General features: G+C 45.5%; 2 protein-coding genes across 5 annotated transcripts; both read right to left on the bottom strand.

Moving 5' to 3' along the window:
* Positions 1-1,335: 1,335 nt before the first annotated feature.
* On the bottom strand, positions 1,336-20,634 carry MCM10 (minichromosome maintenance 10 replication initiation factor). The gene is made up of 20 exons (XM_075428563.1): positions 20,615-20,634; positions 19,346-19,396; positions 18,214-18,534; positions 17,348-17,452; positions 16,619-16,753; positions 15,922-16,096; positions 14,963-15,128; positions 14,023-14,190; positions 12,448-12,564; positions 10,958-11,157; positions 9,861-9,961; positions 8,707-8,813; positions 8,496-8,599; positions 7,316-7,544; positions 5,633-5,774; positions 4,826-4,944; positions 3,799-3,912; positions 2,891-3,036; positions 2,635-2,677; positions 1,336-2,251 (listed from the first exon to the last, which is right to left on the bottom strand). Exons 2-20 carry the CDS (start codon positions 19,350-19,352, stop codon positions 2,168-2,170), a joined length of 2,583 nt encoding a protein of 860 aa, XP_075284678.1. The 5' UTR covers positions 19,353-19,396; positions 20,615-20,634; the 3' UTR covers positions 1,336-2,167.
* Positions 20,635-24,958: 4,324 nt separating this feature from the next.
* OPTN (optineurin) lies at positions 24,959-46,200 on the bottom strand. 4 transcript variants are annotated; one of them, XM_075428494.1, is made up of 14 exons: positions 46,101-46,200; positions 45,110-45,289; positions 43,048-43,250; positions 39,627-39,785; positions 38,212-38,288; positions 35,930-36,061; positions 34,716-34,797; positions 31,177-31,292; positions 30,363-30,512; positions 29,262-29,355; positions 28,459-28,617; positions 27,675-27,805; positions 26,168-26,247; positions 24,959-25,928 (listed from the first exon to the last, which is right to left on the bottom strand). In XM_075428494.1, the coding sequence occupies exons 2-14, from the start codon at positions 45,273-45,275 to the stop codon at positions 25,807-25,809; spliced, it is 1,671 nt and encodes a 556-aa protein (XP_075284609.1). In that variant the 5' UTR covers positions 45,276-45,289; positions 46,101-46,200; the 3' UTR covers positions 24,959-25,806. The 4 variants fall into 4 exon arrangements, with proteins under 4 accessions (XP_075284609.1, XP_075284610.1, XP_075284608.1 ...); XM_075428495.1 differs by lacking the exon at positions 46,101-46,200 and adding an exon at positions 45,977-46,092; XM_075428493.1 differs by lacking the exon at positions 46,101-46,200 and adding an exon at positions 45,807-45,852.
* Between the last annotated feature and the right edge of the window lie 24,669 nt (positions 46,201-70,869).

The raw sequence follows: 70,869 nt of genomic DNA on the forward strand, positions 1-70,869 counted from the left end.
TGCCTCTATTCTTGCTCCAGGTATTGGTGGAAATATCTTGGTACGGACCGGAGATGCTGCAGGCTGCTCTGGCCCGGTGCTGGGGCTGTGCGCTCACGTGGCAGCATGCCCCAGCAGGTAGCTCCCCTCCTGCCTGCTTCTGCTGGGCTGGAGCCATCTCTGGCACAAGAAAAGTATCTCCAAAAATAGACTGAGAAGTCACATAAAATCCAATACATCAATCTCGCCTGCTCCCTGGTTACTGCTGGGGTTTAAGCAAAGCACCTTCTTTGTTTCTTCATCCTATTTTTGCATACAAGGATGATTTGAGAGTATTGCTTTCTTTCCTTGGCTCCCAGGGAGGCACATACCTTTCCTACATATCACAGTCCTGGAGGCATTTATGAAGATAAAGCATTACTCCACCTTTGATAGTTTAATTTCTGCAGAAATCTTCTTATTGGCCAAAGAGAGAGGAACTGGACAAAGCCCAAAGCTTTCAACGTGCCAACTGAAGGCTGATAGCAATGTGGAATTTCATGCTGGTTTTGTGGACTCCAGGTGAGAAACTGCTGTTGGTCTGAATGAGAAAACTGTGTGGCAGCTGGAGTTATGGACCATGAACCAATTCCTTCTGGTGATTCAGCACCAAAGTCTCAGGCAAATGAAGGTGTTCAGTAAGCAACTCATCCTCTTCCTCAGAGGAATGATACCATACAAACCCAGGGAGCAGTTTATTGCGCAGTGTTTTTTATTCTGAATGAGGAATCAACAGGAGACACTGCCAAGTAATGTCACAGTTACATATTTAGTCACCTACCAGTGACACTCGGTATTGACACGAGACTGAAACAAATGTAAGATGCTGAGCAAAGCTGCCCAGCAAAAGCACCAGTAGATGAGGGCTGCAGAATACCGAGGTAAATGTGTCCAGTTGCTTCAAATGAAGTAACGTATTTCTCTTCCAGACCCCACGCAAGCAAACAAGAGGTATCAACAAGGCCACTGGGAAATGCGAGACTCGTGGTGGCACTTTCACCAAATCACTGAGGTACGAGTGGCTTTTGGCACTTAAAAATACCCCATGATCCTACTGGGCAAGAGCTGGGGCAGCAGCAGGATCAGGTCCAGGAAGAGCTGGCCAAATGCCACAGGCATCCCTAGAGAGATGTGCTTTCAGAAAAACACCTGTATGAAGACAGCCCTTCCCAGCAGCCACCTCTTGGAGACCTCGTTCTGCTTGGTCCAAGACAGCTACTGTCCCCACGCAGCTGTGCCAGCAGCCAAGGCGGACGTGGTGATGACTGGGAAAGATTTCAGAAAAATTTAAAATGCCAGAGAAAGGGTAAAAGCTATTAACTGTAATCACTCAGTTCTTTAAAACCACTCACAAAACCGTCCCAGACTGATGAAAATTGTTTTCAAACCGCCAGCTGGAGATTTGTAGCTCTAAGGGTGCTGTAGTGTGGATAGTGCTGGGAACCCAGTATGGATTGTGTGATAGGGAAAGGGCTTTCAGAAGAGCTCCTCACAGTCTGCAGTATAAACACCGCTGGTTTGCAATGCCAAAGCCTCTGAAGGGTTTTTTTTAACACTTACGTCAAGGAGGTAGCTCAGGAACCATCTGACATCTTTTCTTAAAGGTGAGTAATTTTGGAGCCAACGAAGACTGCTCTGTGGCTACAACCCTCTCGCATACCTTTTCAGCCAACAGCTGAAAAACCCTGACAGGCTGGCATTCACGTACCGCAGTATTAAACTTCACAAGTGCTTACAGAGTCTACAGTCCTTACAGTTCATGATGATTTGTCATTTAAAATTCTGGTGAGGTCACTCTACACCAGCCATTCAACATAAATTGTGGGATCACTAGGGATTTCTTGGTACAAATTCCTCTCTAGAGATCTCTTTTCTAGGTTAAATCTTGTAAACAAGCTGTCAGTAAGAAAGAACAGGCGTGAATGTGTATTTCACATGCAGCCCTATTTAGTCAATTTTAAAAAGATCAAAGCTGACTATCCATGCAGTGGCCTGGTGGAGACTTTGTGGATGGTCCTTCTCATCAGGAACTGACTCCCCTGCTCATTCATCCCTAAAACCAGAATCCTCTTGGTATTCCAGTAAAGAAATGTGTGTTTTAGACACATAAATCCATGCTTATGTTGTGAAAAAACAAAACAACTCCAGGTCATTTAAGACTATTGAGAAATTTTGGTTGTTCCTCCCCTCTTGGTAAAAGTGTTTCTCCACCAATCTTCGGACCTTTTTTCTCCTAGAAAACATGAACCATGGAGAAAAGAAGTTAAAGGTAGTAAGGCGTCTCCCAAACATTTCTTTGACAGAAGTTGTGGTAGGGCTAAATTATCTGATTAAATATTGACAGACACTCTGGCAATCCCGACAGTCTGAGTTCTTACAACCTTGGTCAAAAGAAATTTCCCCACAATTAATTAAAACAAAGCTTCAAGGACAGAAAGTAAGAAGAGAAAGCCCACTAAAACACAGCTGGCAGGTACCTGTATGTACCTCACAAAATGCAGAGCTGCCTGGTTTTGCTGGCAGCTCATAAGGGCACCGAAGCAAAGCGTGGGACAAAAGTACCAAGAGAAGCAGCCAGAGTGCTAAGGTGCTCAGAAACTGCTGGCTCAGACTCACCTTTAGCATCCCGTCTCGCTCCCACTTGAAGAGGCCACAGGTACTGAAAGATGAAGATGGCAGGTGAGGACCACTGTGGTGTGTGCTTGCTGCACAGTATGAGGGGGTCCAAAACTAGCCCCAGACTTTTGTCACACTGCTTAGCACAAGGGCTAACGTTCCTGGTACAGGACACAGCTGTGTGACTCCCAGCACATTACCTGTGAACGGGCAGTAGCAAAGCCCCAGGCACTATTTCATGAGGCTCATTTCTTACCTGCAGGGCTTTTTTGGGAGCCTGTCAAGGGAAATAGCTCGGCTTCCACAAGGACATTTGAAAAATCGCTTGATGGCATCATGCCAGTGGTAGTCGTGGTTATCCTGCACACATGTCTCCAGAGGCTTGAAATAGGTGTAATTGCACTGTCAGGGAGGAGAGAGCGAGCTGTGAGCGCTTCAGCAGCATGTGAGACTGGAAACAGTTGAATATCCAGAGGAAAGCACCCCTCTTCTCCCATCCTGAGCCCACCAGTCTGAGATGATCACCCCAGGCTTTGTCACTGCTCCTTCTAACGCCATCCTCCCCTCTTTGCCAGCACCCTGTGGCCCTGTGCTCCCAGCACCTCATAGGGCACACAGTGGCCCTCTGTGCAGCCCCAAAACAGATAGGAAAGGCAGCGAGAGGTGAAGTCCACAGCAGGGGCTGAAACTCTGGGATGGGAGGTAACTCCTCTATTCCTCTTGGCACATTTGGGATAGTAACAAAGCTCCATTCCTCTACTCGATAGCAGAATCCCACCCAGTGTTATGTTGTCAAGGCACGTGGCTTCTTTTGCTATGTAATATGGGGAACTGAGGGTCCCGATACAAAGGACTTCAGGGAAGAAACTGGTAAGTTTTCAGGACACCAACACCAAAGGAACCTACTCGCATAAAACATCAAGTTGAGATGCCCAGCACAGCACTAAAGCCTGCCTTGCCAGTGTCTTCATGTCTCAGTCACTCAGTGCACGGGCTGCTCGCAGCAACAGGCACAAGGAACGAAACTATCTCCATTCGATCCGTGCACCAGACTATGGCCAAGAGAGTAAATGACAGGTGGGAGTCTGCAGGATGGTCCAGCATCATTTTGTACAATCCATGTTCCACTGCCCTGCTATGTTACCCTGGCTCCCCTTCACTCACCGTTTTACATGTCACAACTCGACATTTCACTTCTTTAATGCTCCTCATCTTCTCTTCCATTTCTTCCTTTTTCACCAGCGGCTGAAAGTATTGCTCCTGCAGTTCAGCCTCAGCCTGTGGGAGCACACAAAAAAAAGTTGTGGGGAGACAAAGATGGGAGAAGTCACTCCATACTGGGCCTTCTTGAAGTAGACTGCAGCCTGGCAGCCAGAGGAACACCAAATATCTCTTGCTTCAAAAAAATCCATATAGTGCCCATGCTGTGCTTCAACACTGAAATGAGCCACCTCTGAGGTGTATGAGTTGGAGGCTTTAACAACAGTGAACTGAAATAATATTACTGCTGATTATATATACACAAATATAAAAAAAAAATTACTGCTAAAATAAGCACATACCTACAAGGACAGTGCAGGGAGAGGTCAAGTAGGCAGATGTAATGAATGGAATTGGTTCTTAGCCAAAATACTGCGCCTCAGAAGACCTTAAAACACCCAGGACTTCATGCCAATACAATATGCCCAAGACAAGAGCCCTCTGCCACTGGAGGTGCTGTACCCCTGGGAACACACTCAGCAAAGACCTCAATGGGGAAAACCCAACCTCTCAGCTCTTCAGGGCAACTCTGGCATTTCACAGGCTCCACAACTTACATGAGTCCCAGACGAAGGTGGCAGCTGTCTTTATGTGGCCAAGAAGTCAAGAAATGAGGGACAAAATAGGCACGTGGCTAATTTGGTTTTAAGGCAGAAGGATTTCTTTGATCTTCCACTAACCAGGAAACTTCACTGATTGTTCCAAACACAGCAAAAAAAGACAATGGCAACTTGACCTTACCATGGCTATAGCAATAAAGCTGACTTGCAGGCACCGTGCCCTGCGTGCTCAGGGACCCCCGACATTACTCATCGGCACAATTTGGCGCCTATGACGTGTTTGGGTGCCTGCTTCTTGCCGAAAGAATTATGTGGAGTCCAGACAACTCCCTAGTTCTGAGCCCTCAGTCACGGCTGGATTGAGGCCATACCTCTTTCAGGACATCTGTGTGCTTGGACTTGGCATTCAGGATTTTCTGGAACTCTTCTGACTCCAGATAGGCCAGCTGCTCACGCCGTTTCTTTTGAGCAGGCTCCAGTTCATCCATATCTAGGGAGACAAAAGGGCTCAGTCCTACAGCAGCAAAGTTCAAAACAAGGTTGTGATCTCGAAGCACGACCACTGTAGGAGATTGTGGAAGTCTCAGGTCTCTCAGGCAGATGTTCAGGTCAAACAGCAGTCTTTCATAGTTCAGGAGAACATGAAGCCAAGTTCAAATATGGCTTCAGAAAAAAAACAAAAGCATTTTTTTAAATATCACTGCATCTTCTCTCAGAAGTACTTTACTAGGAATTTTCACATCACTCCCAGGGAACAGAGCAGTGTTGCCTCCCTGACTGATGGAGAAGCTTTAGCGGGAATTAAGCAATTCATCCACAATCACACAGTAAATCACCAGCAGGCAAACTCAACGCCCCACAGAAGACTCAGATACCTTCACAGTTGGGACAATTTCTTGGTTTCCCTTGGTTAAGTCAACCATGCATTGCAGATACTCAAGTGCCAGAAGAAAGGCAACAGAGAGCTATCAGAAATTACATCTCACTGTCTCCACAGGGTTAGAAGTTGTTTAGCCTTCACAACAAAGCCTTTAAGTTCTAAACAGACCTAACTTGGCTTCTCTTTGGCACAGCAATTAAGTCCTCAACCCAGCAACTAGTGCTCTGCTCAGCAGGACATAAGCGTATTTTTTTCTATTCTAGAAGCTAACATTACATACCATTTTCTGCTTCTGGACTTTGTGAGTGAGCAACATTTTTCTCAACTCTTTCAACAATTTCTAGGACATCGTCAGCATCAGCTCTTTTCCTCTTCACACTGTTTGGGTCAGTTTTAGCAAGAATCTGGCCTTTTGCTCGCAGTCGGTGTATTGCAGCCAGCTATAAAACAGGAAAGAGCAATGAATACGTTAGTGACCATTCTAGTTCCCACATTCCTACTTCCAGAAGTAACAGAGCAAGTCTGTCAAACAGAGCAGAGATGATCCACCGGCCTGAGCACAGAGCTGGCCAAAGAGAGGCCCAACAAAATTCCCAGCTCTGCTGTACATCTAATTCACCACATCACCCAACCTCTCATGACTTCCCAGACCATAAAAATCACTCCTGAAGGGGAGTTACCGCGCTTGATATCTCTGCAGCTGTGCTTTAACTGATTCACAAAGCAGTAAGTTTTCCAGAGGAACCAAATAACTTCAGATTTCCACATAAACTGGTAATAATTGGGAACTAACAGAAAACTACACACAACTATTCTTTTCCTTACTCCCAGAATGCGAAGACTGGTCTTCTGTGTTAGAGAAAAGTTTCTTTGGCAAACTTGTGAACAGATTTGTGCCAAAGACAGACGCAGTCTGTTCTGGCTAGAAACCAAAATTACCCAAACTCATGTCCCAACACAGCTAACTAGTTTAGTTCCCTGTTGCTTACCCGGCAAACAGAAAACACCCACAATACACTGCACTAGCAATGCCAAAGAACAAACATGCACAGGTTAGCACTACAGAGATTTTCAGCACAAATCCCCTGCCCCTTCCCAGCACTTCAGGGTTTTCGTGCTTGTAAAACAATCAACAGCAACAAGCCTTGCTCTCCTTTCTTCTGTAAAAGTCACTTCAGCATCTCCCATCCCGGTCCAGGACCTATCCACAACCTGATGCTTTAAGATGTCACAATCCCCCAAAACACAAAAGAAAAAGAGCAGCCACCAGTGGCCAGAGAAGCTCTGTCCCACCTGCATGAAGAACAGAGTGCAAGCAGAGAGGTGATTTGCCCAAGGGGTGACAGACTATGTCAGGTCTTGAAGAAGAGAGTCAGTTCTACTCAGACAAGCTGCCAGCATGTATAAAGAAGTGTTTCTTCAGCAAAAAGCTTAGCATCAGGTTCATGACTTAAATGAGATGCCCTATCTCCTCATCTCCTTTTTCCAAGTCCCATCCCAAGAGGCTGCTCTGTCCCCTGTCCATGCCCAACTGGCATGTGCTGAAACTGCCAGCTGCATCAGTGGTTTCAGTGATGCTTGTTCTTCAGAGAAGATCAAGAGTGAGCTTGTGAGCACGACACATATGAGACAGACCACGATAACTCACTTCTGACCAAGTCAGGTGCATTTTGAACAAGAGACACCAGCTCTGACACCAGTTCCTGTGGTCAAACATCACACACAGAGGCCCCTCTTTATCAGCTGTTCCACGGCTCTGGAGGTTGACTACAAGCAAGATGGTAGCATGGACCTTGGTGCTAACAGCTGCTAGGAACCACAGGTTTCTTGTGTACTGTAATATAGGCCTGTCTGATCCCACAAATCAGAAACTTCACCAACATCAGAACTGAGCTGGCCTAGTCTGATCAAAGACTCCTTTGCTACCATAAGCCAAACATCCCTTAACCTCCTCTTCTTAAGCGTTCCAAAGAGCTGTTACCTTTTTGGCTTCTGCCAGGCTGTCCAGCTTTGGTGTTGGAGGCGGAGACCCATCAAAGAGGAGGATATCTTCTCCTTCTGAGAAACCTGTGCCGAGCCTGGGCCTTCGAGGAGTTGACATTTTTGCAGCTTTGGGAAACTCTGCCCCAGGCATTGGGGAATGGAGCGAGGACTGTCTGGAGGAGGATGGGAGAGCTGGGCTGCTGGCTTTACTTGTGTTCTGGAGAAACCTTGTAAGACAAGAACCATTCATTGGAATAGGGACACAAGCCAAAGAAACAGAAAGGTTTGAGAAACCGATAGGAATGGAAGGCATGCAGACTATAATTTTTTTTACTAATTAGCCTTTTATTGCTAGAAAAACATGGAGCAATTTAGGCATTCAGGAGAGTAAAGCAAGACTGGTAAGAAAGTCACTGGTCGCTGAAATCAAGAGTGACTTGAAGTCACCAGAAGGAGTCAACAACCAATTGCTTTCAAAACTAAAATCAGAGAGAAGCATCAAATGAAGCTGGGAAGTGGGAACTGAAAGCAGTTAGAACAACGGGCTTCTTTGCAGAACAGGTCGTTAAGCAGGGCGACTCCTTGTAACAGAAGTCACATAATGCTTAGGTTTACACAGGTCTGGACAGGTTCATGGGGGAAAAAACCAAAATTCCCTTCACAAATACTGTAACAGACACTACCTTTAGCCTGGAAAGTCCCTAAAATACAAAGAGTTGTAGGCTGGAAGAGTGTCTGGGGGAAATATCATCATGACTGTGCCTAGTCTTATTACTCTCCTTCAGGTTCCGTTTTGGCTCCTGTTGAGCCTTTTGAGGCTACTTGGCTATGCCAATCTCAGTCTCACCCAAGGTGGCCCTTCTGAGGTTCTTCTGAGGTTTGTTAACAAGATATGCACAAAACACTTGCCAAATCTTAAGGTTCAGAAGAAGCCTGCAAGCCAGCAATGAACAGAAGCAGAAATCCTCATTCCAGTTTCCTACCCTAATCAGTCTCTTCCCGTCATGCCTTCCAGCTGCTGGGCACTGTGCTGGAGCATTTCACAGCATTTGGTTCTTTACTGAATACTGGGATACTTCTATTTAAATGAAGTTTTTAATAAAACAGCCAAACACCTCCACAGTTATACTTAGGGCTACAATAATGGAACCCTTCCTGTGAAAGTCAGTATGCATTACCGCCTCTGAATCTCTTCTGCTCGCTTTTTTCTGGCCTCCAGCAATTTCTGTTTCTGTTGCTTGAGCAGTGCTGAAGCAGAGACAGACTGGAAACTGGCCCCTTGCTTCTTCTCAGTATCTGAGAAAAAAAACCAAAACAAAACGCCACTAATGTTTACTCAGAAGAAGCTCGAGTGTTTTCAGGAATGGGTTTTCCTTCAGGCAAAAGGACAATACCTGCTTTGCTCCAGTGTTTGCTGAGGTTTCTCGCTCCAAAGGTTGGCTGTGCCAGCAGTTCCTTGAATTCCTCAGAACATTGCATGGGTCTCTTTTCTGCACCTGGAACAGAAGAAGCAGAAATCCAACAGATTTGGAACCAGGAAGGGAAGCAGGCCTGGCTTTAGAGATCTAGTCTTGGCTGGAAGAAACTCCTGTGGGTCACCTCAGTGAGCAACCCAACAAGCTGGCAAAGCAAGCCCAACTTGTACGTTGCATTTGGTTGCCCAAGGCCTTGTCCTCAGAGAGCTCATCACGAAGACATTTCTACCCCTTGAGCAATTTCATCAATCAGCCAGTGACCCACCAGCCTTGGCTGTCAGCGGTGCTCCCACTGTTCCCATTTTCAGAATGCCTGAAAGCCCTGAAGCCACTACATCTTACCCCTGGAGAAATAAGTGCAGCTAAAAGCTAGAGACAGGACACACACCATGTTGTCTGAAACAGAAGCAATGGAGGGAACCAAAAGATGTGAATAAGACATCTAAGTGGCATCTAGAGCACATAGTTTGAATAGTCTGCCATCTGCTCTCTACCGAGCATAAAGAGGGTGTAATGTTAAGTGTTTCACAGAAACAAAATGGAGGCAGAGAAGACTGGTGACATCTTAAAAGTCTATTGAGGGAACTTGCTTTGAAGATCACAAAAGAAAAGCAGTAGCAATAGGCTGGGCACTCAGGAGATCCCCTGCATTGCAGGCCTGACTGATTTATACTTAGTATTCCTTGGAAGATTTCAAGACTGACAGAAGTAATTTATTTTAATCAAATAAAATAAATTCTCTGGTTCAAAGTTCTAAACACTTCCAATTTCCATTAATCTGGCAAAGATCTTCTGTCACTGTCCAAAGACAGAACAGGAGACTTAATTCAGGGGTGCCAATGAAAAAATATGCATGGAGCAGTTGCTTAGTTACATTTGCCTCGCAGCTGCGATCTCAAGAGGGAAGAGGAGTCCTGATCGATTGAGAAAGCAGCCGGCAAACGGCTATCTCTGTAGCAACCAATTGCCAGATTCATTGAGTGAGCGTCAGGGTGCTGGGACACATACAGCTACACATCAAGCTGGCAATAGCTGGAGGGTGAAGAGACTACATGTGTAGTTAGGTACCAATTTTCTGCCTGGTTTCCTGGACAATTGCATCAACTCCTCTCACGACCAGATTGGAGAGAGTGGTTTGAATCTTCCTTTTCGGCACTGCAGCCGCTGCACTAGAAAGAGGAAACAAAACCAGAACATCAGAGTTTTCCCACGCTTACAGCACGGGCAGGAGCGCGAATGCTAGCTCATTGCTTCACCAAAACTTCAGCCACCCTAAGGGGTGCCACTCTCCTGTCATCTGGCTGTCTTTGGGAAGGATGTGGACCCAAATCTAAATTCTAGCACAATGTTTAGGATCTCCCATTTCTCCCTGGGCTGAGCTATGTATTTCCTGTGCATTGAGAGAATACTAAATGTAGGTAATTGCTAAGCTTTGGTCACAGCTCCAGGGAGGGAGACGAGGCTGGAATTGTTTCATTACTGTGGAGTCACACCAGTTATCAGAGGGCAGTGGTAAGGGAATGGAAGCAGCGTGCAAGCACAGGGCTTGATCCAGCTGTGACTCACGTCCTTCCACAGCTGTCTTCAGGGGGATTTGGATGAAGGACTTCGCCCCTCCATGCTAGTTATGAAATGCATACTGATCTTGGTCAGTTGACAATACATAGGGTGTACAACTGTCTCTTTATTAACACATGGTGATACTGTATTGTTTCAGTCAAGGAAGAAAGGAGGAAATACAGAATACACTGACACTGAGCCTGGGATTAAATGCAATGAGCCATAGCAAAATACGGTAAGGGAAAGGCACTAAAAAATACTCATCTCGGAGACTTCAACGCTTGGGATCTCATGATAAAGTTCATTTCATCTACTGAAACACAATGCCGCCTGGCTTCACAACACAGTATTAATTTAGAGGTAAAAACACCCCTTACCACATCTTAGTGCTCGCTGTTAAAATTTTCCTGTCAAACAGCAGCTCTGTTACCCCATGGGGCCAGGAGGACCACATCAAATGAGGGGCATTTATTCCTATTTGGTGAATGTAGTTAAGTCAAAGGGATATCTAGCTAAATAGACCCCCTTAGAGATAGCTTCAGGCTCATTGGTATATGGGAGAGTAATTCTGTTCAAAGGCAAGGGAAATAAGTGGTTTATCTTACACTGAGGCTGCATACGCTGCTGAAGAGACGCCTCCATAGTAAAACCCATCCTGACACAGCCTCTCCTTCAAACTGGGAGTTTTCCGACCAACTTTTTTGGGAATGCGGCCACCAGAGAAGGTGGACTGCAGATCTGCCCGCTTCGAGCTAAGCTTCTTGTACTGGGATTGTATGTGATACTGACAATATTCACAGTCGTTCTGAAACGAAACGGGAAAAGCCTGTTGCAGAACACTAGCAAGTATAATTTGTTTCATTTCCCTCACCCACACGCGTCCTTCTAATGGCTAAACTGAAGTAACATCTCTATTGTAGTACTCCAGCATTCGACCAGCTCAGCAAACACACGCCCACAGTCCAGCAATGAAAAACAAAACTAAAACTGCCCATACTAATCACTGAAAAAACCCTGTGCATCAAGGACTTCCTCCATCCAGGAATTTTAAGGCCATTGGGTCAAGTAAGCTGATGCCCCAGGTCCTCTTGCCCAGATTCTGCACTCTTGACTCTGAACTGCATGCAATGTTCTCACTGGTATGAACACAAAGGAAAACTAACATCAGAGCAAAATATTTCATGCACTCATTCCAATTTAATTCATCGGTTTTCAGTGTCAATCCAAGGCAGTTTAGAACTGAAGACAGTGAGCCTGTCAGAGTCAGCAGCGCCATAAATGCACTCACTCAGGGTGTTCTTTAGCTTTTTACCAAAAAAAGGACTCCATTCTCATTGATATTCATCTGCCTGAGATTTGTATAACTACAATTACCCCACAATCAAACATTTTTTTTTTGTCACCAGTTAAACAGATAGCAAATTCCTTCACGAGGTTCTTCTGCCAGGCAGCCTCCAGCTATGGTTTGTTCCAGGTGGCACTGGCACATCTCACCAACATTGACAGCCCTGTGCACAAGCACCTTGTGGAGTGGGTCTACAATCACAGCCTTGTTTTATCATAGAATGGTTTGGGTGGAAGGCACCTTATACATCACCCAGTTCCAACTCCCCCTGCCATGGGCAGGGACATCTTCAACTAGATCAGGTTGCTCAAAGCCTTGTCCATCCTGGCCTTGAACACTGCCAGGGAGGAGGCCAGAGAACTCATTGGGTTAAAACTACCTCCGAAAAACACAACCATTCTCAAGAAAAACCTCCTACTGTTTTACCTTGGATGAGTTCTCTAGTGCAGTGCTTGGAAGCTTGCACTGGCACAAAGGAAAGTGAAAGGGTTTGGAGACAGCGCCAGTCATGGTTCAAGACCATCTCTTTGTGCTGCAGCATCAGCTTTGCATTTAGGGAACTACTGTGCTGCTGCTACAGTGCCATCACAGAGCAGATTCTCTGGGTTTCATTTCTCAGTTTGTCCACCCACTTTAGTCAGTTACAAGTCAAGATCCAGAAACAAGTCAAAGAGCAGGAACATCAGTACAAAATCCGTGGCCAGATTTTTACCAACAGCTTAAGGATGTCCTAACTAGTAAGACACGTACCAGGTTCACAATCTGTGCACAAGGATCACCGTTCTTCTTCCTGGCTTTGCAGGTGCCCATGTCCAGAGCTTCACCCATGAGGAGGATCTTCTGGGGATGGTCAACAGACAAACAAACCTAGCAAGAAATCAGAAAACACCTTCAGGAGGACTGGATGGGCTTCTCTCTAGATGTCACTGGTTTTGCTCTGGTCCCAAATAGTACCTGTTGTATCAACAATGCAGTTTTAAAATGTAGGCCTAATTTAAGAAAGTCACATGTCCTATTCAGATTGAGAAAAGCCTCAGTAAAAAAGAAAAGAAGTTAATTTCTTTCTCACAAAGAGATGAAAGATGTTGCATTTATATGTTCAGAACCTCAGGAAACCAAAGAACCAGCAAAGGCAGATCTAGCTGTGCTATAAATGACAGTCTCACACAACCGCTTGGCTCTGATGCCACCATGGCAGCTGCATTCGGCAGTGGATGGGAAGAGGAGATGGACCAAGAGCTCTGTCCCTCTCCATATGTCTAGACAGAACCAAAAGTGACTCCTGTGCTCCTGTGGTACAAGAAGTGTGTCTGCTTCACACAACCAAAGATACTAGGAAGTGTGTCTGTAGGCAAGAAACACCGAGAAGTCAGTTTTAATGTAGTTCTAAGTGTGTACTGTTTAGCTAAGAAAAGCCATTCTTAAAATGTTAAATACATTCTTAAAATGTTGTTAAACACATTCTTAAAATGATAAAACACAGCCTTTACATTAAATCTGGTATGCCTTGCAACTCACCAACAGGACTTTCTACTGCTTGTTCCTGTCAATTTAAGCAATTATACAGCTTAATAGACAATTAATGAGTTGCTTAATTTTTCCATTTAAAGAATTTAAAATGTGAAACATTACATCATCAGCTCCTAGATTGAAATTTCCCTTGCCGGAAGGCAGTAAAAACAGTTTCCATTCCAGTGTAATTAAAAAGATATTAAAAAAAATTAATTTAGTAGCAAAATGAAACCACCTTAAATGTTTCAAGACATAAAGAAAAGTAATTCATCATGTTCTGCATTGATAAGTAATTGACTAAACAAGTGAATTACTATGTATCAACTTACTATACATAATACATCGTTTGTTTAATACATCAAATATTGCTTCTTCTCAGTCATGACTCTGGAACAGGAAACATTTTGCAATCACATCTCATGCTTAAATCAGAAGCAAGAAATGAACTTGCCCACCTTTTTCAGCTTTAAGAGACCTCTTGGCTGAAGCAGGCATTGCACTGAAGTAGCTGAATAAATTGAAATGAAAAAACACACCCACTGTCTGTGGAAGAGCCAACTGTTATCGAAAGCACATTAAACACTTGAATAAACTTTGGTTTTAGGTGCTTAATAGGACTTCTTGAAGTTCAGTCTTCCAGAAGGCCAGGAGCAAATACTCACCACACAAATACCTGAATGCAATTCAAACTGTTTAGGCAGACTGCTGTAATTTCAGCCTTACCATGTTATAAAGCTGAATCTCAAGCAGATATGAAAAAGTTCAGCTGTGAGTTTTTATCTACAGCTGATGGGCAAGGAAAAATCCTCTCACCTCATCTGAGCCTTCTTTAGGTTTCATAGGATTAGCATTGAGCAGCCCGATGACTGTGCCTTGGTCTGTCTTCCAGTGCTCTTTGTGGACATCACCAAACAAGAAGAGCGAGACACACTGATTGAGATCCCGTAGGTCGTTCAGCCGCCAAATGCTGAAGGTTCTGCCCTGGAACAGACATTCACTTTCAGCTCTTATCACAGTGACACTGACTGCATCCCCTCTTGCTGTTGCTTTTAAAGAGTTATTCTGACTTTTTTCCCCCTGAGTTTTCCTGATTCAGAAAAGCACAATTTGTAACCACAGCAGAGGTTAGATAAAATATCTCCAGCCGTGCCACACAGCCATTTCCGGGATTCTTAACAGTCAAAGTAGCACAGCAATAACTGTTACCACCAACCTTCCTGATACTAAAGATGAACAGCACCCTTGCTTCCTGAATAAAGACGTTTTTACCCCACTGAACAAATAAAACCAATGCATGTCCAGATCTCTGTGTCATCAATTACTTTCTATAGGACATGTTCACCATACAGGACAGAATGACCTCTAGGGAAATGACGGAGGCAGAATGTGGTGGTACACTTAAAACAAGAGGGCTGACTAGAAAGACTGAGAGTCACAGTTCTCTTTGCTGCACTGGCGTTTAACATGTAACAGTGGATGAACAGATTTAGACAGATTCATGCCATGGCTACATTTCTTACATTAGTGTCTGGGACAGCTGCACCAGATAAGCTAAGGACTTACTCTGAGGACCAAATGCAGCATTTCTGCATGAAACCAGACAAGCCAAGATCTTTAACGTAGTGATTTTTTATTAACTACACGGAGTTGGCTGATGAAGTTGAAGACCTAACTAGTTTCTCAGGAAAGAAGACCAGCATTTCACTTGGACTGAGCAAGGGATACAATAATGTTGTATACCCCAGTAACTTACATTATTTGCACTCTGAGGAGTGACCTTCTTCACTATGACTCCAAATGTTACCCAGTCTATTTCCTCTAGATTTTCCGTAGCAAGTTTGCTCTTCAGCTGGGACAGCCGGATGAGCCTCCGGTTAGCCATTTTCCTGTCCATTTCAGCCGATGAAACCCGGGGTTTTCTACATCAAGCAAAAGCACGTTAAAAGAGAACAGATCCATTGGCACAAATGGACAGAGACGAACAAAACGATGCAGCATCCTCCTGGGGAGGCTACATCTCACTGCAAAACACCTCCGTGCCTTATTTCACCCTGAGTTCACTTGAAACAAAACCCCTAAGGACACTGTACAAACATCACAAATCTACTGATCATGCTGGGTTTTGTCCAAACAGGCGCACTGCAACTTAACTGCGTTAACTCTGCTCATTTCAGGAAGGACTGAGCATCATGACTGCCAGAGCAAGGTTTGGAAATCCAGCATGGTTTCTGATGAGAAAAGACACTGTGAGTATTCAGAGACCTCTTCTGGCCACATGGAGTATGGGGATCACAAGTGGCTCCCAAGGCTCCTCAGTACAGAGCAAAATCTGCTCAAGTGGAGCACAGCTGGCTTCGCACATGCCCACTGCTTCCTTCCTCCACCACCGCAGACATCCCAGGGAAGGCAGTGCTAATAAAATGATAGGGTTTTTTTTGTTAGAAAAGAGCAAAGGTGAAAACAGAAACAGAAAGATAGTACTAAGCCAAAAGTCAATTACCTATTTCCTGGTCAACCAGCCAATGCTGTGGCCTTGTGTTACATCCCCTAATGACAACTGACTAATCTGACATGGTTAAATGATGTACAAACCAGATACCCAGTCCTCCGCGCACCACTTGGGTGACTAGCATCACAGGACACTGGACCGATCGCGTTTCCTGTCCCAGTACTGGAGGGTGATGTCCCCAGACAGAGCTCAGTGCTGCTGACCTTAATCTCAGTCCCGAGAATGTTTCCACAGACACCGGCTGAGTTGTTGCACTGGAGCATGTAGGGACGTTAGGAGTCTTCTCTCTGGTCACCTTACTGGGTGCGTTCCCTGCAGCAGACTTGAGAGGCTGGAACGCCAGACTGAGGACTTGCTGTGGAGGAGGAATCTTGTTCTCTTTTGCAGGAAAAAAAAAGCAAGGAAAAAAATCTTGACAATGAAAGAAAACTTCTGAAAAAAAATAACACTAACTTACACCTGACCAGAGACAGGAGTCTAATATAACACACTTAGGAAAAAGGTGTAAAACTGTCTTATTTGTACTGGACTGGTCTCCCAGTCAGCTGGGAACTGACAGCTCCAGATCAGTCACATGTAACTCAAGCCATGAGTTCTGTCTGGTAAGGAGCTTCCCAGAGCAGCTCTCATTTTCCAGGCAAGCTAAACTGTAGGATACACAGATGCAAGCTAGACTGCTGTCAGTGTCCCAGTTAACCATAGCAGTACAGAGCACAGCACCCATTGAAAAGAATACAATAATTAACTCTGTAATAGGCACTGTTCCTCTGTGACCAGACTGCTACTGGTGCACCAACTACTATAAAACTCTGCTGGATGTGTCTACATGGCTGCCATGAACTACATCAGCTTTCACAAAAGCCCAACGCATTGCAGTGCAAGGCAGACTGAGAATGGTACCTGCTGAGGATGCTTTGGATTTCTGGATTCTTCGCTTGGCTGGTGGTAAAGGATTACCCAGCTGGGCCAAGAAGCATGGTGACTCTTGCAGCTTCTGAACTTTTCTTTCCTTTAAGGGTGGGCAGGGAGATTTACCTGGCCAAGAAAACAAAAAAAATATTTACGAGGTCTCAAGATTTGGACTCAAACACTAAGAACTAAGTAATTCTCTGGATAACAAGCCCAGGTCAGAATCCCACATGGAAACCCTTCAGCTAAGTTGCCAGCATCTGAAATGCAACAGCTAGAAAAGCCCCAGTGACTTTTCCCCATAAGTACCTAAAACTTGGGATGTCACTGAAACCACAAAGCTGTGGAAAGTAGGAACAAACCCTTGCTTTTCAACTTTCCCATATAATTTTATTACTATACCCAATGTGCTACAGCAACAAACATAGCTGTATTTTCTGAGTGTCCCAACATCTGCCAGTAAGAAGGGACACTTCCAGCAGAAGACCCTGGAGCACTTCAGTCATGAAAGCTGCCCCATGCAAAATCAACCCATGACACAGATACCAAAACTGTAGCTCACTGATTTAGTCTGTAGCTGCAGGAAACAACCTGTGTGGGAATACACCAGACTACCACTCCTCCTTGCTACTCAGCACTTTAGAATTATGTGGAGTGTTGCCTATAAATTGCGTGTTGGTAGGCCAACAAATCATAAACCCATTTAATCAGTCTCATTACCAGGGTTTTTTTTCTCAGGACTTGAACTGGATTGCTGCCCAATAGCAGTCTTTTGCAACTGCTCCTGTAACGTCTTCATCTGTTCTTGCAATTTTCTCAGCTCAGCTAGGAAAGAAAGGAGAAGAATAAGTATAATAATGAAGACAGCGGGACGCCATTGCAAACGGGGATTTATGAGATCCCTGGAAGTCTGGCCGTTTTACTGCATCATAGAAACTTATGAAACAAAGACTAGAGCCACAATGCATACTTGATTCTGCATAGCTCACAGTGAGGGGACACTTTTCTATACAGCCTGGAGCTGACTTCTCTCTATAAATACTTTACTTGACCATGTTCCTTTCCATCTTCCATATATCTTCCCTACTGAACATAGGACAATTTAAGTGACTGACAATCGCACTCCTTAGCATAAATAAATGCTTCCAATACAATCAAGTATGTGGCTGGACACAGGAACGCTCAATGGCCAGCTCTGCTTCCACGCTGCCTGGTATGGCAGATCCTCCTGCCAGTAAGCCCTGCGGGGGACAGGAATGCTGCGCTGGTAAAAGATGCCAGGATGACAGCCCTGAAGACTGAAGCAACACCGCTCTTCATCAGACAAGGCACAGGTACATAGGCAACCTTCTCTGTTCTGCTCAGCAGAGCTAGTTTAGCTTCCCTGGCTTCAGTCCTCTGTTTTTCTTTTGGCAAAATATGTTTGGCAAGTTTAGTGACTGAGCACTGAAAACTGGACTTAGGAACTTTCACAAGGACTTTCTGTATTCCCCCTCTGGGCACCATCCTGAAGCGAGAAGGAGCAGACCCTTCCTTCTGCCAAAGACATACATGCCAAATCAGATAAAAGATGGTGTAACAGAAACCTTGCAGTTCTTCATTGGTTTTCTCTTTCGCCTGACTGGGAGCTGAAGCGGGGACAGTTTCTTCTGCCTCCTCCTCTTCCAGCAGGTCATCCACATCTCCAAACAGCGTAGCCAGATTCTCCTTCTGCTCATCAATCATGTTGTTCTCAGCATCGACCTCTTCAGTGTAGGACGCATCATCTTCCGCGTCGAAGAGCTCATCATATTCATCTGGTTCTCCCCTCTCATCCTCTGGGGCATCTTCCTCCTCAGGAGAATTCCTCTCCTCAGTTGTCTCGCTTTCTTCCAGGAGGGAAGCCAACAGATCCAAGTCATCGTGAGCTAAGGCAAAAATTAAACTCAGTGTTATTTCCATCCAGTTAGAGGAAAGCTACCATGGAATAAAATTTCCGTGACACACTAATCACAAGCTAATGACAACCAAAACTAAATCAAAGCAGCAAGTGGCATTTTTAAAAAAATACTTTAGCTTTGGCTAAGGGAAGATAGAACTGCTTCTTTCTGTCTGGTCAGGTGAAAACATAGTTGAAAACACTCTCAGCTTGCAATCTAGGCTGGCTGGTCACAGAAAACTTGCAAACCACTTAGTGCTGGCTTTTCCTCCTATGCAGCTGCTTGTACAATAGCTGCCGTTACACAGAAAAGCCCCAAGGCCTGTAAAGGTGTAGCCAGGAGCTCTACAGAGACACCCACATGGCTTTTGCCAATAGAAGCTGAAGAGGAAGATGCAAGGCAGGCAAGAAATATTCTCACCTATGCTTTGCTCAAGAAAGAGAGCAGAGCAAAGAAACATGGATCAAAGGTACAAATAATGGGAAAAAGAAGATCAAGTACAGAGAGAGGAATGGGACAGACAGAGCAGAACTGAAATTCAGAACAAAATAAGAAATGTATTTACCCTTTGCCGCTGAAGAAAACACAAAACCAGGGAAGGGGCAGAGCAGCCTCACAGAAAGGTGACAACAATGAAGGCAATGTGCAACCTCAAAGGTCTCCTCAAGTAAGGTCAGTGCAACTTCATATCCCTTGCTAAAAGGTTTACCCAGATTTCTGAACCCTTGAACTTATTAACTAACATACCAGTCAGACGACAACTTTCCTACTGAAAGACAAAGAGTACTTTCCCTCTTACCGTCCATGATTTCACCAGGATTTCTTCAAGAGCCCCTCAAGGAAAAACATTCTGTTACAGGGAGAACAACATTGATACAGTTAAACTAGATACAGCTCTACAAGAAATACATGCTGTGTTCAGGCTCCTTATTTGATCATTTGCAAACCACCAGCTTGCTTTTGTTTACAGCTGCAAATGAGTACTCCGCTTAATTTAAAATCTCCATGTACTTTTTCTAGATTTAAAGTCTGACCTGTGCTGAACTCCCTTCAGCACAAGGGCATCACTTTTCGAAAAAAGCCCATAACAGACACAGATTTTAAGAAATGCCTACCATGTTCTCCTAGTAATAACCATTTCCACCCCATCAGCCCTGCACTATAATCATAATTAGCATTTAACTAAAGCCATCCTTCTGAAATGGATTCAGCCTTCATTTGAAAATGGAAGAAGGTAGCAGCGTTCCGCTCTCTCCTCACAACACAGTTCTTAATTAAAAACACGCATTCTACATTTCTCACAGCTCCACCATTTCATGGACACATGTTCGTGAGAAATAATCAGCACGGGCGGCCATAAATGGCCAAGGGATGACTGGGTCAGAAGCGGGGAGACCCACTGGGGATGGATCACTCACAAACAGAAACTCTAACTCCTTGCTTACAGGTCCTCCTGCTGTTTCCTTTTGTTTCGCCCATAAACTCCACTTCTAATAGCTCTCTCTTTTCTCTTGCTCCAGAATACTAATTTCCAGCAAACACCACAAAACTGCAGAGCACACACGAGCAGGCCTGGCCAGTGACCACCACACAGCCCCAGTCCAGCTGCTGACCCCGACCCAGGGACCCGCCCTGCTGCCGAGCGGGCCCTGCGGGGCCTCACCCGGGCGGCCCCGGGACCGCCCCCGGCCCCTCTCCCGACGGCCAGCCCCGGGCTCCCAAGGCCCGGCAGAGCTCGGCTGTGCCGTGCCCGCCGCCTCCCCTCTGCCCACGGACCGCAGCAGCCGCGGGATCCCCATCCCTGCCCTGAGGGGATCCCCGGGATCCACTCCCCATCACCAGAGGATCCGCTTTTCCCCTCACGGCCCCAACTCTCCTCACGGCCCCCCCCTCCTCCTCACGGGCCCTCTCTCGGCCACCTCCCCCACCCAGAGGAACCCCGACCTTCTCCAGGGCTTCCCCGTGGCTCTCCGACCCCTCAGCCCAGCCTCTGCCCCCCGGGATCGCCTGCTGGGCTCCCGATTCCCCCCGCTCTCCCCCGGCCCTTCCCTCACACAGCCCCGCTCACCGCCAGCCGCGCGCTCCCCAGCACCCGCCAAAACTCCAATCCGGCCCCGCCCCTCCGGCGCATGCGCAGCGCCGAGGTGCGCGGCGGCCGGCGCCCGCGCCATGCTTAGTCCTGGCAGCGGGGGCGCCGCCCGGCGCCATCTTGGTAGTGGGCGAGCGGCGGGGAGGGTGCGGGTGTCCGCCGGGGTTTGGGCCAAGGGAAGGCGAGGTGGCGACGTGGGGATGAGCTGCTGCGCTGAGGGAGGTCACGGGTGTGAGGGTGACGGTGTCATGCCATCGTTATACGCCTCGGTGGGGTTGCGTGAGGTGTCAGGGCCTGCCCTCTGTGGCAGCCCCGTGGCGTGAGGCCTGTGTCCACACAGTGCCCTGCCGTGTGCTCTGGGTGAGGCCGCCTCAGCTGTGGGCACCGGCCTGTGCCTGGTCAGAGTGGCCTTCGGGAGGGGTTACAGCAGGCACCACCTTTGTCTCAATAACCTAAATAAACTCAGCACTTGCATTAAGTCGGCAAATTCAAACCTGGGTATTGTCATCTACAGTTGACAGGAGTTTGTAGCCTGGTTAAGTGTTTCTTCGGTACAAGCAACTATGATTCTGTGAAAAATAGTATTTCTGAATATGTACAAGCTCATTGCTCTAGTCCCTTCCCCCTTGCATCGGTTCTATGCAGAAATCACCCCCAAATTGCCAAAAAGCTGAAGGATTTGAGCTTGGATCTCAAGGCTCTTGCACTAAATCCACCCTGCAAGACGATATACAAAGAAACAGAGGATGTGTCTGGTATTTAAAGGCCGGTGGTACCAGTACCGGGTTAGGAAAGATAAATTAAGGACAGAAATTTTGTGGTAGCTGAAGGAATCAAGAACAAGTTCCAGCAGATGGCAGGAAAAAACTCCAAGAGAGAAATGCGCTGCTGAGCAGTTGAAATGCTCTGCTGAATAGTTGTCCACCAAGCTGTCTGGCGTGTGGCATGTTAGACTGTCCTGTTTTGGGGTTTTCTCCCCAAAACCACATGCCTAGCCCAGGCATTCTGGGCTAACTCGTTCTGGATGCATCTACCCTCGTGGTGCTCGTGCAAAGGCGTTTCAGGGGAGCCGGAGCAATGAATAACAACAATGAAAAATGACCGGGGCTGGGGAGGAACATGGGGGTGCTGAGGGAGCTCCTCTGTATCGCTGCTCATCCACGATGGAATCAGGGAAACGCCTTGTGCCCCATCTTGGCATGGGTGCGAATCCACAGGCAGGCATCAGGACACTGTTTTTCATATTTTCCCTCCTTCTGGCTTCTAACTGGTGGTGTGACCCAGGCTAACCACAGAGCATCACCAAGTCCCGCTACTCTCCATCCAGCTGGAGTAATGATGGCTTGCCCACTCCTGTGACTCGAAGTTTGCAAATCCGGAGATACCCTCCTGCTCACAAATCTCAAGCCTACCCCACAGGACTGTTCTGGCCCCTTCCCAGTCTGGATTTTAAATCTGAAGCGGAATGAAACACTTCTGCCTCCTCATCGAGTCAGGGTACTGATCGTGGGACACGCTGCTACACCACGAATGTCCTTTGTTAAAAACAGGGATGTGTGGACAAGTAGTGTTTCATGGACATGTAGCATCCAGTCACTTTAAAATACAAGTACATTTTATCTTCTCTTTCATCTAGGGGAAAACAAAGGGGATGTACTCTTAAACCTGTGCTAATGAGCATCTGCTGGCCGTGGCCACCTGCCATGGTAGCTACTCTGTCCTCTAGACTGCAGTTAATGACAACAACAGACAAATAATCCTCCCTGTTGTATGCACAGGTTTCAGTGTATTGTGGTTTTATTCTTTGTAGTTCCTTGTCCCTCCTGATTTGCATTATTAGACCTAATATCTTATATGTCTGCAAAGACCTACTTCAGCTAATGCTTATGTCTTCCTGTTAGTATTCCTGTGCCAAGATCCCCTCTCTTTCTGAAGCCTCATAAAATGATTAGTTTTGACTTGACGGATGCATAAGTAATTTCTCCTTTGGCCTTCCGCATTGATTTTCTGTGTTTTCATTAAGGTTAATGCTCCTCAGATGAAATCAGCTCTATTATCATTCTATTAGTTTGATCTTGGCCTAGTAGGGTTTCCATCAGATTTTGATCATTGCAGAATCCATAACTATCACAAAGGTCCTGTAATAAAATTGGATTCAGGGAAAAAAGCCCATAAATCCCACTGTCGCAAGGAACCAATTAAAAGCCAATAGGAGACTGTGTCTGCTGGGAATACTTATAATTGATGGAGACGGTTGCAACCAAGCCGATGAATGCCTCTTCACAACAGATTTCAGTCAGCTCTTGTATTACTGGAAATTATGGATGAAGCTGTGTGAGATCATGAGCTACAGCTACCAGAAAATGAGAATCCAGAGTCTACGAGAGATAATTAGAACAAAAGTGACAACCAGCAAAATAAAAGCAACTCCTCACTTTAATTACAAGGGCAAAAAAAAAAGACTGTTTTTCCTGGTGTTGGTAGCTGAGAATTCACTGACAGCATGACATGAAAAATACACTGAAGGAATATTTTGTTTGGCCCAAGGAACCTCTGCAGGTATTTTTCCTGTGTGTATTTTAAGAATATTAATGTGCCGAAATGTAAATCTTGCACTATTGAGGCCTTTGTTTTGAATTCATCAGCTCTAGACTAGTTTCTATTTCAGGTTTGAAGCAAAAGATTGAGTCACGAACCTTTTTATTCTAATTCCACTATTGATCAGTGTGTTTTCTGCTTTGGGATTTGGATCTTTATGCATAGGATGATTTGGAGAAGCACTTATGTATGGCAGTATGTTGACAGGAGAATTTGTCACATACAAGTACAAAATATCTGCTATAACTCTGCCCATTCCGTTGTGGTATCCAACATTCCTGAGGCTTGCTCCTATAGAGTTGTTCCATTCTCCTTAGCTCAATGTCACAAGATGACATAAGCTATACATATAAATTTCACTGCACAAGCATCTCTCACAGGTTGAACCATCCTTTTGGTGTCCAGAACTTTGGAGTACAGAAGCAAGTTGCTCACCCACACGTGAGGTGATCTTTACCTTCCTCTGGAAGAAAAACATTCCTGCCCCTGTACCTGAAAAGCTGCGTTGCTCTCCGTTACCTCGGACTTTGTACCTTTCTCTCTGCATTAGGCATACACAATTGCCCAAAATCCAGAGACACAAATTCCTGCTTTGTTGCCTTTATTCTGAACAACTTCTTAACCAACGAGTACTTCAGATAAGCGCACACCCAGTAGTTAGAGGAAGGTTTTGGGATCAGAGCACCGTCTTTTGTTAAAACCGTTACAACAGTACAAGCAAAAACTAACTACAACTGCATTTTGTTATAGTTTTGCCCTTTACGTAAACCTGCTCCAGTATAGGTGCTTTTGTTATAAATGCAGGTTTTCTTGCATTTTATCTTCTAGACATCCAAGTATTTCTACAGATCACACTACCTGCGGAGTCACACTATATGCAGAGGATTCAGGCTTCCTAACTCCGACAACCCAACAGCTCTGAGACCAGTGCACTGTAATGTCACATCAGGAAACATTCAGTATTACAATGTGAACTTCGAAGTCGAAGGGTAAGCCAAGAAGTTAAGTGATGTTAAAAATGTTAAACTTCTGATACTCAGGTTGTGTGATCATCCCACCCTGCTGCTTCTGAACATCCAGCTCACAATTCTGGCATTCGTAATGAAGTGGACTGGGCACAAATGGACCTTGCTGGTGCCCCTCAGTGAGCCAGACAGACCTACCACAGAACAAGATGGCACAGATTTAACTCCTGGGTTGTAATGACTCCTGGCATATTTGCTTCCAGAAATTCAGCTTTGAACACTGGAGGAAAAAAATCAAAATCTTTCCCTACACCAAGGGTGGCAGATAGCCCAAAACCACTTGGAGGCTTCCTTCCAACTGGGCAGTGCCAAAGCGACCAACACTTCTGTTTCCCCAGCAGGAAGAAGATGCCATGAGGAGCTAGCATTTTGGCTGCTCAGGTGTTCATGCATCTCTTACTTCCCTTCCCTGCCATGCCAGTTCCCAACAGTGCAAATGTCAGCTATTTGCAAAGGACATGAAACTCCTCATTTGCATGGCAATTTCCTTGAGTTGTTTCCCGCCGTTCATGCTGGGTCATTTTTTGTTAAGAGTTGTGTATTTTCCTCCCTTATGCAATGACAAAAACTGTTTTTTTGAGATAAAAACACCCATGAGGACAAGACCAAAACTGATATGCTACAGCTCTTTCTACCCGAGCTTTTCAGCCATAGGTATGTGCAGTCCCGTTTCAGCCTCCAAAGTACTCACAGGCATAGATATTTTTATATCTGCAATAGGTTTATTTTGAGCATTATATTCTTCTCTTTAAATTAGGTTATATCTATCTCAGCTCTTTCTAGCACAATACTGTACAGGTTCAAATTAATTTATTTTAATAAAGAAGAATCAAGACAACACCCTAAAAATGAACAGTTCTATAAAACCAAGTGACTTGGGTACACCAGGAGCTACATATATCAGACCTAAATGATCTGTTTTAAATCTTACCCACATCTGGCTAAAGCAAGAAGTTACATAAGCCATCAAAAATTTAACATCAGATTAGTAAGGTCACAAGGGCAGCAATAAAACTGCCATCTGGAGAAAGAGCAGGGTTTATTTCAAATGCTCGATGAATACAGCACTATTCCATTTTGCTGAAAGCTTCCCAAACAGCTTTTTTAATGTATTAGTTTCCTGATACATACTATATAAGAGATGAAGTATTTACAGGCTCACAGTACTTTTAAGTTGATCAGGATATATCCCATCTCCCTTCTGACTTCAGTGATTCAGCCCCATTCTGCGGGCTAGCCATAAAAGCAGAGCACATCAGGGGAATGTTCCTTAACAATTTCATAGCAGCAGACACACTGGGAGTTCCTTAATGCATCCATGTTGTTAACCTATAAAAATTCTTTTCCTAAAGCAGATTAAAACAAGATTAGCAAGTACAGGGCAGGGTAGGAGTTCTACCCTTTTCCCATTGAATTAATGAGGAAAAACCCTGAAAAACTCCTCCACGGGATGTAGAGTTGAGTGTTTCAAGCAGGAAATTAAAAAAAAAAAAAAAAAGTGTGTTTGGCAGGTGAAGTTCCAAGAGATGAAGAATTGGAGGGCATCACTCAATTAATGCAGTCCATAACATGAATCTGCAGCGTGTCCAAATCAGGTAGAATTTCTTCACATTTGGGACATGAATACATTGAGATATTCCGCTGCTCTGGCCAGTCTTGACCACCAGTTCCTGCAAGCAGAGAAGATAAATGATTACCTGTTACATTACTTGATTTTTCCACTCTTTTTGTGGAGCGGTTGAAAGAGGACTGGCTTGCTCCTAACAGCCAGAGGTCACGCTCTCTGCAGCTACGCAGTTGCCAGAACAGACACAGTGGAGCTGGCGAGCTGCCTGCAGCCAAGCAAAGCTGTTTTAAACCGAACACAGCAGGGCCTGGCCCCGTGAGATGGAAAGGTTGCTTACGGTACCTCTTTGGACAAGGCGAGGTGAGTGTTCCCGATCTGGTGCCCTGGCTCCATGGCGATTCTGCATCTCCGCCAAAGAGTTTCTGAGGAGAATAAATATGTCAAGGGCTCTGAAAAAAGACTCAGCAAAAGGCATCTTCTCTTTGTCTCCAGAGAAGGTAAGAGGATTCAAAATAAATCAAAGGGTTTGCAAGTGAATTGTGTCAACTGGTCATGCATTTAGTTCACAACTGCTGCTCAGAAACAGGACTAGAAATGCTGCTGCTTTGTGAGATCATGCCAGGGTCCTGCTGAAATTGGGGTCAAACAACTGACACCAGCAGGATTTGGGCAGCTACACACCTAGGGATGTGGGGCACACTCCTCTAGAAAACTCCAAGGACTCTCAGCTATTCAGGGCAAATGGCAAATCTGATTAAAGTAGAAAAGCAAGTTATACCAGAAAAAAGGGTTCAGTGAACAGTTAACGTGAAACGTAACTTGAGCCCTCAGCACAGGACAGACATGGACCTGTTGGAGTGGGGCCAGAGGAGGCCACAGCAATGATCCGAGGGCTGGAGCACCTCTGCTGTGAGGAAAGGCTGAGAGTGCTGGGGCTGTTCAGCCTGGAGAGGAGAAGGCTGCGGGGAGACCTTACAGCAGCCTGCCAGTGCCTGAAGCGGCCTGCAAGAAAGCTGGAGAGGGACTTTTTACAAGAGTCTGTAGTGACAGGACAAGGGGTGATGACTTTAAACTGAAAGAGGGGAGATTTAGATTAGATATAAGGAATTCTTTACTGTGAGGGTGGTGAGGCCCTGGCACAGGCTGCCCAGAGAAGCTGTGGCTGCCCCCTCCCTGGCAGTGTTCAAGGCCAGGTTGGACGGGGCTTTGAGCAACCTGGTCTGGTGGAAGATGTCCCTGCCCATGGCAGGGGGGTTGGAACAAGATGACCTTTAAGGTCTCTTCCAACACAAACCGTCCTATCATTCTGTGATTCTGTGAAGTTCTGGGCACTCTTGCACCCATGGCTTCCACTAGATGAGTGGAGTACACATGGTTAATATTTTTTTTTTACAGCAAAGAGTGTTAAAATGGTGCAATTCCAGGGTATCACAGTGCTTGAAACTATGTGTACTCACTTACTGCTGCCACCTGGAGAAGCAGCAGATATCCCTGGCACACATGCAGCAAGCTTAGCTACAGATTCACCACGGAAATAGAGGCTAGAACCCAAAGAAACTCAAATGAATCAGCAGGGAGAATTTACGAAGTATGAATCATCCAAAGTGAAATCTTGCTAAGGCACCCAAGTAAGAACTGACATGCCTTACAGAGATTCTATTGCAAAATTAAAATGAGAAGTCAGCCAACTCATGTTTTTTCCTCTTTGAAAATTCAAATTAACCAAGAAATTCATGTCTGCAAAATTGTTTGCCTTTCTACTGAGATGCCAGCAGGACCATGTTGGTCAACTCCAGCACACAGGGTAACAAGACGGTCCAAAGGCAGCTCAGCCAAAATCTGTTCTCACCGGCCAAGATCTTCAAGGTTTTGCTGCTCTTTTAGCAGGTATGCCAGCTGGACAGCCAACTGCTCCTTCTCCTCATGGATCTTCTCTCTTGCTGCCCTCTCGGCATGGAAATCAGAACAATAAACCTCCATCTGATCAGAGAAATGAAATCCTGCTGAGAATTTGTAACTTAGACTGAACCGTAATCATATATTATATGCCAAAATAGCAAAGCAAAGACCTGCACCACTTACAAGGTGAAGAAGACTCAGTAGTTTCTGGATTCTCCACAAGATACTTCAAGTGTCTTATCTGGGAGAGTGCTATTGACCTCTGCTCTACAGAGGCAGAAATGAGGCACAGGCAAGCAGCGAGGAGGTGACTTGACCGATGCCACAGACAAGTCTGTGGCACAGACAGTGCAACCAGGCCAAGATGCCTGTTCTGTGCCTTGAATGTGAGGCAGACCCTTTTCAGTCACTGTTTACGCATGCTGGTTTGAGTAAAATCATCCCTAAAACATATGCAGCGATTCTTAAGACAATAGTTTTAAATATATAAATATGTTTATTCCCAGCTTTTGTTTGTTGTGCCAGACTCCAGCACACACAGTTCCTCCCACAGAACCGCAGGATATGGTGGTAAAGGCTCTGCAGGGATCTGCAAGGCAGGCCGAGTAAGAGAATTATGCTTTGGAATTGAAGAAACAGATATTCAGTATTCCAGAGTGAGCCATTAAATAGCTCCTTCTGGTTTCTGAATACTGGGAGGGAGAACTAGCCAATTTCTGAAGAAGAGCTGATACCTGAGCACGGAGCACAGCCATGGTTTCAAGGTCCTCCTCTTGCTTAGCAATTATCTGCTTCATTTCATCTATCTGGAGCTGCTTCGCAGCAAGGGCTTGTTCTGCCAACTCCACCTTTGCATTCAGTTGTTCCACCACGACTTTATCCACTCTGTCCAGCTGCAAGGAAGAACTATGATTAGGAGATGAACTCGGAACGCGACCCTGCTTGAAGTGAAAGTTTGATCCTTCTTACTCGTCCTGCCCTTGGAAAAGCTTCCAACTTTGGTCATCAAAGGAACCTGGACATCAGCAGTGGTGACTGGTATTTAAAGATGAGTTTTGAGCTTTCAAGCTACATTATATGAAGTTAAAAGAAAGCTCCCTAATGGACACTGCAAATGATGTTTTCCCGCTTTCCGAAGTTATACAGAAGAATCTGGCACTTCCATGGAGCCTCAATCATGAGCAGGACCTCACTGTGGCAGGCATTCTATTTAAGATTACAAAAGTGTTTAGAGGTCTGCATTCCCATGTTTACAAATTATGCTGCAGGAACACCTCTATGCCTTGCATATCACTGATCTCGAAGGACTGGACTCCATACTGCACTGCAGATTAGACCTTAACTAGAAAACACCACGGAAGTACTGATGTGCGGATAAAGTTTTCTATGTTTATCAGAGCAATACTGCTATGTTGCATGCTATATTATGTGGAAGGGATGACAGTTGTTCCCTGCCTGAATTTGTTCCTAGATACATTCTCCCATCCCTTCCCGCTCCCCCCTAATTAATTATCATTTCTTCTTGTGATGAGTTTACCTCTTTGAGTTTCATTTCATCGATTGTTTTCATTGCCTCAGTGAGTTCAGGAAGGAGTTTGCTGTATGCATCCTGTAAGCTATTATATCTTGCCCTGTTTATGACAAGAAAAGAGGTGAAAGCTTGAAACACAAATTCTTTGAATAATCTGTTAGAATTCAGAAAAAAAGTCACCACCGGCTCCTTGCAAATGAGTCTGCATTTCTGATGAGAAAAAATTATGCTCCATGTCTCAACATCTCTCTTCCAGCAAGTTGTGTGCTGCTTTGTTTGTGGACTGAGTCCAAACAAATGTCCTTACTGATCGTCTGCATTTCATATTGAAGAATCTATCACCCAATATTTTCGTATCAAGCTCACAAATTCTGTTCAAAATGTAACACCTCTCTTATGAGGACATATAGTCTTGACTCAGAGACTTCAAGCAAAGGAGAATTCATCAGGAGAAGAACCAGACACAGACTCCAAAGATAATGATCAGCGCTCTAGCAGCTGAAGACAGGTCCTTCAGGAAGTTCAGCCTCTCTGTACTGCTTGGACTGATATTTCCACACTCCTTACATGGACTGCACATGAAAGGGAGCGGGGAGCCAGAGCAAAGAGCGAGTCTCTTTACCTCAGCTTCACTGCACGCTTACCTCTCCTAGCTGCAAATGTATTGCAGGGACCACAGACCTCTTCATTAACGTCACCTTCTCACCACTGTCACCGCCAAGAGGTGGACGCATTTACCCCTGCTACTCAGTGGGACAGCTGTTGTCACTGTTCTGCTTCCTCTACTTGTATGTTATACCTGACCCTATTCCACCTTTGCCTTTATGACAAAAGGAATATACAAGTCTGGAAAATTTGAGCTGTGAGCTCTAAGTGAGGGGTTCAGTAGATGAAAAAACACAGTCTGGGCCTAATACGGAGACTCCAGATTCGAAGTGACATAGATGCTGAGGTGAATGCAGGGTTCTAGTTCAGACTCTACAAACATGGTTTCAAAGGTGCAGAACACAAAACTCGTATGTCAGATTCAATTCCCCTTTGGCCAGGTTCCCTTGGACCTGTTCACTGACAATACCTTCCTGAAATACAAAACCAAGCCAAACTCACTTTTCTTCATGTGTCTTGGCTTGTTCCAGCTTGACCTCTGCGTGCATGCTCTCCACCTGAAGTTCCAGCTTCTTGACAGTGTATATTAGCTGCTGCTTCTCCTCCAATTCTGATGCAGCAGCTGAGCTTTTTCTTTCCAGTACTTGGCACCTGACAGAACAAGGAAAAAAGGTTGATCTCTCCTGTTCACATTTTCCTGATGGATTTGGCACACTAGGCATATTACAAAAAGAATCTTTGCGTGGTTCACTTTAAAGGCTTATTTTGATGAAGAACAAGGAAGGACAAAAATGAATCTATACACAGCCGTCAGAAAACAAAGCTACTGAAACCAGCACTTAGTTCCTTACTATTGTGAATCTCAAAGAACTGCATTTTGACAGAAAACTAAGCAACTGAAGTGAAGGTCTTGTAACCACTTATTATAACCCATACAACTGGTCTTCAAATGCACAGACAACTGATGTGAAAAGGGTCATAACCAGGTCCCTTAGCTTCTTCCTCTAAGACTAGAACAGGGATTGATTACAGGAAGCAGAAAACAGGAAAGATTTGCCTTTACATCAGGAAGGGTTAAAACCTAAATCTTAAAATTCAATTTGTAGAACTAGGCTGGCAGCTCAGATTTTCTGACAATTACTGTACTTCTGTACTTTCATCTCCACTTACAAAGAAGGAGCAATCTTTTATGGCATTTCTATGAAACAGGTATTTAAGTTGATATTTGTAGAGCTGGTGAGTTTCCCAAGGTGGGAGTTGTCATACAAATATCTACTGGCTGTCACAGGAGAACTTTTGTTCTTCTGAACCTTACTTTTCTTGAAGCTTCTTCTGAATCAATTCTGCTTCTTTTAACTTCTCATGGGCTTCCTGAAGCTCTTTAAACAGAGCACAAACTTGCAAATTCAGGGTTTCTACTTCACTGCCAACCTTTTAGAGAAAAAATAATGAAAATTACACATGGACAATTCAAGATAGCAAAGTTGCAGGCTAAGAGATCTAAGCAGAAAGTAGCGTTCTTTCTCTAGAGAAAACAGTGTAAGTCACTGTGCACTGTTACACTCTATACTCAGCAATAAGGCCCCATCTACAAGGCTTCACAATTACCAGTTATTCCTAAATATGGCAGAACCCCATTTTGATTGAACACTTTCATAAAATCCAGGTGACTCAAAGACAACACTACTACTGACTTTCCAATGTTGGCTAGAATACACCTCATGCAGATAGGAAGCACATCTACATTTCAAGAGTTCACAATTTAAAACACACGGGAAAAGCAGACAGACTCGGTGTTTACTGCCACTCCTCTAAGCAATAGTTACAGTTTGCCAAAGAAACAGAAACAACTGATCTGTCCCTAGGTAGGCCTCCAGTCTGCTAGCATCAGTGAGCTCTTTTGAAAGAGGTGTGACAGCAGATGTAGAACAGAAGCAGCAGTTTGGAAGCAGAGAAGTAGAGGAGGCAGACTAAAACCTTGGACTTTCTCTTCCCAGTTACATCCTGCACTGGCATTACCCTTTGCATTCTAGTTTCCTCCATTCTTGTTTCAGGCAGAAAGCAGAGAACACAGAAGTTTTTATGCATGGTAATTTATTTCGATTACACATGAAACCCCTCCAGCCAACTGGCACTCTCCCTATGTGTACCAGTGCCTCCCACACCACACGCGTGAGAACCACAGGACTGCAAGACTTCAGTTCTTGCCTTTTTGAATGGGAAAATACAACCACAAATGGTAATGCCATTACCACGCATTCATGAATCAGCTTTGCAAACCAAGATGATTTCTAGTAAAATTCTAAGCAGTTTTGTTGTGAGTTTCTGGCCCTTTCATTTGGCCTTCAGACCACAGGAAGATCACTGAAGGATCCTAAAGACAGGCGAAAAACAAGAGGAGGAAAGAAACAGCAGCTGGGTTCTCCTCCAACCCAAGACACAAAGAACACTTCAGAGTTTCAATTGTTAAAGTATATGCTCACACTCTAGAAGGCATGAAACCTTTGACTCCTGCTGGTTTGAGTCTCTGGAGATGCATCCTGGAGCTTTCCTAAAGAAACATCGGAATCTCATCATCACGCTAGCATCAGTTTAATTGTCTCTAGTACTGTAATTTTCATTGATAACATCTTATCTCATCAAATGGATGGAAAGCCCAGCTTGGGAATGAGCTGGGTGATTGTGGCTAAAAAGACCATGTGTATCAAGAGTGTGCTGCTGTCCTATTTCCTTAAAGAAAAGCTCCAGTTCTCTAACAGGGAAAGCCCAACACCTCCCCAGGCAACTGAAGCAACAGAAGTTGCTCATCCATGATGACCTGTGAAAACACTTCCAGCTTCATCTCCAAGCAGAAGTGTGGAACACAGCCAGTGTCACTGAGAGGCAGACAGAACAGTCGTCTACTGACAGATGTTGCCAAGGACACCCTCCACAAGCTGCCCAACCTAATATCATTTGCCAGTCATACCAAGCAAAAGGGACTGAACATAGTGGTGTAAACACTCGCAAAGCACATTGCACTATGCTTTTTGTATCGCAGAAGCAAAAAGAGATCATTCTACCACCATAACTGCAAAACAAGCCACAAAATTATTTTATGCAGCAGTCCAGCTAATCCAATCACACTCACAGATGAAAGCATTGATTTTTATAAGGTGATGGCATTTCAATTTGCAGAAAACTAGACATGAGTAGAAATTGCCTTAACAGAAACTGTGTCAACAAATGAAACCATGTATCAATGGCAAGAGTCTGACTTCCAATAAAGCTGGACTGTGAATTCTTGGTCCCTGGTGAAAGCCATCATAATTCAAGATATTTTACCTAACTGGGATACAATCAATCCATGCTTCTGGAAAGCAAGTCTGGCAGCCTCAGTGAAACAAATGCTAACCCAACTGAAAAAAATCCCATCCCACAGTAGAGACTGTCTCTCCCCAACACCCATTTCTTAGCCTGCCCAGGAAAGGAGCAACACCTCAGTCATAGCCTCCTAGATCTCTGCTTCTGGCAAGCTCGGAAGCAGGGTTCCAGGGAAGGCAGAGAAGTAACTGCAGTGGTGCTTTAACATGACTCAACTCGGCAGACCTGGCTGAGGCTAGTGTCCAGCTGCTGTTTGGCAGAGGATGTGCTCTAGCCTCTTCTCCATCAGCCACTCCTCACTCTCCAAACAGAGCCAAAGCAGGTTTGAAAAACTTTTCCTTCTCTCCCAGGATGTCTTCAAATGCAGAGCCCTCAAAAATGGTCCACACTGCACCCCCACATTGTTTCATTAAGGATCTATGTTTTATGATAGGAGGTGCTAACATGAGCTCCACTGACAAGAGCCCTCTGAAGACACCCAACAGCATATAAATGGAAATGACTGCCATCACAAGCATGTAACTATGCTGACCTCAATATCAGCACTTAGATGAGGAGCATCTGGCTCAAGCTGTAACTCAGGCAAAGTTCAGATAAAAATACTGGAAAGAATTAACTGAGACATCATCTGCTTTCTCTAGAAAGGACATCTCTTGGCCTGCCTGCAAACTGGTCTTGTTTAAGCCAGCCCTGCCCTAAAATACTTGTCCTGGCCTTCAGAAGGGCTCATGTCGTCAGCAGATCCTACAGCATATTTTCTAGCCCCACGCAGCACCTCAGATAACCCACACTGCCTCACAGACAGGCATTCTTAGCTGCCCGTATTCTGCGGTTGCACTGAACCTGAAGGGATCTCCAATGCTACGGGAGCTTACGCTTACCTCACACAGGAACGCCTACAACAGTAAGCACATAAAATTAGGTGTCTGAATCTGGAGCCAAATCCCACCCCCAACATCCATTCAAACCCTTAATTGAAAACATCAGGGCTGAGTTTGCCTGGAACTGCGTCTCAGTCAGAGAGTTATGTGCCACCATTGTAACACATCTCACCAAAACCATGAAAAAATTACCAGGTGGCATATAAGCTCCACATTTAAAGTCTGTTTTACAGTATGCTGTCACTGGATTCTGATCCAAAAGCTGACCTAGCCAGCAATGTGGAAATTAACTTAGTCTAGAAAACTTTGTGGAGCTGGCAATGAATGCAGCTCTGTTTAGTGGGTATTGCCATTACCATGTGATGCACCTGCAGTTATGCCATGCTTCCCTAATTCTTGGCCATCAATCTCACCCCTTTTTGGTGGCTGCTGTAATTTGGGGCCACTTCTAAGATACGGATTGGAGAGATCGGAATTCACTTCCATGCCCTGTGCAGGATATTTGCCCCTTTCTCCATGAGTTCAAGTGAAAATCTAGGTCTTGAGGTTGTCGGCCTCAACAAGTAAGACGTATGTTGTCAAATCTCAGCTCAGGAGGACAGGTACTTACAGCCTCTGAACTCTCCTCTTCTTCCCGTTCAGTTTGTGTTCCACTCTCCAGGTTGCTGGTTTCCTTCTCCAGCTTTGACAGTCTGGAAAACAGAAAGAGCCAATAATGATGGATTTGGCCCATACTTAAAGTGAGATTGTGACTATTCAAGGACTTCATGCAAATGATGTACTCTCTAACACCACAGCCACAAGCGAGAGGCAGAGCTGAAAGCACAGGCATACAGGAAAGCCTGCACAGTCATGGGGGTTCCTGAAGAACACAGGACACCCAGCACGTATACTTAAATGGATGCATAAGCTTGCAGGTGTGGTGAATGACAGCAACATTCAGTCCACAGTGATCGAACTTTGGTACAGCCCAAAACCACTAGCCCTTTGGAAATGGGTCAGTCTGTTCACTGAATCCAGTAATTAACATTGTCTCTATTTTCCTTTGATATTTTCAGAGACTGAGATTTCTAAGTATTATTTGGCTATGGCTCATTACCTCTTCCAGGAAGGCCACACAGAAGCAATTACCGTGACACCAACCTTTCACAGCAGGTAATGCCCAGGAAGTCCTACTCGGTCTCTGCAAAGTGGGGATTTGTAACAGCTACTGCTTAGGATTTTCCATGCCTGAACAGTCACGCTGATTTATACCAATATAACTGAGCTGAGATGGACCTTCAGGCAGGTCTCACTGGAAGAACTCTCTCTTAGACAAGTATGGGATGAAACTTAATTTAGACATTTCTAAGGAGCTTTTCCAGGCTCACACATTGCTAAATGTAGCCTGCCAATATCACGAAGGGGACTGTAATCCCCATTTTATATATAGTGATTTACTTCAGGCCCCACATGCAGATGATTCACACAAAAACAAATAACTATGGAGGAGTGAGCAGAGAGAACATCCTCAACTAGTCATCATATCATGCTCACACAACCCAGGAGAAGTTTGAACCCAAGAGGGAGGAGGTAATTTGTCTTGATCTGTGGTGCTATAGAAAATAATAATAAAACATAGACACTCTTTTGCCCATGGAAGAGAACCTGTCATTTATCCCTATAAGGCCTACCACAAAAATACGTCATTACTACTGAGTGCTTGTGAAATTCTCCATCCAGGTCAGTGATATTTCAGCTTGTTTCTGATCTGTCACAGGCTTGGTAACTGCAGCAGTCCTGAAAAAGAACAGCTCCAAATGTTACAGTGCATCTATTTCATACCTCTGTTTGTGATCCTGCAGCTCCTTCTCAAGTTTTTCCCTCTTCTGAGTTTCATTTCTGAGGCAGCAGAGCAGCTGGCTCACAGTTAGCTCTTCAGACTCCAAATTCTTTGATTCATCTGCAGGTTTGTTCCTGCAAAACCAAACCAGATGTAAATACGAACAGCTACGATACTAGAGTACTCCCTTATCCCTAGTTCCTGGGCCCAGACTGAGAGGCCACCATTCCAGTGCTGAAAACCAACGTTCTGAGCAAAGGGCTCATTCCCAAGAACCAAGACCTGCCCACAAGCTGCTAGCCACAGTCTCCGTGCATGCAAATGCAGTCCTTGCTTTGCTCAGACAGTCCCCTGCAAGCTGAGGGAACCATTTACTACTCAAGCAAGGAAAACAAAAGCAGTCAAGACAATACAAAACCCAGTGCATTTATTCTGACCTACTTTGCAGCACCGTCTGCAAAGTGCTGCTGTCTGTACTTTTTTTTTTTTCTCCAATGAAACATGCAACATTTCTTATCTCTGTCTCATTGCTTTCCAGGAAAAAAGGCACATTTCACTAAAAATGGTCATCAGAAATGTTTTGGGTTTGTTTTTTTGTTTTTTGTTTTTTTTCAGAAAAAAGTCTCTTCAGTGTTTCACCTCCCTCATATTCTATAGCTCTCTTCAAAATTGCATTATACTACTGTAGAAGCGAACCAAAACAAAGAAAAAACTATCTGAAAAATAAGGTCAATTCATTCCCTGGTGATACAATACTGTATTCCATTCCCTCCACTCTTGTGGCCATCTAGACAGAAAGTCAAAATCCCCTAACTATATGGTAAGATAGGTGGGCTATAAATACTGTACATTTCAGAAGCTCAGCTGTAAAACAGCATGTGTTTCAGACTCTGCTTTTGTATTTCAGAACAGAAAGTAAAGCATAGTCCTCTATGTGCTCTTGAGAGCTAGAAATCTTTGGTAAGCAAAATTCAATACCCCAAAGACAGTGTTCGGCCAGGGTATTTTAAGTAAATAACTTTTATAGGGATTTTTAGTGCACAGTTCTACTCTTACAGGAATAAACCCATCCTGAGTGGATCACATTTCTCTGAACCTGTTAACAGCACCAGTCTAAAGTTTCAATGCTGTACAAAGACACATGGTGACACAGGAAATATTTTAAGAGGTACATGTATCCCCTGTTCTTGTAGATCTAGCCCAGACACTCATCAAAAGGTAAGCAAGTCCCACAGAGAATGTCTTCGCATAATCCGAGTGTTCTCACAAGCCACTGCTAACAACAAGCTGAATACTTGCCACCCAGTCTGCAGTCAGCAAGTCTCTCAGTTTCATCCATCGCCACAACTTTTTTTTTTTCCTTCCTTCAACTTCTTAACTACATGCTGAGGGACAAGTTTTCTATGTCATTACATTAAAAAGCTGTTCTGCCTTGCAGTGACGTAGGGAGTCACAACCCTACAACCCATGGAGCACAGCTTTCTGGCCTGCTATGCCCTTAGCATTTTCCATATCCTTTCCTCCCAAACCCAAAGACCACAGAGTAAATAAGAGAGTTCAGCCACAACCATCTAGCTGCTAAATTGGGCGGTATCCAGAATGGAAAGTTTCACAGTATCAGCTGTCTATGTCCACGAGGAGTAAAGGTTCAGCTAGGGGCAAGAAAGTCCCTTGTGCCCTGGAGCTGATGTAAAGATCAAATTTTAAGAAGTCACCTAAACAGAATGCTGGTATCTTAGGCCTAATAACCTGAAAAATAAGGACTATGTTATTGCACTGTCTGTCTGCCCCACCGCGATACACTTTATACCAACCACACACAAACAGAACAGACAGGTTCAGAACTGAAAGACCACAAGACTTCTGATTCTTACCAACATCATTATAACTGGGTAGCGGACAGATACTCTATTGGATGGTCACCAGTGACTAGAAGGGAGGGAGTCCCTGCAGCTTTATCTCTTTATCTTTTCTGCTCTTTATCTTTTCTGTTTGGCCTCCCTTAAAAGTCTGAAAAATTGGCTACTCAGCACATACATAAATGCTTGGCCAACTGGCCAGAATATGCACTCCCTCTTGTCAGGTAGTGAAAATTGGAAGGAAAAACGCCAGGGAGCTGAGGGTCTTTCTGACATGGCAGGAACATAGAGCTACTGCAATGGAGAGCTGCAAGGCCACAGAAAAATAGGATTTTCTAATGCGCTCCTCATAGAAAATAGTTCCCTCACACTGAAAACAAAACTCACTGCAGAAGTCTGAATCACACACACAAGAACCTACATACACGTAGACAGCAATGTTACTGGTCATTTCAGCGCTATTCTCCTGATGTTCCTTTGCAGTTCTATTTACTTCTCCTTCCTAGGAAAGAAAAAACACTATTAGCTTGGTATTTGGACTAAGCAGGACACACTTTTATTTACTTAAGGAATGAAGAAAAAACAGGGAAAACTACAATCATGGCAATAAAATTAAACCACAAGAGTCCTACAGATCAGTTTCATGTTTGGAAATTCTTAACTTTAACACTTCACATGTCTTTCCCTGTATCTCTTCTGGACAGAGAAGAGGAACAACAATGAGATTTGGCCTTCTCGTTTCATCAGCAACTTCCATGGCCACTCTCCCATATAAAGATGGCTGGGCACCACACAGCAACAGCCAACATCACTGCAGGTGACTTTAAATATAAGCCTTAAAACCACTCTCCTGCCTCCCAGAGAACCACTCTTCATTCCCACTACAAAACTCACTCCTTGATCTCTGTATCCCAAAGGAGAATCTTTGTAGCAAAAAAAGGAGAACGCATCCTTGAAAGTTTCCTGCGTCTGAAGTTTTCTTCGACAACTCCAAACAAGTTTTAATTAAATTCTCTTAATTTCTTGTTGCACTTGTACTTTCCAGAGAAGGATCTGCTATTATGGGGATAGTGCAGACCCACATTTTCACATTTTGCCTGTGAAGGTTTTTCAGACACAAGAACAGCAGAAAAAGTATGTTTTTGTGCCCCTAGGGAACACTCTACAGCTTTGCACTTGGTTTTGTTTGCCTGCATCTTTATGTATCTGTCAACAGAAAGTGAGCCCCATTCTCAAAAGAAAATGGCCCCCTCTATGCATAGGTGTTGCCCCTTAACAAAACATAGCACAGACGTTCCCAGGAATTCCAACTAAGATAAGATTCTTTACATTTTGAATTACTTGTTGTACCATGCTGTTTTTTTCAAAGAACATTTTTAGTGCGATGAAGGCTACCTACGAAAATTAATTTACTCTGAGCATGAAAGTGGAAGGACAAAAATTAACTGCAAGTCCTTAACCACTACATCTTGTAACGCACCTGACGCTCCACGTCAGGTAATCCAAGAGACCATGCAACTTGTCTCCCAAATCCACCACGCCTGTACCTTGTGTTACCGCTCTTGCTGGCAGTTTGTTGTTCCCTCTCAGAGTGGCATAAAGTCTTTGCATTGACATGGACACAGACTCACCCTTTCTACTAAAGGAAGACAGGGTGCTAAACACCTCACTGTAGAACGTCATCAAGTAAACACTGTCACTGTAATTACACTCAGACCTGACTTCCTCATCATTTAGCCTTGTACAAAAAGAAAATTAGGTTTGCAAAAAAAGGAGGACAAAGCTGGAACTAAAGTTTCTGGCTGCACGTCACTGTGTTCTTTTTATTTCCCTTACTTACATTCATCTTAATCTCCACAAAGGAATCCTCTGCTGAGGAGATGTTCAGCTTGACCTGCAGTTCTGAAATGATGGCGAGCAGATCTGCCTTCTCAGCCTGGAGCCGCTGCACCTGGGATTTCAGCTGCTTCGCTTCCTTCTCGGGAACCATGCAGCCCTCCTGGGATAAACAAACCCTGCATTAACCAACCAGAAAGGAAACACCAGCCAAGCAGCTCAGAGCCTGAATGTAACAACGGTGTCATGCATCCCTTCTTCTCTGTTTAGGTTTGCTGGAAAAGCCCAGTGTACAGATTCCTACACTACTGTTGTGGTTTAACCCCTGTGAGCAACGAAGCACCAGACAGCCGCTCGCTTACTCCTCCTCTTCCCCCCGGCGGGACAGGGAGGAGAAATGGACAAAAGGCAAAACTCGTGGGTTGAGATAAAGACAGTTTAACAGGAATAACAAAATAATACTAATACACTGATACTACTACTACTAATAATATATAAAACAAAATGCAATTCCTCACGAACTCCACTCGTGTTGAGCAGCCAGTCCTGGAAAGAGAGCACTCTGGTCCAGAACAGCTGATCCCACGGAGAGAGTGAAGAGACAAGAAAGGCAGGAACGCCCAAAGGCCAAACTACCGAAACTAACCGAACAGAACTGAACCAGAATGGTTCTGCCCAGAACGGTCCTCCCAAACGGGACTGCTCTGACGAGCCGTAAAAGCCGACTCCAATTATTTACAAAGCATGACGCTGATGGTATGGAATACTCTCATTGACCAATCTGGATGTCAGTCAAGGTCTGTTCACCTATGCCCTGCTTCCTAGCTGCCCCACGCTGGGCAGATAGGAAGCTGAGGAAGACCTTGGTTTCCTTGGTAACGGCTAAGATATCAGTAAGTTCTTACATTCCTTCTCAAACTAAACCCAAACAACGACCTTGCTAGCTATGAGAAAGAAAAGTTTCTAACTGCATGAAGAAAATTACTCCATTTCAGTCAAATCCCCACAACTATGCTTTGGTCCACTAGAGAGCAAGAAGTCTAAACTGTGAAACCAAGTTATCAAACGATGAGCATCACACTTCTGGAAAACGTGGGCCTTGTTCTCTGAATGCACAGATAATTGGGATGTAAATCTCTACCTGAATGTGTGCCTCTCATTGCCACATAAGGGCCCTGCCAACCTACAGAATCATTGTCCAGAATTATTGTATTTTTTCACCCATAACCTTATTCCTTTTTTTCCAAATCTACCTAAAATTCTAGAGAGAAAAGACCAGCGGACCGAGACCTTTTTCACACACCCCACTTTCAGCCTTTCCCCACCATACAACTTCTCTGTACCCTATCTCCACATATAAATCTCTCCCTGTATCCCTGACCTTCACACAAAGTCCTATATCCCTTCCACAAAGCCTTTTTTCCTCAGAGATTCTCCTTAATCTCTCCTTCCAATCACGACTGTCACCTTCACCTTCTGCCTCTTCCCTTTCCCCTCAAAATCCTGTCTTAAGCCTCTACATAACCAGGAAGCCTCATTTTTTTCTCTCCTTTAAATGCCTCTGCCAGTTATGAAACTTTCCCTGTGAGTTTGTTGCTTCCTCATTTTGTAATCTGAGCCTTCCACATTCTGGCCATGCCCTTATTACACCACATACCATCCATGTAAATTCTGGACAATTCCTGGAGTCTGAACTACATTCTAATCTATCATTCATGCCAAATCTCCAAACTCTTGCTATGCTGACAGTGCCTCTCACCCTGCAGTACCACCCTACCCACCTGACTTGTCTCTGATTTCGTGCTTATGCTGTAAGAGGATGCAATTAGTCAGCTCCAGTGAAGAGAGAGCCTTACAGCAACCTGTGCTAACAGAGGTACGGTTTTGAGAGAAACCCTCCTATGAGTGCTGGTTTATCACTAAGGGAGGCAACACAACACACCTGTGATTTACTTTGAGTGAAACAGAGATGTCACTTAATGGTAGCAATGGACTATAGACTACGTCTGTTAACAGTGAAACACAGAGGTGAGGGAAGTTAGACTAATTTTAAATTAGTCTTTCTGTTAGAGGAAATTTTTTCATTTGCTTTCTAAACACTTAAAAAAAGAGAATTAAAGTAGAACTAAGGCATTCAAAAGAGAGAATAATTTTGGCTCACATGACACTGTCAGCTTGAAAACCACAATCAGCAATGAAAATGTTGCTGTTTAAATTACTGTTACCACTGGCTGCAAACTGCAAAGAATCACAGAAGAACCAGGGCTTACTCTATGAAGCTCTTGAAGTGAGATAAATATGTTGAGTTACTCAAGCAGGTTGGATCACTGTCACTAACAGCATGCCAGTTCAAAGTACAAGAAGTTCCAAAACAGGTAGAGGCAGAATAAATCCTCTACTTCCCCTTACAAACTATTCCAGATTTACAAAATTCTGACTTTCCTTGACAATCCTGAAGCACAACTTTTAGACTGTAAAGATTGTGTAAGTCATACTTACACAATCACATTATTTATACGTGACTTTCGTCCCCCTTGTACCTTTTGAACACATTGGTTGATTTTGATTTACATGCTGAAAAATTTCTTGCAGAGTTTCATAAAATAGGCAGTCAGGAGAGGAAAGAAGAGTCTACCAGTGACTCTGCTGAGAAAAAGGGTCATGCACTCATCCTTCATCAGGCAACACAGAATCCACATGGGTCCTGGAGGTACCATATATCAGGATGCATCAGTTTGGCTCTGATGAAACTTCTCATTAAACACCTCACATGACCATGTGGCATACAAAGCAGGTTTTATTTTAATAGGCTTTGTCCATAGATGTCTTCAGTGCCATCTGCAAAATGTTGCCTGGCTACTAAGCAATCACCTGCACCATCAGAAATGATGTGTTACAGAGCCAAAGGTAAGACACAGGGAGAACGCTCGGTCAGACTCAAATGGGGCAGCAGAAATACAGATTTAATCTGACCTCAGTAAAACAGCTTTAATAAAAACAGATAGCAGGTCTTTTTTTTTTTTTTTCTTTTTGCTTACATGTCAACTTCTCCTTGGAAACACAAATACAAAAGAATTAAACGATCATGAGAGACAGATAATCTAAGGACCAAAGGAAGGGATAAAGTCTAGAGATAGCCAACAATAAAAAAAATAATGAAGTTAGCAAAAAATTTTAATTTCTTATGCCAAGAATGTTAAATTATTATTCTTAATCAAAATGTAAATTATCTCACATGTGGCACAATTACTACACTCTGAGAAGACTCACTTCATAAAATAAGTCAGGCCAAGACCACTTGTTAGAGCATAAGGATAAAAATGGAGACGTTAACACATCTCCAAACCTCCCAGTGTGCTGAAGTGACACTAACGTTCCAGACTTTCAATTTAAAGTCATGTAAATCCAACAAATTCCTTATTTACCATTTCAGCTCCTTCTTCTCTTTCCTTTAAGCTCTGAAGTTGTTGCTGTAGCTGTTCATTTTCAACGCACTTGGCTAGCAAGCACTCCTTAGCCTCCTTAAACTTTAACTCATAAAATTCTCTTTCTTCTTTCTGCTTCTCTCGCCAGACGGAAAGTTCCTCATATCGGTCCTTCATAGCTTGGTTATGCAGCTTCATGGCTTCTAAACAATTGCCAGAGACAAGACATTGATTCACATTAATATTCTGTCCATGAAACAGCAGATTTCCTCTGCAGTGAGCTCGGCATTCTTCAGAGGGTTAGCAACAATTAAGTATGAAATGTGAACTTCTCCTCATGTATCTTAAATACCAAACTAAAGCTAAACTTATTCTAATTTGGTAGCACTATAATAAATAGCATCAAATACATTGCCGAAATCCCATGCCCACACTCTCTCACTTCTTGACTTATTCCTAAACCAAGAAGTACAAGCAAGAAGTCTTGTTCACAAGAGGTACCTAGTATCTTGCCGCATGTGTTATTTCCATGATCAACCCAAATGAAACTACAGAACTGAGATTCTGAAACTACTGAGGCTTGGTAGGGAAACAGACATCCTAGACTGGTAAATTACTGCATGAAAATGGATGCCATTGAATCAAAAGTCTCAAATATGCCCAACAATGCTCTACCTGAACATTTGGTGAAGATTTGATTGAAAGTATTGAAAAAATATACCTGACAACTTACAGTAAAGTCAGCTCCCCCCGGCTGGGAAGCATCTCCCCTACGAGATTACATTACATGTATGTAATAAAGTCAGTGTGTAACAACATCGGTCTTACTATTACAAAATGCTTACAAGATTTTCAGGCAGAGTCAGTGGAACTATTTCAGACTTGCTTTTTTTAAAGCAACAAACTCAAAGCCAGTTGCTTGAAAATCTTTTATATATTGTATTCTCCAGTAATTTCCATTATGTCCTGATATAACACTTTAAACTGCCAACAAATTCTTCAGGTTATGTAAATAAAGGTAGCTCTGGAGAATGACTCTGCAAGGTATGAGTTACACCAGCTGTAAATATGGTCCCGAAACATTATCTTATATAATATAGGACCTTTTAGCAAAATACCAGAGGCATTTCTAGAAACAACTTTCCTGCCAGATACCCATGAGACTCCAACTTGGACTAGGTCCAAAAATGATTCAGGTGGAATTTAAACACACTAGTGTAAAAACACAGAACAGAAAACACGTGACTCCATGCTCTGCTGCCATATAAACAGTGAGGTACCTCTGTCCTTTACACAGAAAATTCCCAAATCCCTTAGGTTTTGCTCTGTCCATTAAAAAAAAAAAAAAATACACACCAAACACCTAAACTCCTGGGATCCAGGAGCAAAGTTCTCTTCCCTGAAAGAAGAACTCATTAGGCATTTTCAGTGAAACCTACTGGTTTCTCCCAGAAAGACCCAACCATGACCACCACTTCCTTTTGTAGTACAGAAGGTGCAGCCACATCCAAACGTTCATAGTCATTACTACACACAGTGTAGGACAGCCTGCTCTGATTCCTCTCTGCTCGAGAGGATGCAGCTCCTTTCAGACAGCACCCTAACACAAAACTGCTCTGGGCACTGCAGTACCCACCCCTCCTGACGCAGCTATGGTTTTATATTAGTCTATCTGTAATGGAGCTGCCCAACAGTTCTAAAATATAAACCAAAAAAAGCTTTTAGAGGTTGATGAGCAAAGAGCGTATCATAGTATGAGATTCTTCACCTTGTCTCCTAACATACACGGTGCTATACTGCTTATACATACAGTTTTAAAGCAAGTAAGTCACCCGTACACCGGGCTGTTCTCCCCTAATCTTCCCTGCTGAATCAATTTGATGTGTCCTATCAAACTGGCCTTCCCACTTGCAGAGTTTCTTATACAGCAAATGCTACCTAGGTATAAAACGTTAACCAGCAAGGGCAAACGAGCACAGAATTCATACTTGTAGGACAAAAAAACCCCACAGGGGAGACTCAGGGATTTTGCTTTTCAAGACCAGTTCACATGCACATTCACCTTTCAACTCATTGTTCTCAGTGATTAGTTCTTTCATCTGTTGCACCATCTCTTCTGGGGTGTAGGTACTAATGGCAGGGGCAGCCATGCTGTCCACTCCGTTTTCCATTTTCCTCCTGGGATGCTCTCCATTTTCAGCAGGACGGCTCTTCAACTTGCTGGACATCTCTGAAGCATTTACTACAACGTTTACGAAGAGAAAACTCTCGATTTCTAGCCCAAAAAATGCTTATAAAGAAAACATAATCATACCTTCATGTCACTCAGACAAGCAAGCCACACGCCTTGTCATAACACACAGGCAGGGGGAATCCCTCCGACCCCGCCGCACCAGGGTACCCGCGAGTCTCCACACCCCACCAACCCCTCACAGGACTGCGTGGGTAAAGCAGCTGGCCCCCCGAGACGCCTCTTGGGCCAAATCTTTCGTCTGAGGACGGGACAAGCAGAACCCCCGCTTCCCCGCTGTCCCCTCACCAGTCCCCGGCAGCTCCCGTCCCTGAGGGGAGCAGGCTCGGCAGGGCAGGGCAGGGCAGGGCAGGGCAGGGCAGGGCCCGGCCCCTCCCGCCGCCCGCTCGGCCTCAGCGCGCCCCGACGCTGCGCTTCACGCCCAGATTCCATTTCCGCTGACCTTAAACTTTCATTTTCGCTTTCTTACCCCCCCCCCCTTTTTTCCCCTCCCTTCTCCGCCGCAGACCCGGCACCCCGCCGCGGAAGGCTGAGCCGCCCGCCTCCGCCCCGTCATGGCCGCTCCGTCCCGCCGCGCCCCCCCCCCATCCCCGAGCCGGGGGCGGCCTCCGGCAGCCGCAAACCGGCGTCTCCCCGCTTAGCCCTTCCCCGGCGCGGCCCTCCCCCCCTCAGGCCCACCCCGGATCCGCCGAGTCACCGGGCGAGCCCGCCCACGGCGAGGGAAACCGGCAGCCGCCCGCCGCCCTCCCGCGCCGGGCTCGCCTCGGGGGCAGCCCCCGCCGCCCAGCCTCTGCCCGCTCACCCCGCTCACGGCGCGCCCATGGCGGCGGCCGGCTCAGCTGACTGCCCGTCCCCGCCTCCTCCGCCTCCTCCTCCTCCGCGGGGACTTCCCCAGCTCCGCGCTCCCGCCCACGGCCCGCCCGGCGGCAGAGCGGGCCGCAGGCTCCCGTCACCGCCGCCTCGCCCTCTCCCCGCCCTTCCCTCACGCAGAGCCCGGTTCCCGCCCGGCGGAGCCCCGGGCCTGCCAGCCCAGCAGGAGCCGAAGGGAAACCCCCCCCGAGGAGGGGGCAGACGGCCCTCGGAGGGAGAACCGTGGGGCTCCAGGGGAGAAGGAGAGGCTATGGCGGGGCAGGGAGGGGTGTGGAGAGGGACGGCTGGGAAAGGGCTCTCCTTGCGCCAGGGCTGAAAGATGGAGTCGGGCCGCGGGTGTGAGGCCAGCGAACGGGAGTGCTTTTCACATGGCGTAATCGTAGAATCATTAAGGTTGGAAAAGACCTCTAAGATCATCAAGTCCAACCATCCACCCAACACCACCGTTCCTGCTAAACCATGTCCTGAAATGCCACATCTACACGTTTTTTGAACACCTCCAGGGATGGGGACTCCACCACCTCCCTGGGCAGCCTGGTCCAATGCCTGACCACTCTTTCAGTAAAGAAATTTTTCCCAATATCCAATCTAAACCTCCCCTGACACAATTTGAGGCCATTGCCTCTCGTCCTATTGCTGGTTACCTGGGAGAAGAGACCAACACCCACCTCACTACAACCTCCCTTCAGGGAGTTGTAGAGAGCGATAAGGTCCCCCCTCAGCCTCCTCTTCTCCACACCAAACAGCCCCAGCTCCCTCAGCCGCTCCTCACCAGACTTGTTCTCTAGACCCCTCACCAGTCTCGTTGCCCTTCTCTGGACACGCTCCAGCCCCTCAATGTCCTTCTTGTAGTGAGGGGCCCAAAACTGAACACAGCACTCCAGGTGTGGCCTCACCAGTGCCGAGTACAGGGACACGATCACCTCCCTGCTCCTGCTGGCCACACTATTCCTGATCCAAGCCAGGATGCTGTTGGCCTTCTTGGCCACCTGGGCCACTGCTGGCTCCTGTTCAGCCGGCTGTTGACCAACACCCAAACGGTCCTTTCCTGCTGGGCATCTTTCCAGCCACTCCTCCCCAAGCCTGTAGCGTTGCATGGGGTTGGTGTGACCCAAGTGCAGGTCCCGGCACTTGTCCATGTTGAATCTCATACAGTTGGCCTCGGCCCATCAATCCAGACTGTCCAGATCCCTCTGCAGAGCCTTCCTACCCTCAAGCAGATCGACACTGTCACCCAATTTCGTGTCATCTGCAAACTTGCTGAGGGAGCACTCAATCCCCTCATTCAGATGATTGATAAAGATGTTAAACAAGACTGGACCCAAAGCCAAGCCCCGGGGAACACCACTTGTGACCAGCCACCAGCTGGATTTAACTCCATTCACCACCACCCTCTGGGCTTGGCCATTCAGCCAGTTCTTTATCCAGCGAAGAGTACACCCATCTAAACCATGGGCAGCTGGTTTCTACAGAGGGATGCTGTGCGGAAAAGTGTCAAAGGCCTTGATCAAGTCCAGGTAGGTGACATCTACAGCCTTTCCTTCATCCACTGGGTGGGTCACCTGGTCATACAAGAAGATCAGATTGGCCAAGCAGGACCTGCCTTTCATGAACCCATGCTGGCCAGCCCTGATGCCCTGGTTGTCCTTCACGTGCCTGGTGAGCACACTCAGGATGAATCACTCCATAATCTGGCCCGGCACTGAGGTCAGTCTGAAAGGCCTGTAGTTTAGTGGATCCTCCTTCCAGCCTTTCTTGTAGATGGGCATCACATTGACAAGTCTAAAAACCCACGTGTGACATTTTAGTGATTATTGCCACAGGAGCAAATCAGTGAGGGTGGGGTTTGCCACCCTATGGGGGTGTCGCCACATCATGGCTGTTATATGTAGTGGCTGGATACGGTGTCTGGCCAGGGAAGTCCTTAAATGCCTGGTTCCTGGGGATGGAGTTAGCTGGGGCAGTTCATCCTTAATGGCTGTCATCAGCAGGATGCTGGGTGGGAGGAGCCCCGCAGTCGCTGTTTGTAGGTGACAGGGACAGCTATGATATTTTGATTCCTCTGGTTCCAATGGGAAAAATATCATTTCAGCTAAAATGCCGGCTTTCTATGTGGAAAATTCCAATCTTTAAAAAACCACATGGCTTGAAAATAAGCTCTTTTGATTTGAAAGTGCTGCGCTGGTATCTCCTAGGAGCTGTGAACTGTCTGCTGTTTAATGAAGTTGTGCCTTTCTGAGGACTGGTCTCGCCAGCTGCCCTCCACATACTGCAGCCAGGGACTCCCCAGCACGAGGGAGAGGAGAGGTGCACAGTGGATCGTGGATGCTGTCAGGGAGCATTCCTTTTACAGCTGAGGAACCTCAGCATTCAAACTGAGGGTGCAGGTTAGAAATCTCCCTAGAAGTAAAACCAGCAAACATTTGGGACCACCTGCATGGTAAAGAACAGGTCTGATTAGCAGATTTATGCATGCTGAGCCCATAATCCATATGCTTTCTGCTTACACTGCTAACAAACAGAATCTGTCTCCTTGTAGGTGCACGGAGATCTCTGCCTGGGGGAGTGTGATCTCTGAATTACTGTTGCCTTCCATCCTTGCATCCACGGCTGGTATGTTAGACAGGAGTGTATGGGAGTTAGGGGGCAATCAAGGTAGCTTCTGTGAGATCGAGGAACGGAAATACTAGCAGCTTATCATTGCTTTTGATATGAGCTCTGAGCTAAGTTCTTGCAAAATTGTGCAGGACCTTACTCTGTGTGCAGCAAAGGCAAAGGAAGAGGAACAAAGATCAACGGAGTTTTACTTGTCAGAGGAATTTAATGAGCATTTGCTATTTTATTACACTTCTGATAGCTCTTTGTTCCCACAGTAATCCCAGATCTACTTTTATTACCTAGAATTCACTTTTGGGAAAAGTTCTTATTTAGACAGCAAATATCCAAGTTTTCGGGGAGCAGTTCAGCATTTCAATGTGTGCTTCACTGCTGATAAGATCTATGTATCTCACAATTCTTTGAAGATCTCCATATGCAAGAACAGTCCTTGCTTGCAGTTGTAAAATGGAGGGGGGTTGCTTGGAATCAGAAGTGACGTATCTGATTCTAATTGGAAGGAAACATTTTGCTTTTTAAAAGCCAAAGAAAAATTAAAGTCCTTGTAATAGGGGAAGGAGATAAATAACCAAATAGGCCTTGTGAAAAATAAAAAAAAAAGAGACAATGCAAGTTTTTTACATAAAAGGAAAAATTGCTTCTATCTAAGGAATGTTAAAGTGTTTGCATGAAACTCTGTTGTTACTGCAGCATTGTGGGAATACAGCAGAGGAAACAATTGTTTGGGCCCACCTATTTCATTCAGATCTTTTCTCCACCACCATCTCTCATGTGATGAATTTGTTTTGTCCATTCTGCAGGTCATGGGTAACATGCAGGAGTGGAGCGTCTTGGCTCCATGGAGGAAGAAGACTTCTGTTCTGACTCTCCCAGTGAGTGGTCTGAGCTGCTGGACTGAGTTATGAGTAGCTCATCTATCTATGCTGTACTGCACAGATGGTAAATATTTGGAGGCAAGAGATGTAAAAATGTCTAGCTTTCCCCAAGCCACTTCGTAACATTTGGTTGTGAAAATAGATATCTGTCAGCTCTGGGTCTGAGGGCTCAGATTCAGCCAAGTTACTTAAGAAATTCCCTTGCTGCAACTGAGCTGTAGAAACAGCTTTGTGTACACCCTTACTCCCTAGCAAGTGTGAGATAATGCAGTTTAGCTTAGTCTGAAATGACGGAGGGTTGCACTGAATTATCTTCACGTCGCCGTAGGCTAACAGCTTGGATACTCTTCTTGCAATTGTCCAGGAGCTGGCCCTGAGAATCTAACAAAGCTGGGACAAAGGCTTGAACTTCAGAAAGCTTTGATACAAAGAACATGTCTCTATGTGTGTATATGTATATATACACACATAGGGCTTAAGTTTTATCCGTCTGTCTGTCTGTCTTTTATTATGTGGAACTCATGCTGCCTCTGACAGTCTTATGTTAGCTCTGCTATTCCTGTCTTTTCTACTCTCAGTGTTGCCTTCATGCTTCTGACTGATGCTGTAGTAGCTGCAGGAAACTCCTGATTTTGATCAGGATCCCATAGATACAGCACAGACATAGCCCAGAGACTGACGTCTCTCTCAGGACCCTACACTACACGAGCAGCTCAGGTTCCTAAAGAGGCTTCACTTTATTCTGTCCACAGTGGTATCCACAGGTCTGTGGAAGGACTACTATCCTTGATTAATACCTGGGCTTCTTGCCAATGTAAATGCTGGAGTGTTTGCTATGGCTTCAGATTTGCTGATTAAGCTTAATTTCCAATTGACAGGTAATTTGAAAACACCATCAAGATAAGTTCTTTGTGGGCTTTGAGCAGATTAAGTAGGGAAGAGGGGATGTTACGAAGTGCATCCAACTTCTGCAGTCAGCATTACTGTGTGATGAATGTCACCATAACCTACAGAGAAGTAAGATGAAATGCATTCATTTCTTCCAACAATTAAATGCTACCATGGCCTGGAGAGGGCTCAGAGCCAGCTGGTAAAATTTGCATTAGACAGTGTCACGCCTTAGACTATCGTCTACAGTAGAAAGACTACAAAGACCATTGAAGTCAGATGTATGATCTGAATGTTTATCTGCCATTACCAGATGGTTCAGTATGTTCAATCTGGGATCATCATGGATTTCCAATTATCAGTCCAGTATTGAACCTGTTTCTGCTAATACTGTTACTGCCTGCAAAGACAGAATCATCAAATGCAAAGTCCAGGAAGGCAAGAGATGACAGAGATAAAATAATAGAAAAAAGTGACCCAAGATCATGTTTTTAGCCTGACAGCCCTGTTGTGGGCAGGATATGTGAAGCAAAGGTAGTGCCAAAGAATGTGTCTAACTAATTGCTTTTGGCCCATTCTGTGTATTTTAATACATTGTGTCATGTACCACTTTCCCTCCCACATACAGCCGAATGGACAACTTCTTTTACAACTGCAATTATATAACATTCCTGTGCAATGACATAGAAGAGTAAAAATAGTACCTCTAGCACAGCTTTCAGATGATCTGATTTAGAGCTTGCTGGTATGTAGAGAAGTAGTAATGTAATGGTTTTCCTTTTCAGCTTTTTCCTTCCTCATATGAGTTGCAGTTGGATTGTTCCGATTGCTGGAATTCCTCACCATCAGCTCTGATTTCTTTCCTGAAAGAAACTCATTCCATCACCAGTCAAAAATATTGTCTGTAATCATTTTTCCTAATAAATTTAGTGATTGGAGTCAAAGTGGCAAAAATGTCCCCACATATTCTGAGTCTAACAAGAGCAGCAAACAAGAAAAGTACTCCATGCTGTTTTCACTAGGTACATTGCCCTACATTAGGAGCCCTGATGGCAAAGTAATTTTCTGCCTGTCAGTATCACAGAATCACAGAATGGGGTTGGAAGGGACCTCTGTGGGTCATCTAGTCCAACCCTCCTGCCAAAGCAGTGTCACCTACAGTAGGCTGCACAGGACCTTGTCCAGGTGGGTCTTGAATATCTCCAGAGAGGAAGAATCCTCAGCCTCCCTGGGCAGCCTGTTCCAGGGCTCCATCACCCTCAGAGTGAAGAAGTTCTTCCTCATGTTCAGATGGAACTTCCTCTGCTTCAGTTTGTGCCCGTTGCCCCTTGTCCTGTCGCTGGGCACCACTGAAGAGAGTTTGGCCCCATCCTCCTGATACCCACCCTGCAGATATTTATAAGCATTTACAAGGTCCCCTCTCAGCCTTCACTTCTTTAGGCTAAACAAGCCCAGCTCCCTCAACCTTTCCTCGTAGGAGAGATGGAGAGTAGGATGCTTCAGACTTTTTGCTGAGAAGGAGAGAAAAATGTTAGCCACAAGTCTGGTGGTTTCAGGATTCTGTCTCTGGCAGCTCAGAAGAGATGAACTGACTCATGACTGTGGACACTGACAGTGCCATAGGATCCTTGTTCAGGTTGTCTTCTCCTTTTTTGACCACTCAACATATAGATGCTGGTGTCCACTCAGGGAGCAGCACGCTTCACTCAACAGCTGCCATTCCAGCAGGTGTTGCTGTTCCTGTCCTTACACCCTTGATGATAAAGGGGAAGGAAAAAACAAAATGGATAAAAGTGCAGAAAAGCAAAAAACCAAATTGACGACTGTCCTTGTTTTCTCTTTCCAATAGATGGCACCAGTTCGCTTTCCAGATCATCGTCGGTTGAACAGGTCAGGTGATCCAAAATACCACAAGCATTTAAAAACGCAAGCATCTTTGCCCTTTTCTTTTGCTCTTTCTGAGTGTGAAATTTGGACCAAGAAGGCAGCAGACTGAGAAAATGTCTGAAGCTCTTGGAATGTGGCACTGCTGCCAACTACAGCTATGCCAGGAAAACACAGGCAGATGAACGAGAAAATGTGACCCGGGGCCTGGAGACGAGGGAGGAACGTTTACTTTTGCCTAAGGATGGTCAAAAGTAAAAGTGGGACTGTTCTAGGGAATTATTGAGAAGGAATTGGAGAGCCATGGAGAGAGGAGAATGAAACGTGAGGATTCCAGATCAGATGGACAAGTCTTGGACAACCAAGGAGCAATGACTGTGCACTTTGTCGAGGGAGAGCAGTGGTCTGTCCAGCGCAGTGTGCTCCCCTTGGAAGAAGCGACTCCTCGATGTTTCCACTTAGGGGACATCTGCAGTGCTTCTATAAAGATGCAAGAGGAAATTAAGCCAGAACAGGGCTGAGGAAGCCTCTATTCTGAAAGTATTGTGGCAAAAATCTCTCGCAGATAATACTGTTGTCTTTATCCTGAAATGCACCCATGTTCATCAGTAGAAGAGAATGGTGTCTGCAGCTCTGTACCACCGTACGGGCCGCAGGGAGAGATGAGCCAGGCTCCCATCATACATTATAACATAAAGGAAACATTGCTTCCTGGCTGCAAAGAGATGGTCAAAACTAAAATATTTGGGTGGAAGCATGACATTCTTTTAAAAGGCATAACTCTCAACTGAAGCCTGAAGGCAAATGGATTCTTCATGAATTTTACCACTTAAATCCTTCTGAAAATCCCCTTCTAACATTTTTAGTCATACATGCCCCTTATTTTGTTTTTACCTCAAATGTCTTGCTATGAATTTTAGTTGAAGGGCCCTTTGACTCCACAAGCTGCTTTCCTGCTAAATGTGGGAAATACCACTCTGGTGTGTTGTGTAAGTGCACTCATCACGATTTCGCTTTTTACACAGTCCGGAGGAGGGAAATACTGCTGTCGTAGTGAATTGAGCTGCACTGCCGGTTTTGATAGGATGCAGCACAGACCATGTCCGGTGTTACAAGCCACTGAGAGAACAATTACGGCAGCCTTATGGATGCTGTGACAGTACAGAGTTTTCCAGTGAGAGACTCCCAGATCACACCCATGGTAGGAGCTAGCTGGGTTTTTTTCTGGGGCTTCGTCTGGCTCCAGCAGCCGTGAACCCTCAACAGTACTCCAGAGGGCATGGGACCATATCTTCATCTTGGTCTTGAGATATTGTGGCTGCTACTGAGTGGAAATGAAGCTTGCAAGCACATGTCACAAATTGTAGTATTTCTCTGGTCACTTAAGGGACCTTCTCATGTTGCAGCCTTGGCTTACCTCTGTGGCGACTGTAGGAATACCCCTCCCTCAAGGAGGCTTGGAGTGTGGAGTTTATATAGTCTTTAAGCCTGTATAAGACAGCACTGCTATTGAAAGAAGTGCAGGTGGAGACATAGAGACAACCAGATCAGAGTGAACCAGAGCAGAGATTTTAACCTGGATCGGTCTCTACCTAAATCAATTGTTTCCCTTGTGCTGGCTCACCACATACTCGCACAACCTTGGTGGAAGACTGTGAAGTCTTTTGGACCTGTAGGAGTGGGTCTAGAGGAGGCCACAAAAATGATCCGAGGGCTGGAGCACCTCTGCTGTGAGAAAAGGCTGAGAGAGCTGGGGCTGTTCAGCCTGGAGAAGAGAAAGCTGCGTGGAGACCTTACAGCAGCCTGCCAGTACCTGAAGGGGGCTTATAAGAAAGAGAGAGAATTTTACCAGGACCTGTAGTGACAGGACAAGGCGTAACAGTTTTAAACTGAAAGAGGGCAGAGTTAGTCTAGATATTAGGAAGAAATTCTGTACTGTGAGGGTGGTGAGGCCCTGGCCCAGGTTGCCCAGAGAAGCTGTGGCTGCCCCCTCCCTGGCAGTGTTCAAGGCCAGGTTGGACGGAGCTTTGAGCAACCTGGTCTGGTGGAAGGTGTCCCTGCTCGTGGCAGGTGGGTTGGAATGAGACAAACTTTAAGGTCCCTTCCAACCAAACCATTCTGTGATTCTACGATAGAGGGGAAGAAGATCTGGTTCTTTCATCAGCTATGCTGATTTATGCCAGCATAGACTCTGCATGAAAGTACAGTGTGTTTGAAAACCTCGAATCCCAAGGCAGAGGGTACTCGTTGGATCAAGAAAGGATGTTATCATCATGGGGACTTAGAGTGAGAGGCCTTTGATGGACATCTGCCCTGTGCACCACAGAGGGCTGCCCCAGCTCTCAGTGATGCCCTAGATCCCAGAGGGATCCCAGCCCCAGCCGCTCAGCACTTCTGCTGTGCCTCGCCGGCACACCGGGGGTAATCTGCCCTGCTTGGTGGCAAACACACAGCACTCATCCTCTGCAAAACAGGCCAGAAAACCAGAGCCTGCCATTGTACTGTCACTGAGAGAGTGGGGAATACTGGGAAGAACTCGGTTTGCAAGAAAAAGAAGAGAAGGAGAATTTTTCCCAGGCTATTCAAGGCAGTAAACACAGATTTGAAATTTTGGCAGAAAACAAACTCCTTTTCAGACAGCTGAGGGCGCTCACCACTTCTTAAGTGAAGTTGGTGTTTTGCAGGTTTGAGCCTTAAGACACAACACTGAAGTACTGATGCTTTAATCAAAGATAGTGCTGCTAGTGAGCCAAGCCTGAGCAGGGGCTTAGGCTGTAGCATAGCTAAGAGCTGAAAAATAAAGTGCTCAGAGCTAGTTGAGTAACTGCTTATGTGCTTCAGTACGAGCATAAATTTAATGCCTTAATTTTAATGGCACCTTGAAAGAACTCTTTGATCACAAATTTCCCCCTCTGAAGCAGAAAGGTTTTATTTATTTATTACGATTTCAAATACCTCTATAAAAGTAGCACTGGAGAAAGATGTTAGGCCAATATACCTAGATATTTGTATTCTGACCATCGTGGAATCACAGAATAATAGAAGCATTTGGGCTGGAAGGGACCTTCAAGACCATCTAGTTCCAACCCCCTGCCATGGGCAGGGACACCTTCCACCAGACCAGGCTGCTCAAAGCCCCGTCCAACCTGGCCTTGAACACTGCCAGGGAGGAGGCAGCCACAGCTTCTCTGGGCAACCTGGGCCAGTGCCTCACCACTCCCATAGTAAAGATTTTTTTCCTAAGATCTAACTGAAGTCTACCCTCTTTTGGTTTAAAACTGTTACCCCTCATCCTATCACTACACTTCCTGATAAAGAATCCCTCCCCGTCTTTCCTATAGGCCCCCTTTAAGTACTGAAAGGCCGCGCTAAGGTCTCCCCGCAGCCTTCTCTCCTGCAGGCTGAACACCCCCAGCTCTCTCAGCCTTTCCTCACAGCAGAGGTGCTCCAGCTCTCTGATCATTTTTGTGGCCTCCTCTGGCCCTGCTCCAACAGCTCCATGTCTGTCCTGTGCTGGGGGCTCCAGAGCTGGACGCAGGACTCCCGGGGGGGAGTCTCACCAGAGCAGAGAAGAGGGGCAGAATCCCCTCCCTCGCCCTGTGCCCACACTGCTGGGGATACAGCCCAGGGTACGGTTGGCCTTCTGGGCTGTGAGTGCACATCGGTGGCTCATGTTCTGATTTTCACCCAACAATACCCCCAAGTCCTTCTCGGCAGGGCTGTGCTCAATCCACTCATCACTCAGCCTGCATCGAGTGACAGTGTGGTTGTAGTAGTTCTTTCTAACATGAGCTGTGCAGAGCCTCATGGCGTGGTGTGGGCAAGCTCATTTGCTGTGTTTAGGTGCCTTGGCACTGAAGACTTCATTGTGTCATGGAACAAATGTCTTCGTCCCTTTGTCTTGCGTGACAAGTCCAACCACACAGCCAGGCTGCAGCTGGCGTGGAGCCTTCAGGTGGGATTTCCTTTTCACCCCTGAGCACGGGACTTGGCTCTGAAACTACCGGACTCCATGGTTTCCTCGCTGAGGGCTGAAGCACAGTGCTACAGAGAAATGAAAACCACTTCTTTCTTGTCTCACTGCTCGGTGCGCTGAGAAAACGTCACTTTTCAGTACCCATAATCTGGAATTCTGAACCCATTTCAGTATTTCCAATGAGATAAAAAATGGCTTTGGCAACGTATGTTCCTCACGGCACAGCCAGGCAGCACAGTAACCATCTGTTTTCTCCACAGAAGGATGTACCTGGATATTAAAGGGAGAGACATCGCTGCATGCAGAAATTGGGTCCAGCTTGCTGATGAGATGCAGACTGATATCCAGATGTCAAACCCTTTGCTGAATCCTGTTTCTGCGTATCAACTCTGCTGGGTTGATTCAGGCTGGATTTCTCAAGGGATAGCCTGTGGATGTCCCCAGTAACAAGTGATCCCTCTCAGATATCTCCTACTTAATATATTGTCTATCTTTGGCCTCCAGGTGCCTTAGGCAGCATCGTAACTGTCAAATCCAGAGGGCTGTTTGAAGGGCATCCACTTCTGCGCAGTTCAGTATCTCACAAGTTTCACTCACGAAGACCATGGGATGCTAGAATACAAGACAGAGGCATTTCGTCCCTTCTGCCAGCCTTTTTGATTCCCTCCACAACTTCAGTATTCTCTTTTCAGCCAGGACTGGATCCAGGTGGGTTAATGGCTGGAGGGTCTATAACCAGACATCCTCAGCAACTCCACGGGAGCCAGACTGAGCTTCCCGAATCAGGCAGTGTTAATGGCAAGCTGGGAAGGCGAAGGATGCTGCAGACAGACACCACTGTAAATCCTTGCTGCTCTCAAAAGCGAGAGCCAGCCAAGGAACAAACCAGATGAGGGAGCAGACTTTATAATCAGGTTTACAAGTTGATCAATTATTATCATAGCTGCAATAAGCTTGTTACAGAGATGAGAACAAGCTGATGTTATAGAAAGCCAGCTATAAAAAATGTGTTTCTAGACATGCTGAGTTTTGTGAGGACAGAGAAACAACCTATTAAAAGATCTTGTTAACCCATAGGTTGTAGCCTCAAAGCTGATGCTTGCTTTATACATGTTTTATTTCCCCCCCCTTCTTCACTTGCTTTCTTGTCTAAAGAAATACAGTTTTATTTAGGTCGATTATTGGACAATATAGTGTACAGGAGGTAAACACATGTGGTCACTCTTTTTTGCTATGCTCCCATGAGGGGAACAGAGTTGCACAGGACATGATGGAGACCCAAGTGGGACCCCAGGCAGCTTCTTTGCAGTCATTTCTATGGTGTTCACGGTCTCACTTGCAGCTGTCTCTTTTAATCTCTTTCCTTTCTCCCTGGCTGCCTGATTCTTTTGGCTGGCCACTGGGCTAGAGGGTACAAAGGAGAAGAGGTACCTGGCCTCAACAGTGTGCACTGCAGAGAAAAGTCAGGCTTACATTTGATAGCATTGCGTCATAGCTTCTGTCTATTAGAAGGTTATTTGTGCAAGAGACTCTGAAAGGAGAAGTTTAATGATTTTTAGTGATCCACTCTCACTGAAGGATTTGGATACTCATTTAACACATTTTTATTTTGACATATTATTTTTACCTTATGCATTTATTTGCATCGCAATGTCAGAACTGGACCCAAATGACAGAGTTCTTGTCCAGGTCTCATTGCTTTGGTTTAGCTTATTCTTCCCCAGGAAAAGGACCTCTGACAAAATCTGAATCAAGCCCAGGGTCAAATACCACTAAGACCTGGCATCATTCCCAACGGGGTTTCCATCTGAGGGATTGCTTCTACTTGCAGTTTTTTCTGTAGTTCATCACCGTAGGATCTGGGCTCCCCTGATATCGTGGTAAAACCCTGTTGATCTATACATGGCCAGTTCTGACTTCTGCAAAGATTTTTCCTTGACCTGATGAGTCACAATCTGAAACCACCCCCTCTGTTTATAGTCTGTGCTCTGGGTGGCGATCTCTTTAAAAGCCCCACTAGTTCCTCCTGGAGGCTAAAGCTGGGCTCTGACACAGCTGCTGCTGGAGTCCCAGCTGGACACAGTGGCTTCTGGCAGCAGTAGTGTGTCCCAGAGCAGAGAGACCATGTTGGAGGGTGCTTTAGGGTCCTGGAGGATTTTTGTGTAGGATGTGTAAGCTAGGCAGTGGGGAGTTCATGAAGGTAAACTTCTTCAGAGGCGCTTTCTTTGCTTTATTCTTTGAAATTAAGTGGTCATCTAAGATTTCAGGCTGCCTGAGACTGTAGCCAGTAAAGTACATTTTTTAATTGAGGGGGAAGATTCTGTTTGAGAGTGAGAGCTAGGCTATTATGTCACTTTGGTTTTGTGACTTGTTTTGCCTGTAAGCACTTCAGTGCGATAACTACATACCAAATCTCAAAGAACTTCCTAGACTGCAGCCAGCTCATGTGAAAGTGTTGTTTGCCCAGAGCCATTACCCCTAAACACCTCATCCTTGAACCTGGGAAATGAAGAATATGTTGAGTGAAAGTAACTAGAGGAATTTGAGAAGGAAAAAGTAACTTCAGTGGGAATGACTTTTCACAGGTTAATGTAATTCATGGGCCGCTTGTATTTCAGATGACTGAACTGTGTTGGAAGCAGATGCTGTTTTGTCCTTGTTCCTTTGCTTGCCACTTCCATTTTTCAGCACTTGTTCGCCACTAAGCTCAGGGGAGCAAAATCAATAGTGCTCCAACATTAATAATTGAGCAAAACAGGCAGCCAGCTGAGTAAACCCCATCTCACTTCAAATCAGAGCAGTTACTTCCTAGCTTAAGTTAACATACGTAAGAATTAGGTGCAGACTGAGATGGAAAATGGGATAAAAACACCAAAATAAAAACCATCCAAACAGCCTGCTTCCCCCCTTGCTGTGCTGTCATGGCTCTCACCAAAAGAGCAGCAGAAGTGAATAAAGATTGCTCTCCTGAATCGTTCAGTATCGGGGTGCAATCAGGCAGAATGGTCTGAAAGCGTCTTTAGTTTGTAGGAATGAACTCTCCAGGGGTCTGAGTGCTATTTCCAGATTTCATCCTACAGCTTAAATGATGCACTTATTGAGAGCTGGTCATATAAAGTGCATGAAGAAGAAAAGACCCTGACAAAGAATAGCTTTTAACTTGGGGAGTGAAAAAAAAAGGGAATAAACACATGTGGCAAATGATAGGTACACAGCTGGAGGCATTTCTGAAGGGCATTTGGGTACCCTTGCAATGGAGTGTGAGAACCCCACTAGAATATGATGCTGCACAGCATCCCCTCACTGAAATGCTGTCATCTCCAGAGAAGACTGCAATAAGCTTCTAATACCTCTGGTAAAATTACACAGTGGTTAAGGATCAGGGGCTCTTAATCCCAGTAAGCCATAGGGAAGGGGTGCAATAGGAAGGCACATCGGATTGTCGTACCACCCCGGTGGCTTTTGCGGTTTATAGATGGAAGTTGCCTGCACGGTGTGTTCTTTGGAAGTACTGGGTTTGGGAATCTCTAGATCAAAGCCGCTTATAAATATTGAGAACAGGGAGCTTCTCTGAGGGGTAGTCTTGTTTTGATGGGGTAGACTGTCTATTGCTGGGCTTGTCAGTAAAGGCATAAATCATATCTGAGACATCAGGATATAGCCGGCAAAGAAATCCAATGAGAATTAATGCCAAGATGTCAGCAATCCAGGAGATACATGATAGCATCACTGTGGAGCCAACAGACAGAAAATACAGTGTAAAGATTTCCTTTCTTTCATGGAATCTCCAGGGATCCTTCTGCAGAGCATCCAGGAAAGGTGCTCTGAATCCTAAGCAGTGTGAGAAGGCAGACAGCCTGATTCAAAGGTGTTTAAATATTGCCGAGGGGTGGGAGCATCCACCAGCACCATGCTCTGGGGTGATGCTGGACGTTCATCATGCCAGGGCTTCTGGGTCCATGTTGAGGACCAGCCATGTGATGCACCGAAGCAATTATTCTGTAGAGAATTGCATGCCATTTCTATTAGGAACAAGAATTACCTGCCTTTGCAAAGGATAAGAAGCAAGAAAACCTTCTGTACTGCTGTGTGCAGGAATCCCACTGCTGTGTACCAAAGCCTCCTTTAAAGGGACAGCACAGGCTGCAGCTGTGGACCCAGCTTGCAGTTTGGATGAAGCCTGCACAAGTGAGTTTCTGAGAAGCTCAGCTAATGCTGCCTTGAGCAGAGTGGAGTCTGGAGCCTTTCTCCCAAAGAGCAGAGCAAGATCAAAGCTTTTTATTTTCATTTTTTTTCATTATTTCTTTTCAGTGGCCTGCAGTACAACAAGAGCTGCAGCATGGACAGATTATGATGTTCAGAAGCCAGCGAAACCAAAGCTTTGTTCGACAGGGCCCATCTGTATCTCCTCTCCCAATCCCATCTCTCCCCACTGGCTTTCTGTGCAGCAGCTGGCAGTATGTGTGAATCCAGGAGCAGCCTTGCAGAGCCAGGGGAAACCCAGGAGGCAATTAATCCATCTTGAAAGAGCACAGCCTTAAACAGTCAACAGTGACCGGGAGTTTCTATAGAGTTTAGGTAATTGTGCTGCCAACTTGCCATCAGGGCTGGGTTTTTGTAAATAACTTTTTGTAATGAGCAGCAGCTTGTCAAGCAGTGCCTTTAAATATGTCAGCGAAGGAGCAATCGCGTGGCTCTCTGCTGCAGCAAGCACTTCTGGTCCCATGGGCTCTGCCCACCGCCATTTGAGACCAGTGTGACTCCAGCAGAAGTGACCATGTTGGAAAAGAAGCTCCAGTCATGAACATGAAAGCCGGAGGAGAGAAAGGCAGAGCAGAGGCTGATTTGTCCCTGATAATCCACTTGGATGCATGCAGACTGGAGGTGTATGGCTGGAGGGAAAACTAAGGCCATATAACATGATTCAGCTGATCCCAAACAAAGCTTAGGGGTGAGGAATTCCTACCTGAGCAGAGGGGAGCTTCTCAGGGAATTTCCCCTGGCCGCCTTTCAAAGCTCTGGCTGCTGCATCATGACCTGTGAGGCGTTTGTTTGGTTTGGCTTTTATTTTCTCCCCCTGCTCCCCCCCTTTTTTTTCCCTTTCGGTTCTTGTCTGTTTTGTTTCTGAAAGAACGACATCCCGGCCCCTAATATTTCTGGAGGCAGCACACACATTCCTTGGAGCTCTGTGTTACCAAGAAGAGAGAAAATGTTCCTCATAATTACACGTGATTTGATCACGCCAGCATTTCCACCTCTTCCCAGAAGTTTTATTATCGTAATTAATTTCTCTGGCACCTACTCACAGCTCCAGGCATTTTCCCAAACCTTTAAACACACAGCTAGCAATTCTGAACTTTACGCTGCTGTATTTCTTTTCCTCAAATTGCTAGTTACAAATTCTTTGTCAATAGTCTTTCCTACAAAAAAACAGATGAGCTTTATTCATGCAGTCCCTATCACTGTAGTATTGTGATAGCCCAAGGATGGGGATGATACACTAGGGATAGTGTTATTTTTTAAGTATTTGGCCTTTGGTGACTCACCCAAGGTGTTGCAGGAAGCCAGTGGCAGAAAAGGGAATCACACCCCAGTGTCCCAGTCCAAGGCCCTACCTGCTGGGCCAGCTTGGTTTTGTCTTTCAGTGCATTTCTATTGCCTTTCAGAAAACATTCTGCAATTTCCAGTCCGTGCAGGACTCATTACTTTCTCAAATGCTGTGATGGAAAGAAAAAACAAGAGGGAAGTGGTTTTAAGAACAAAAGACTCCTCTAGGGAAATTGTCTTCAAGCACCTCTGGATATTGGGTAGAAAAAGACCTTTTGCTTAAGATCTGAACTGTGGAGCATTAATCATGTCATATATTCATCAGCTCTATGTATCATAGCACTTGTCTGTAGTAAATTTCTTGGATCTCAGAAGGAGAATGTAAGAGATGATCTCAAATAATGTTGGTTTTCAACAGCCAACCCAGCTCACATTAGAAACATCAGTTTCAGCCTCCCATTGATTTTAGTGAGAGTTGGTAGATTACTGAAATGAGAAACTCCAAGCACAATCCAGCACAACTCTTGGTATGATTCAGTGTGATCCATCAGTCACCACGCAACAGGCAGAGCTGTACATTAGCTTGAACTTTTGCATGTCCCCAGGCACAGCCACATACTACAGCGGTGGAATTCGTGCTAGCTCTGTCATTACAAATTAATTGCACAGGCTGCAAAAATCTCACAAATTCTGACTCTTCACCTAAACCCAACCCCTTGTCACCCTCCCACCACAATTCGCAAGACACACAGGTATCCTCAATCTGGAGACAAGCCTCCCATCGCTTTTTTGCTGGAACGGGAACAACCACCCTAGAAGCGAAGCTGCTGAGGGGAACGCCAAAATTGTGCTCTTTTTCAGACGGAAGCTGAGCCAAAAGTCAGGTTTCAGCCTATGCAGAACTTGGCCAAACCTTATTAATTTGGCTACTGGCACAAGCAGCGCAGCACTGAAATGCAAAACTACCTTGGTGGGTAAATAATTTTCCATTTAGTCTCAGATTATAGCTGAGTAGGATGATAGCTCTCCTGGTGCGGGGATCTTCCCAGAGCAAGAGCAGCGTGGCTTGGCTCAGCACCAGGAGCCGTTGGGTGTTCATTGTGAACACAATCTGGTGGGCTCCCATCAGGTTGTGCTCCCAGGACAGTCAGTGGCCACAGAATGACTTCTGGTGACAGAAGTGGTCTCCAAGCCCATCACACCTGAAAAGAGCACCTTGCCAGACTTAGACACTCTGACTAGGGGTACCCAATACAGTCCTAAATATTTTCAGTTTATTACTGCAAATATAGTTTCCCCTATGAACTGGAAAAGGACTTAAAAACCCAAAAGAAAAAAACAAGAAAAGGGACTTCAAAGCTTTTCCCTTATGTTATTTAAGCTATATCTCTGTGTCAGTCCCTGTCTGCGCCCACAAACACATATTCAGCAAACCTTATCTCTGCAGAGTGAAGTCCGATAAAGGTCTAGTTGCCTGAGAAATGCACAGCCCTTGGGACTGCAGTGGCAAAAGCAATTTCCTTCTTCACAGTGGAGCCTTAACGAAAACCCCTCCTGCTTAAGGAGAACATGCCAGATTAAGGGACAAAGGTAGGGGTGTGGAGATGGGCTGCAGCCAGCCGGAGTCTGCGTGGGGTGGCCGGGGCTGAGAGGACCCCCAGGCAGGGCAAGGGGTGCGTGTGCCATCCCTGCTGGCGTGGGGTCCCTGCCGCAGGCCCCTGATGCCCGTGGGTCCCCTTCCTTCCATCCGTCCTGGGGCAGCCCCTGCCTCCAGGCTGCCTGGGCGCTGTCGGTCCTCCCGGGGTGCGACCAGGGCATGGCCGGTTTGGGCCCCAGTGAAGACAGCCGCCTCCGCTCGCTGGAGCGAAATCTGGCCGCTTGTTGCTGAAGTGTTTGGGGATGAAAGTGCCTGGACTGAGGAGAGGAGAAGTGTTTGTAACAACAGTGTTTCTTTGTTTCAAGTAAAAGAGCCAAATTTAATGCAGGATGCAGAGCTGACCCTGGGGTGAAAGACACTGCTGAGCCTCCTCAGAGGCTGCCCTCCCACCCTAAGCCAAGCCCAGCAAATCTTTGATGCATTAGCATTTAAAAGTGAGAGAGAGCGAGCAAAAACCCCCTCACAAATTTTTCCAGGGAGAGCATTAAACAGCAGAAGCAGCAAAGGGTGGTTAATGTGGATTTTGCAGCAGATAGTGATACAGGACAATTTCCCCATTTCCTTTCTGGTTCAGAAATAAGATTTTTATCAACACAGAGACAGTCCTGAAAGAGCTAACGAAGCTTAAAGCTGAGTGAAAAAAATCATGTTCTGGGGGTGGTTTACAGCAACTTTTTCTCCCAGTTTTTTTTTTACCAATTAAAAAAAGAGGAGTTAACACCTGTGTCGGCTTCACTGTGCCATTTTTCAAGTTTGCAGTTGTTCTCAGGGGAATCAAAGTGACAGATTTATGCAAAGCTGCAGTTTGGATCTTTTCTTGCCCTGGAGCAAGGCTTTTATCCAACACCCTTCTTCCCCCCTTCATGAGGGGATGGTGAAGAGGAGGAATGCATTACTGTTGAATAAGGCAAAGAAAAAAAATCTTTCACAGCTGTTCCTAGCAGCTGGGATATATTTAATCAGAACTAGAGATTAACATGCATCTCTATGAGAGAGATATTTTCCTTCCCTCTATGGTTATGTTATCACCTATGCAGCAGAGAAGGCTCAGAGCTGAACCTCATGGCAACAGCATGGAGGGGCTGCAATGGCAAGGCTGTGAGTAAGTGACTTTTGTACTCTTATTCCCAGTAACTCCTGCAATGGATTGGCCCTCCAAGTGAGGTGGAGATCTTCTTTGGGCCCTCTACCTTGTGAGAACCCCTCCTAGGTGTTTCAGACTCCTGCAAGACCTCAGGCTGTGCCTGTGCCCAGCTCCAGCTCCAGCAAGCTTCTGCAGGGCAGCGTTTTCAGGAGGGTGTCTGCAGAAGACAGCTCTTCTCTAACTATTGCATTGGAAATGGGAACAGCCGAGAAGGTCTTTCCAGGTGTCTTAAGAAGTGCTACATGCACACAGACACAAATCAGTAATGGTAAATCTTCAGCAGCGCAAAAAGGTCCACTGTCTCCCAAGGCTTCATTCAGGGCAATGAGACCTGAGCGGCAATTTGGACTGTGCACTCCTAGAGAGCAGCTGTGTTTTATTTTCACTGCTCAGTGTGCAAACGTCTCAGAATCCTCTGTCCTGGAATCATTAAGGATTTAAGAAGCAGAGCTTGAGAGGCTGAACTATTAACACCTGTATGGGCTCTTCTGTGATGCTTGTCTCCACATTATCTCAGTGCCACAAATATGTTAACAGATGTGAATTCACAATCCTGTTATGAAATAAGAAGCTGGTGCCTATGTGACCTACCAGGCTTGGCTTTTTGGTCCCCAAATCTTATTCTTCCAGTCAAACTCCTTCTCCATCCCAACATTTCAGCCAGATGTGAAGATCTTACCTCTACTCATAGAAAACAGTCTTCAACATGAGTAAAACAAGACCTTGCTCTTTAGTCTTCCCTGATGAAGAGACCATTGAAATATTTTCCATGGAAATCTACCCAAGATAAACATGCAAAATGTGATGTTTCAGCCCGAACAGTTAATGCAATCCAAAGAGGAGCCAGGCAGCTTTTCTAACAGGCAATATAATCCAGCAAATAATTTTCTTAGCCTGCTGCTGGATTTTGTCACCTTCACTGGCTCCAACACCACCTGCCCTGAACATGTGTCATCAACCCCTGAAGTGGTGGCCAGGGGACAGCTGTCCCAGCCTTGACGTATGGCCGTGCGCTGGCTGCTGTGTGCAGCGTAGCAGTCCACCTCTCCTAGTGGGTTATCAGCAAGTCGCATGGATGCGCTTCACCGAGCTCAGAAGTAGAGATGTTTCCCCCTTGGTAATGCCGATGGCGTGTGGGAGCATCTCATTGCCAAGGAGGTCGGGAGGAGGACCAGATGACCAACACCTACCCACTCAGCAGCACAGCTCTCATCACTGGCATCTGAGTGAATCCCACATGGATGTCGGTGGCGTTGCTAACCCAGCTCCTGGGGGAAGAAATTCCCCTGAGTCAGGAGGACGGTTTTGCTCAGCAATGAACCAGCTGATTGCCAGTAGAGGAGGGAGCAATCTCTGGTGGGGGAGCTGGATCAGAGCCCATTTCACCACCTTGGCCGCTTGCTTGGGTTAACTCAGTGGGTTAAGTGTGGTTTTTTTATCCTTTGCTGAGGGCAATTTCTAAAATCCAAATAAACCTCCTGCACAATGGCAGAGGGGATGTGTTTTCATGTCAGCTGCTCTGTGAACACAGCAACTGTGTCAAAGACCTTGAAAGCTCTATTCAAAAGTATACCAGAGAAGAACAAGACCTACTTAAGACACAGGAAAATACAGAGCCCATATGCTGATGAAGCAGGTCCTTGAGCCATTTTGTGAGGTTTATCTAGATGGTTTGATGCCCTCTCAGTAGCAGTTGGAGAGAAACTCACTGCCTGGTGGTTGGGGAATAGGTGGTCTATGGGGAGCGGGCACATCTCCTGTGGATGTTGATGAACATTGATGGGAAGGCTGTGAGCCCTCACTGTCTGGGCCACAGCTTATAAAGCCACCTCAGGCAAGAAATCCTACCTCTCTCTTTCTCTTAGTACTTCATTTAAATGGCCCAGAAATGGAAGTAGATGTGGACATGCTCATGAGACCAAGGGGGGGTGATGGCGGGGCTGTGGTGGGGAAGGCAGGCAGTGGAAGGAGGGCAGCTCTCCTGCTGCAGGCAGGTCAGGGGCACGGGGACCAGCAGAGAAAGAGGCACAGCATGGCACTCATTGGACTGGTGCGATGCAAACTGGCCAGTGTGAGACTGCTGAGTGAAAGCTGGTTTTACAGAAGGGCTGACAGCTCCTGGGGGGAAATGCAGGTGTCTCTGATGGTGCTTGCACCCAACACCTGCAAACAGTGCTCACTTAAAAAAAAAGGTTGAGGATTCTAGTTGCTCTTTTTTTTTCCCTTTCTTGTCCCTATTTCAATAGTTTTACCATATAATGTTTCATAAATTAAATTCCAAACTTCTTCCTTCATTCATTCCTTCTTTGCCTAAAATTTTCCTTGACCAGCTTCTTCCCTCTCAGCCCCTTCCTTCCTGTCCTGAGTATTTTCCTGCTTTTCCTCCCACTTCCTCTGCCTTTCCCCCCACTGTTTCGAGCTTTCTCTTGGGCTCTGCATCCCTGTGTTTGCCTCATCCCTCGTGTTATTTCCTATTCTCTTCATCTGTGGGACATCATGGGGTGCAGGGGCATTTCTCACCCCTGAGGCAGTCTACAGTAATATACCACTCAGTAAGCTGTGCTGCCTTGCCCCCCTTTCCCACAGGTCTGCCCCTCCAGATGTGCACGCGCATCTGTACAATAGCTAACATGTACTCCCAGAGCCAGGAGGCTGGAGTCAAACCCAGTTCAGGGAACTGCCAGCTTCAGTGGGATTCCCCCCTCCGAATCCAGAGCTCTTTGGGTGTTGGATGAGACATGGATGGCAGGCAGTTGTGTTCCTTACCACACCCCTGGAAACAAGTCAGGTACTCCACTGATTAGTGCAGTTTGGGAGAAGAAGAATGTGCTGAAAATTAAGCATATGTTGTCTTACAATGGAAAATATTGAAGTGAAAACACTTTAAATCACATAAAGGTGTTTTATAAGAGAACTGTCATATACCATGAGACAACTTTACCGGAAAGAACATCTGTAATGAGAAACAAATCACACTGACCTTTGCTGTAGGGCCTGAAAGCAGGTTTCTCTGAGGTTGCGGAGACTCATTTGCCCTCCAGCAGTGGAAGAATTAAAATGTTATGTTTAACATAAACAACAGAGGTTTAATCCTAAATCCTTATGTGAGAGCACTTTGTGTTCTCTTAAAAGTTCAGTAATTCCATAAGCAAGATGGACAGTTGGGTTATTTTAGACTCAATGAAAGCAGGGGAGGGACAGAAGGGACATCAAAGGAAATTAACTCATCAGAGTAAGAACCCAGTTGTGATAACTGAGCAGAGTGAGTTCAATTGCATTAACTGTACATGGTGCCAAGGTCTCTCAGTATAAGATACCTTTCTGCTCTCTTTGTTTCATCCAGGAAAACTGCAAGAAAAAAGGTTGGTTTGCGTGGGACCATCCCAAGTCAGGGCCACGCACCCTCCTGGACACGCATGCCCATTCCTGCGCAGTCAGTAATAGCATGAGTCATGACTCTTATTGCCACACAGGCTCTACACAAGATCCTTGGAGGTCAGATGCTGGTTTCTGAGTGATGAAGGAAAAGTAAGGTGGTTCCTGTAGACTAGAAGACTGCACAGGGAGAAATGTTGTCCCCGATGATCTACCTGCATCATTTCTGCATTCAGCAAAGAGAGAGCGGACTTTGGTTTGGGAGCCCCTTCCTCAGCTCAGGTTTGTCCTGCAGCTCTTCTGCCAGGGGCACAGAGAGAAGCCAGTCCTGAGAATCTGGTACCATTTAGCAGCCCTAAATTCTCCTTAGAACAAACATTTTACCTCCAACGGTGGTTCAAAAATTAAAACAAATTCAACTCTTTGAAAACATAGGAGGGACAGGTTATAAATCCAGAAAACCTGAGCTGTTAAGGCAAAGCCAAAACATTTCACATCTCCATCTTTTTATTTCCAGACAAGAAGTCAAAGTCCTACAACATCACTGTTGCATTAGGACTCAAGACATGTACAGCATCACTTTCTTCATCACCCCCCTGTGATCCTGCAGCTGAAGAGACCCAGTGTGAGCGACAGGGTGCAGGAGTGATGATTGCTTTGGCCCAAAACTAGGCCAGAATTGCCTTCAATTCACTGAGCTAGGATCGAAGTGTAAACTGTACTTTGCCAATACAATTTTTCTTCAGCAGTGACCCATGGAAACTGCTCCATACTTGTGTAATGCTGGCTAGCAGAATAATGTGGCTCTCAGAAGAAGGAGCAGAAAACCAAGTAGGATTGTGGTGCTACTCTCTCCCTGGCTCTTTGGAGACCAGTCTCTACAATCCAGTGTTCATGTCGGGTGTCTGCAGGAGAAGAGGATGCTGAAAATCCGGGGCAGTCAAGCACAACAATGACTGATAGTCAGGTCATCCTGCCACTGTTTTATTCAGTTTATGTGAGAAATGCTTGATCAGTGGATTACAAATGCCAAAACTGGGTGAGGATTTCTAATAAGAGGGGTTTTTTTCAAGTAGCAGACAGCAGCACAACATGATCCCATGGCTGGAAGCTGAAGCTAGGCAAATCTAGAATGGGAAGAAGCACAGGATTTTAGCAGTGGAACAAGTCACCACCATCTGAGATTTTAAAGTGAGGGTTGGATGTCTTTATTCTGCTTTCTTCTTTTAAATTCAGTTCTGATCTTGACACAGGAGTCCCTGGGTGACATTTTCTAGACAGTGTGATCAGATTAGACTTTCCTTATGATCCCTTTGCCTTTAAAATCTCTGATTTATAAGAAGTGCATTTACCTGGACCAGGGTTCACCCCAGGGACAGGCGAATTAGACATCTTAATTCATTCCTCCACAGCGGTGGGAATGATATGTTTAGATATTTTTCCCATCGCCAGTTGTGTCTGTGGTATGTGTTATGCGGATGTCTGTCTACTGGGAGCTACGGTCAGACAGTGCATTTCACATTGATTTATGAACAGACTTCTGAGCACTGCAGCTTCTGGCCTCCGTTGACTTGGGCTGGAACCAGCTTGCATGTTGTTGCTATTCTTATTCCTGGACCTGCAGCCATGGCTCGTGAACCAGATGTTGCAGAAATGCAGGGCCGAGGATGTCCTTGCCTCAGAGCTCTTCTGTAAGAGCCTGGCATGAAGCAAGGGGTGGATGTGGATAGCCAAGGCAGCCCCCAGAAACGATGGGTGGTGAACATGATCCATAGCGATAGGCTAGAAAAACAGTGTGTTTTGCAACAAGTTGGGTGGACAGTGGTGGGCCAAGGCTGGGTCTGCCCAGGAAAAGATGCTGCAGGACTTCAAAACATGAGAGGAAAGAGCCTGCACAGCATCTTGGCTGTGTAAATGGTACGAAAGGCCATGTCTGGAAGAAGCTATGGGGGAAGTGTCTACACAACCTGGAGAACAGAAAGGAAAATCTAAGGTGAGGATGACATTCAGGTTGTAAGCCCAAGTGATGGGTAGGAGGAGGTGATAGTGCCAATGACTGAAAAAAGGAGAAAGGCTCACTTGGAATGAGAGTAACAGTTCCTCTTCATCCATGATGGGTCTAAGATGAGGGCCAGGTGTCCCCAGATGTTAGGAAGCCAGGCTGAGACAGGATTTTCGGTAGGAGGACACAGCTGACAGGACAGAGGTCCATATCCAAAGGAAACTGCATTTAAATTGTTGAGATTTGTCAGAGATTGGGGCAGAAGGAGCAGAGAGCAGGACTCTGTGGGCACAGTGAGGTCAGGGTGGGAAGATGGACCGTGGAGGAGGGTAAAGGCCAAAGGGGCAAGAAATGGCAGAAAGATACAATGAAGGTGTGGGCAAAGATCTTCATCCATACCAACTCTTTGATCCTTCTAGTCACTTTTCCATTCAAATTCTAAATGGTATTACAGAAAGTCTTTTTACTGCTGTGCATGAAGTAAATCTTTGCAAACTCTTTGAGACAGCATTGTATTCCCGGCTGATCTCTGAAGACAGATCCTATTTCTTCATGGTCATGATTAGTCTTCAAAAGAAGGAAACATAGAGGACTACAGGGAACTTTTACCAGGGGATACTTTTGGTTTTTTTAATAGGAATCACCCAGCCCAGACGTTGGTACAAAAATAGTTAAATTAGATGGACCAAATGTCAAACTGAGAAGAATTACTCAGAGAAGCATAGACAGAACAAGGT

The sequence above is a fragment of the Opisthocomus hoazin genome, chromosome 8 (assembly GCF_030867145.1).
Source record: "Opisthocomus hoazin isolate bOpiHoa1 chromosome 8, bOpiHoa1.hap1, whole genome shotgun sequence".
Taxonomy (NCBI): Eukaryota; Metazoa; Chordata; class Aves; order Opisthocomiformes; family Opisthocomidae; genus Opisthocomus; species Opisthocomus hoazin.

What these genes read in the sequence shown, in the direction of transcription:
- MCM10 (XM_075428563.1), bottom strand. An exon ending in TCCTGAGAAAAAAAACCCTG is followed by an intron (nt 16,754 to 17,347) that starts GTAATGAGACTG and finishes TTTCTTGGCCAG; the next exon opens with GTAAATCTCCCTGCCCACCC. An exon ending in GCCTGGCAGAAGCCAAAAAG is followed by an intron (nt 5,775 to 7,315) that starts GTAACAGCTCTT and finishes CCTGTTTTATAG; the next exon opens with CTGGCTGCAATACACCGACT.
- OPTN (XM_075428494.1), bottom strand. Translation starts at nt 45,275, where the DNA reads ATGTCCAGCAAGTTGAAGAGCCGTCCTGCTGAAAATGGAGAGCATCCC. An exon ending in AAGAGGAGAGTTCAGAGGCT is followed by an intron (nt 31,293 to 34,715) that starts GTAAGTACCTGT and finishes TTTCTCTAAAAG; the next exon opens with GTTGGCAGTGAAGTAGAAAC. An exon ending in AACCTTGAAGATCTTGGCCG is followed by an intron (nt 26,248 to 27,674) that starts GTGAGAACAGAT and finishes TATTCTCCTCAG; the next exon opens with AAACTCTTTGGCGGAGATGC.